Source organism: Ahaetulla prasina, chromosome 3 (genome assembly GCF_028640845.1).
Source record: "Ahaetulla prasina isolate Xishuangbanna chromosome 3, ASM2864084v1, whole genome shotgun sequence".
NCBI classification, from domain to species: Eukaryota; Metazoa; Chordata; class Lepidosauria; order Squamata; family Colubridae; genus Ahaetulla; species Ahaetulla prasina.
This window is the reverse complement of record NC_080541.1, coordinates 46,738,232-46,810,320: the sequence shown is the minus strand read 5'-3', so window position 1 is coordinate 46,810,320 and position 72,089 is coordinate 46,738,232. Positions and strand designations below refer to the sequence as shown.

At 37.0% G+C, this 72,089-nt stretch overlaps 1 protein-coding gene across 3 annotated transcripts; it reads right to left on the bottom strand.

The window, feature by feature from the left end:
* Positions 1 to 19,555: 19,555 nt before the first annotated feature.
* Positions 19,556 to 69,460, bottom strand: CA8 (carbonic anhydrase 8). 3 transcript variants are annotated; one of them, XM_058178282.1, is made up of 9 exons: positions 69,097 to 69,460; positions 66,508 to 66,699; positions 62,187 to 62,311; positions 42,430 to 42,525; positions 35,904 to 35,966; positions 34,446 to 34,494; positions 29,762 to 29,874; positions 27,446 to 27,628; positions 19,556 to 24,143 (listed from the first exon to the last, which is right to left on the bottom strand). In XM_058178282.1, exons 1-8 carry the CDS (start codon positions 69,437 to 69,439, stop codon positions 27,494 to 27,496), a joined length of 1,116 nt encoding a protein of 371 aa, XP_058034265.1. In that variant the 5' UTR covers positions 69,440 to 69,460; the 3' UTR covers positions 19,556 to 24,143; positions 27,446 to 27,493. The 3 variants fall into 3 exon arrangements, 2 of the variants coding, with proteins under 2 accessions (XP_058034265.1, XP_058034266.1); XR_009154585.1 differs by lacking the exon at positions 29,762 to 29,874; XM_058178283.1 differs by lacking the exons at positions 29,762 to 29,874; positions 34,446 to 34,494.
* Between the last annotated feature and the right edge of the window lie 2,629 nt (positions 69,461 to 72,089).

Genomic DNA, 72,089 nt, shown 5'->3' with positions numbered 1-72,089 from the left:
GTGTGAATATGTCCCAATACGTTTTATTTTTCATGAAAAATTTCAACATTTTCCATCTCTTTAGAAACAAACACCCCTGGGAGAAAATGCGCTGAATCTCTATGTATTGGTTTAGCAAATGTGTGCTTGGAACATCCTCTGGTGGCAACATATGGGAAATGCCTGGATCTGAATAAGAACCAAGATGAAGGCTGTGCTGTGATTCTTCTTCCTCTTCCTCTTCCTCTTCCTCTTCCTCTTCCTCTTCCTCTTCCTCTTCCTCTTCTTCTTCTCCTCCTCCTCCTCCTCCTCTTCATCTTTCTCCTTCTCCTTCCCCCTCCTCCTCTTTCTCCATTAATCAGTAAAGAAAGAACCGATATATTACATTTTTTATATAACCAGAATTTTTTCATTGAAACTGCACCAACAGTCTCCCTAAACAATAATAATTTCAGTAGCTTTTTTTTAATTTCAGTTGCAAAGTCTGTATAAATCTGGCAACCAAATATTTTTTACAGTGCCTGCTCTGAATAGCGTGACATTATTCTGGGTGTATAGCTTATTAAACTGATTAAATAAAATAAAGCAACCTACAATAATGTTCAGAAGTTTACTGCTGCTGTGGCAAAAAAATATTTTTTATTTTAATTTTTAAGGGAAAGTCTGCTTTTTTCGTTGCTTCTGATAAGGTCATACCTTTTGAACTTGTGAGACTATTGTGATTTTTGTTCTCTTTTCCAGTACTATAGGTATTGCTTCCCTATTTGCAGACTGGCATGCAATGTAGAAAACTAATTTTTACCATCAGTAGCAAACACCTCACCTTCTGCTTTTGATTCATATATGCTCCCTTTTCTCTAACACTGTTTTATATTGTAAACAAAAATTGAGACCTTATAGGAAATCGCAAAAAGTCAAAGGTCTGCAGACTTAATAACCATCCAAAGGGCTTGTGTATGCAAGTGCCAGTTGATGGCACTATTATACTACAAGTTTACTATTGCATGTTTAAATTCTAGAGAGAGGAACAAAATTGACCAAGTTATTTGAACAACACTTCCCTGAATCAATGTCTCTTTATTTCAAGAGGGTGCAACTGAGTCACTAAATAAATAAACAAATCTACTCCCTATGTTTTTATTTGGCAAAAAGGTTCAGATATTTGTTACATTGAAATTGTCAAAATTGACTAGTAGAACCACTATATGCCATTCATGCTCCCAAAAGATTTATATTTCAAAAAGAATATATTCTCCACTTAGCTTTTCACTTGCTTCGACAAAAATTGAAGTGGTTTTATTCCAAAATGAAAGTAAAATAAGCTGGAAGCATGTTCTAAGAAAGCAGTTGATTTACAAACTATAAAATGGCATTATTCTACTTTCTATCAGAAAAGTTGTCAACTGCTGTCAGGAAATTGTTATTTGCCTAACTAATTGGCCAGGCAATATATAAACTAACTATGTATGTTTGTAGAAAGGCATGATATTGTTTTAAGGGTGTGCTGCATCATTGCAAGCATCCTGATTGGTTGAGCTCTGTAGCCAATGTATAAAAGCACTACTAAATTATAGCTTGTTGGGAATCTACAGAGACACTACAGCATTGTAACCTGATGACATGCTGCAACTGTACATGTGAGCTTTATGATCGTTGCTTGATCCTGGCTAGTTACTGATTCCTCAAAATACTGACTGTTGTGAATTGAACTGTGTTTTGCTGAAGTGAAAGAAGACCTTATTTGTTTTACAAGTCTACGTTGGTAAGAAGACTGACTGACTGACTTTATATGTGTATGACCTGGAATTGTTTTTGGACTATGACTTTACCTTTTCCCTAAAAGTAAAGGAATATCAAATCCCAGTTTGTCTGTAAGTGACTGTTATTGTATACAAACAGTCTCAGTCGTTGTCATGCGTAGGGTACTCTGCTCAACAGTCCACAACCTTGGTTGTGAACCCAGCTTACCCTTAACAACTGCCATTCAACTTTTCATGTTAACACTAGGAAAGAGTACCGAGTGCTAATAATTTTGAGATAACAGCATGATCTCATATCACATTTGGGCAATTTCCTAGTTAAGTGAAATAACGTGAAATGAATGTCAAACTAAAAAAAAACATACAGGAAAGTAACATCAGATGGAAACAGCCCCCAAGTAAAGGGAGGCAGACCTTGTAAAGATTGGACAATTATCTAAGTCCTGTTTCCCCAAATGAAATAATAGAGACTTGCTTTCCTGTCTTCGATCTTGTTGAAAGCCTGGTGAGAAGCTGCTGTCAAAAAAAGGCAATTATAGGTCTAAAAGGAACTTAGGAAACCAAAAGCAGATGGAAAGGGAAAATATTGCAAGGGAGATACATGTTGACTAGTGATTAGAGGGGAAGGGGCGTATGCACAGCTCCCTGCTTTCCCAAATAGATCTCTGATCATACTTACACCTGTCATTTGATTCCATCTTGTATATATCTCTAGGTATATATCTCCAAATGTATAAGGGGAAACCACATACACATATATACACATGCATCTGTGTGCATGTGCTTGCATCTATGCCCATGCATACACACACACACGTGCACACACACGCACACACACACACACCAGTTTGGTGTGGTGGTTAAGGTTCCAGAATAGAGAGTAGGAGACTCTGAATTCTAGTCCCACTTTGGGCACAAAGCCAGATGGGTGACCTTGGACCGACCACTCTCTCAGCTCTAGGAAAGAGGCAATGGCAAAGCATTTTTAAAATCATGTCAAGAAAAAGATTTAAGGCAAGAAGGTCAAGATGAGTGGAAAAATTAATGCTGCCAGGGAATAATTGTACCAAGTATTATCTCTGCTTTCCAGGTTAAATAACAGATAACTAGGCAATCCTCAAATAGGGCAGGAAAGTTCATAGGTAGAAGGTTTGCATTATTAAAACCTTGCTAGATTTATGCTAGGAGGGTAGAGGAAGAAAAATAATTATTCTCTTCTACAGCTTTAGGGGTTTCATTTTGGCTTTTTATTATTTCCCTTATGTACATCAGCTGCAATATACAGTTCTGTAGGTATAAAGTAGCTTTGTTAAAACCACTCTTGACACTCTTTTTATTCCTCCTATTTTTAATCTGTATCACCATGGTCATTGTTTTTCTTAAAAAATAACCGCTACTGGGAAATTTTGATCAATTCCCCCCCAAAAATGGTATCCATAGTTCACCAAAACATTCATAAATGCCCAGTTCCCAAAAGATGAACTGGAGAGATAAAAAGAAGTGTTATTCCTATGATCTAAATTTAGTTACGGGTACAGGCTTTGCAGGCCCAAAGCCCTATCCAGCCTCTTGCTCCAACACCTACATTATTTTAGAGACATTCTTGAAAATGGAATTGATACTGGTGATTGGTGCGTAGTTTGTACTATCCTAGTTTCTGTTTCTTTTTTGAAACCGAAAAACAACTTGCACATGTGAGAACCCAAAGAGTTGTATAGAGTTGTTAGATTCGGGCAATAAAGAGGCAGGAGACCAGTGAGTGACAACAGCTCTTTAGTTTATAGTGAACCCAGCAAACACATGCGGCAAAACCCCTCTTTATATACAGTTTTGGCTGAGGCTTCAACCAATCAGCAACGTGCTATTTCCCGCCCAAGTTTCCCTCCAAAACTTTTAAAGATACATTACAAGAGTTATCATGTTGGATATCCTGTTCTTAGGGAAAGGGGAGCAGAGATTTTGCAGGAGATGCCAAGCCTAGACTTCTCTTTCTGTCCTATTAAATAAATACATCAATAAATACGAATACATGAACAATAGGCACCTTCAATAGCACATATGCTCTGTGATCAATATAATCATTCCCTTACCAAATCAGAAAAACAAGGCAATGAGCAAATAACCCAGAAACCTTAAAATAATCTTTAAAGATATTCTGTGTTCCATAATGAAACGAGGGAAGGATATGACATTACTTCCACTCTACAACATAGTCCTTTCAGCAGTTCCAAGAAGGCTCCAACACCTAATTGCACTACTCAGATGAACCGAGGACACAGATCAGTGGTGGGTTTCAAAAAATTTTACTACTGGTTCTGTGGGTGTGGCTTGGTGGGTGTGGCATGGCTTGGTGGGCGTGGCAGGGGAAGAATACTGTAAAATCTCCATTCCCACCCACACCAGGGGAAGGTTACTGCAAAAATCCCCATTTCCTCCTGATCAGCTGGGAATTGGGAGGCAGAGAATAGATGGGGGCAGGGCCAATCAGAATTTTTACTACCACTTCTCCGAACTACTTAAAATTTCTGCTACCGGTTCTCCAGAACCGATCAGAACCTGCTAAAACCCACCTCTGCTCCAAGTGACCTCAAAACTCTCTAAAAGAATGCAAATGACCAGCTCTCTGCAAAGAATAAAAATCCTTCCATCCCCGACCATCCAGTCAGAGCTGAAGAAGCTGCTTGGATGGGAAGCAAAACATCTTAAAAGAAAAATAAGAAAGTCCAGTTGCCTCTTGAAAAATCACCTTTGGGGCAACTATGATCTGGGTGACTGAGAATCCATAATGAAATGGATATCTATTTTATGTTCATGCTAAAAACACTTCTGATCATATGTACATTGGAGGCATTCTGTATGATCACAAGGATTTTTTCTGACACATATTACTCACAGTGAATATCTAGGAGCATCCTGACATCTTTCACACTATGGTGAGTATACATACTTACATTATAATCTGATCCATTGAGTTTATCAGCAATTGGTATTATATTAGAAATAGGGATTGTAGGTCAGTTGAATAAATGATCTACTAATCATTTCGGCTGTCTTGTTTTCAGATAAGTACAGTCATTCCTTCTGAGGTCAGTAAACATTATGGAGAAGAAGGTAAGCACACTTATATTCCTCTGTGTATATACAAAACAACCAGGAAAAACATTTTGAATTTGTCCTTGCTGAAAAGGCTATGTAAGTTATGCATTTTACTGTGTGGATAATATAAACATAATATCGCACTGCATTAGCTTTATACACCTTATATTTATCATGATTATGAGAGTAATCATAGCCTGTATTAATACAATACAGGCTATGTAAAACAAACATTTTTGGTTTTTCTTTTTCTTCTAAATAAGCCAACTTATTTTGTTTTGAAACAATATTGAAAATTTATTTATTTTTATTTATTTATTTAATTTTGTCATAACAATATACACAAGCATAACACAAAAAGATTATATAACAAGGAAGTATAAGCATATATATATATGTAGGTCTTTGGTTGTTCGGGTTTTCTCCCGTGTAAAATTGGAAATGTCTTGGCAACGTTTCGACGAAGTCTCATTCGTCATCTTCAGGCTTCAGCTTCGTGCTTCTGGGAGCAATGTGTGATCGCAGCTGTTTCTTCCTTTTAACTGCTAGTGGGGGTTTGAACTGATTGGGTGGGAACTTGGCCATGCTCTGATTGGATGGAGGTTTTTTTGTGCTCTGATTGGCTGGGGGTGTGTCCTGTTTGGGTGGGGGCTTGGTTGTGCTCAATTTAGTCTGTGTTGCAGGGGGATTTGAGCTGGTGAGCTGCATAGCTGTTGTTTGGCTTTGTGGTGGTGCTACATCTTCATAGTGGGTGTCAGTCTGCTGCATGTATGGATTGGAGGGGTTTGAAATGGCTAATGTTGCAGCTGCGGTCTGGCTTCTGGTCCTTGGTCGTGCTTCATGATCAGTGTGGGTTTGGGTCTGCTTTCTGGGTGGATGTGCGGTGGTGACATCCTGTGTGGACCTCGTGAGTGTGGGTCTGGTGTCATTCCTCGTATTAGGGACTCGTTTGTCAATACATTTGCCAAGACATTGCCAAGACATTTCCAATTTTACACGGGAGAAAACCCGAACAACCAAAGACCTACATACAAACACCCGTGAAAAACTCAGAAAATATATATATATATATATATGGAAAGAAACAATAGGACAGGAATGGTAGGCACGTTTGTGCTCTTATGTACGCCCCTTAGAGTCCTCTTAGGAATGGGGTGAGGTCAACAGTGGGTAGATTTTGGTTAAAGCTTTTGGGGTTATGAGAAGAGACCACAGAGTCAGGTAATGCATTCCAAGCACAGATAATTCTGTTACTGAAATCATATTCGGTAATCCAAACTGGAGCGGTTGACATTAAGTTTAAATTTGTTGGTAGCTCTTGTGTTATTGTAGTTGAAACTAAAGTAGTCATTAGTAGGAAGGACATTACAACCAATGATTCTATGAGATAAACCCAGGTCCTGTCGAAGGCGACGAGTTCCAAGTTTTCTAAACCCAGGATATTGAAATATTGAAACATTTCTTGTCAGAAATTAGGGGAAATTTACACAAACTTCCTATTATTATTAATCTATAACTTGCCTTCAATATAATTTTTTTTCTGAGTCACCCATATAGTTATACATTTAAATATATTGAATCCTGCAGTATTGTTTGTTGTTTTTGTTTCATCAATCCCGGGTTTTCACTTTTTAATTCTCCAACTATTATAGTTGTAATTCTCGAAATCATTTTTTGATTGTACAAATCTTAATCATTTTAGCAGCAAAGCAAAATTTTTGTTTCGTCGAAAAATACTTTCATACAAACATCTTTTCACTCACCCAAACCCTAATTTCAAATGACTTATGATTGCCCCAATCACATTTGTCCTGAAAATATACAGGCCTCCAGGTAAGCTGTGTATCCTCCAGTTGGCCAATAGGAGATCCCCTATCTGAATCCATCAGCAATCTGCCCATCTTCATCCTTAGTTTATGTGGAATCCTGTTCAAGTGGCAGATGCAGCCAGAATTAAAGTCTTGTGTAAGAGAAGGAACTGCAGAGCCAGGAGGAGGGATAAAAAGAGGGATCTGTTTAGCATTGATTTGCATTGAGCTCTCAATTTACAACCAAAATTGAGTTCAAAATTTTTGTTGCTAAGCGAGACGGTTGAGTGATTTTTGCCCCATTTTGTGACCTTTCTTGCCAAAGTTGTTAAGTGAATCACTGCAGTTGTTAAGTTGGTAACATGATTGTTAAGTGAAGGTGGCTTCCCCATTGACTTTGCTTGTCAGAAGGTCACAAAAGGTGATCACAAAACCCTTGGACATTGCAACCACCATAAATATGAGTCAGTTACCAATTTTGATCATAAGACCATGGGGATGCCGCAACGATCGTAAATGTGAAAAATGGTCATAAGTCACTTTTTTTCGGTGCCATTGTAACTTCAAATAGTCACTAAATCAACAGACTGTACGTTGAGGACTACTTACCCTGTTTCCACCAAAATAAAACATCCCCTGATAATAAGCCAATCGGGCTTTTGAGCGCATGGCAATAAGGCCAAGCGCTGATTTCAGGGTTCAGAAAAATATAAGACAGGTTCTTATTTTCGGGGAAATACAGTATATATCTACAAATGAGCAAATTCCAATCCCCACTTGATTGCCTGTCTCTTAGTTGAGTCCAACCCCCACCCCCACTCCTTATTTAGTTCTGACCACTAGTTGAGAAGATTCCTGTCCACAGGCTTTTAGTAATAAATCAGTTTAACTGAATTTTCCTGGGGGAATCTTTTTTGTGTGTCTGACACTTGTCACTATTTAACATGTGTTTCATGTACAGCTCACATAAAAGGGCAATGCTATGATTACATTGTTACAGCTGCCATCTTGAGTTTTTAACCATATATATATGAACAAACACGTACACACCATGGATATTTTTGATACGTGACCATGCAAGCAAGAGCTAATTCAAGAATGCCAGGATATTACATATGGAAGTGTCCATATTTCTCATAAAATTGTCTTTCTAAGGTAACTGGTTATTGCTAATGCCATTTTTCCCCATTAAAAAACAACACCTGCCTAGATATATAGTATATGCCAAAAGGAAATAACCCTATATACAAAATATTTATGCTATCTTTAAAAAGGTTTTAAGCAATGGTTTAAAAAAGACAATAGAGGAGAAATGAAACAAGAATTTGATTAACTGCATTTAAAACCTCAAAGAGAACACAAAGCCGTTCTGAGGAAATACTAGTTATTAACTGTTAAAATTAAGTTTAACAAATGTGCATCATCTAATTATAAGGTTTTCACTCTAATGGGAAAATAACTAATTCATCAACATAGGTAATTATTGCAATGTGAAAATAAAAAGTATACTTCATTATAATATATCACTATCTATAAAGAATTGAATGAAAAAATAAAAATTATATGGTATGTAAAGTATTATAATTATCACCTATAACATTCTGAATTCAAATAATTGAACAATAGTAATTTTGGAATAATAATGGTGAAAACTAAAATTAATATGGTGTTTCTACAGAAACTGATCATGCTCCCTGGATCCAGGACGAGTATCAGGTTTTGGTTTTCATCTGCTTCATTCTTTGCAATCTTACATTCCTTTTACTGTATTTCTATTCTATTCTATTTATATTCAATAGTCTCCAAAAATCCAATATTCATTTAAGTTGGTTATCATCTTCATATCATTGGGAAACACAGGGGAAAGTTGACAGCCTGGGTTTGAGACCCGAGCACCACTCAACAGGGTGAGCTCCCATCCTCACTCCCTCTCCTACCCACCTAGCAGTTCGAAAACATGCACATGTGAATAGATAAATATGTACCACTTCTGTGGAAAGGTAACAGTACTCCGTGACATCATGCTGTCCAGATGACTGCAGAAATGTCTTCAGACAGAGCTGGCTCAATGGCCTTGAAACGGAAATGAGCAAACACACCCCTAAAGTCAGCAATGACTAGCAGAGTAAAATCCGCAGGGACTCCTTTTATCATTGTATGCACATTTTGTATGCAGCCTTGATTAGCATACACAAATTCTATTGATAATTTGTGGGTAGGATTTGAGGGTTGTTTTTGACTAGTGATTTGTGTGGGTTGTCCCTATATTTGCACCATTATTACCTTGCTGTAATAAGCTTCCCCCATCAATAGACCAGAGTCTATTGATGGGGGAAGCTTACAAAAAACTGCAAACATACAAGCAAATGTAGTTTCTCTTAATTTAAAGCAATATTATTTTTTTCCTGGATGTATTTTTTTAATCTGCATTTTTGGATTTAAGAACTACATCAAAAAATTGAAGATGCATGAACACTGAATTAGAGTTCCATTTGGTTTAGTTCACATATTGGTTTGGAAAGCACTAATTAAATACTTTGCATTAATTGAGAAGATATCTCAACAAAACATATGTGAGCTTCTTACATTAGTATTACAATATTGTTTTGAAGAAGTAAGAATAATTCTAAGCCAACATTTATGCTAAAATTGAAAGAGTTATGGTGTATATTATTTCAGAAAAAAAAATAAACTGAAAGTTCTCAAGCAAATGAGAAGTTTGAAGACCACACTGCTTATCATTGTTGGTTTTTTTTTTGAATGAGACCAGTAAAAACTTATAGGGGAGTGAAAGAGACAAATAGTAAAGTGGATCCCATCTCCACCCCACCCTTTGCCTCTTGATTCACTGTTTGGTTGCATCTATACTGAACAGCTCTATCTTCTTCTTTTTCTTGTGCCATATCCATCATCGAACATTGGCGATCAAGTTGGCCATCTTATTTTTATCAACAGTCACACGAAAAAATGCTGTTGAGTTTTGTCCAAACCAGTTCAAACCAGATTTTGAAGCCATGATGTTCTTTTTCTGCCTAGACCTCATTTGCCTTCAATCTTTCCTTTGGGAATTAAGTGAAGTATGCCATATTTTTCTGGGTGTTGCATCACATATCCAAAATATTCTAACTTTTGCTTTTTTATGGTTTTGATGATTTCTCTTGGCTTTCTCAGGTGGCATATCACCTCCTCATTTCACTCTATAGTGAATATCATATATCACCTCCTCAACAGCTCTATAGTGCCAGGTAAATGTGTGTAAGAGGGGCTTTTGAGACATGCATACTGAGGTGGCTTGCTATCTGTACAGGTAGTCGTGTAACCAACTATAGTGTTTTGCTCTGAGAATCCCTTGGAATGATGTTAGCTGTCTGAAAGATGTGTTGTACTTCTGCTGGTTCCAAAGAAAGGAGCTAAAGAAAAAACACTAACTTCTCTTCTTATCACAAGCAGATGATTGTCTTAGCTGTCTCTCTCTTCCATTCCCTTTGTCATGGTTGCAGCACAGTAGTGGGATTTGAAACAGACACTTATCTGGCATAAATATTCTTCCTCTGATACGTTACACTTGCAAAGGCAGTTTTAAAAATGTCCAAGGAACAAATAGAAAGATTCCCACGTCTTTCAGTCTTCACATCCAAACCCAGCATTGGCTCACTCAATCAATGCATCACTCATGTTGTATAATAACACTGACAGATATGCACAATTTTTCATGCAGTTAATTATAACTATAGTTAATTGTTCATGTAATTAAATGTATTGTTTTGTGACCTCCTGTTAAACTCTGATTAGTCTCTTGGGCTCCATAAATGAAAGTTGCCAAACAGAATCAGGAACTAATCATTAATCTCTTTGTTTCAGCTGGGGTGGAGTTAGAATTCCTGTGAATTTGAAGTAGTTTATCAGCTGGAAGTTGATTCATTTAAAATTTGGCATGAATAATTAGATGTAGGAAAAGAAAACTAAAGAAATATCTTTTACAAACATACACTTGTGGAACTTCAGAGTTGCATAGAAAGTATCATCAAAAATTATTCTTAAAGCTATTGTAACTTGTAATAGACTACATTATGCTTTGTTATTTCTCCCACTTCTAAAAGAAAAATAAAGAGTTCCACATTATCTAGATCATGAGTGTCAAACTTGCCACGTCATGTTGCCATCAACATGACATGGCAAAATGTTTTGCAACGTTTTTCCCATTTATGGAGCTGCATGTGATGCATCTCATTAGTTTTTCCCATTCTTGGCCTGCATGTGATGCATCCAGCTCATAGGCCGCCAGTTTGATACCCCTGATCTAGACAAAGGATTTATATTATTCAGCTTCCTTGGCCTTTTTCCTCTTCAACTCTCTTCCATAGTTGTGAACATCCACAAGACATTGTTCCTGCTATCCTTTAGGTACTTAGGGACTACAATGTCCTTTACTCATAGAATTCAGGGAGCTACAAGGCAAAATATTTGGATGTCAGTCCAGAGAAAGTGGCAAAAATGTTGAAAGAACTGAGTAGTTCATGACAAACAAGATTCCAAAACAGTACAAAACAATTGCCATATTTGCTTAGGAAGATTTTTAACCTTCCCTTTCAAGTAGTTTCTATTATACAGTATTTGAAAAATTTTCTCCTCAAAGAACAGTACTCTATGGAGTGCTAATGCAGAATAAATGTGTATCCTGAACACAAGCAGAAGCATAGAGAACATAGAACATAAAATAATATCGTTAGAAGGGGTGAAATGCTCCCGGATCGGACCGGCTCATGCGATCCGGTAGCGATGGCGGCTGCTGGTTCGGAGGACCGGTAGCAAAAATCCCTGCCCCGCCCCCCTGCCTCTGCTGAGCCGTACCATCAGCAGAGGGTTTTTTTTTACTTTTAAAAGAATGTTTTGCTTCAGCATGCCTTTAAAAGTAAAAAAAAGCCTTTGAGGATATCCCGCCCCTCAGGTGAGATCGGCAGAGCCTTTAAACTTAAAAAAAAATATTAAAGGCTACTCTGGGGATCTCGCCTGAGTTCCTCATCAGCAGAACCTTAAAAAACATGTTTTCTGTAGAAAACATGCAGAAAAACTCCTTTTAAAAGAGTCTAAGACACCTACCTGATTACTGATTGACCTCATGGCTTTTTTCGCAGCCGGAAAGTCCCAGTTTCGCTTTCAGCACCGGACAGAACTAATCTAAATTTAGCTAATCTATTTCATCACTGAATGATTAATGCTAACTGGCTTTCCTAACTGAGGAATTCTGGGAATTGAAGTCCACAAACCTTAATAATAAAATAAAATATTTGTGCAGATTTGGTGTGTTTCTGTAGTGTTTCACTCTAACTACACAAACACACAAAATCTCAGAAAGCTGTATGTGGTATTGTGTGTGTGTGTGTGTGTGTGTGTGTGTGTGTGAGTTGTGTTGTGGTGTGTGTGTGTAAAGTGTGAAAGTTGGTTTTTGGTACCTCTTATTGTTTTTTTATACTTCGTTTATTTTTTTTATTATTTATTGTTATTGGCCAAGCCCACCCAGCCATCTGACCACCAAGCCACACCCACCAATAAAGCCACACCCACAAAACCGGTAGGGAAAATTTTTAGATTTCACCCCTGACTAATTGGCATACATTAAAATGAAATTTCATTGCATACAGCTCTCAAAGGGTCACCACCTCCAATATACACTACATAAATGTGACTCCGAGTCTTCGGAGAAGGGCGGGATATAAATGTAAATAAATAAATAAATAAATAAATAAATAAATAAATAAATAAATAAAATAAATAAATACAGAATTATGCATATATCTATAAATATTATATGACACAGAGAAACAATACAGTCTAGTTCGGATATATGCATATCCATGGCAAGAAAAACGAGTCTTGCAAGTTTACCAGATGGATGGCATAGGGAACAAAGCTGTTAAAGTATCTGGTAGTCCAGATTCTTTAAAATCTCCTCCCAGAGGGGAGCAACAGAAACAGACTGTAAAATGGATGTGTGGGGTCTCTAAAAATGCTTTGAGCTCATAGTGCTTATAAGCAGAGCTTCCTATAATCTTGGCTGTCCTTACCACTCTCTATATGGGCTTTCTATCTGAGCCACCACTGCCACCAAACCAAACATTGATGCAGTTTGTTAAAACACTCTCAATTGTGCATCTGTAAAAAGTGGCCAGGAAAGAAGGAGAAAGATGTGCTCTTCTCATCCAACACAGGAAATGCAGAAGCTGATTTGTATTCTTCATTAAGGATGACGTGTCGTAAAGACCAGTTCAGATTGTTAGTTATCTGCACCCCCAGATACTTAATACTGTTGATCACCTCTACAGCTGCATTCTTGATACTGAGTGGAGTATGACTATGCTGGCTCTTTCTAAAATATACAATGATCTCCTTTGTTTTATTAACATTTAGAACCAGGTTACTTTTATTGCACCAGTCCACCAGAGCCTTCACCTCTTCCCTATAAGCATGTTCATTGTTGTCCTAGATAAGACCCACCACTGCCGTGTCATCCGCATACTTCACAATATGATTCATAGCAGATTTGGCACAGCAGTTGTGGGTCATCAAGGTGAACAGTAGTAGACTCAAGACACAGCCCTATGGGGAAACCTGTATTCAAGGAGATGGAGTTGGAAACTGTTCTTCCAAACTGGGGCCTATCAATAAGGAAATCCAGTATCCAATTACATAAAGCAGTATTAAAACCTAATAGGCCCAGTTTTTATCACCAAATGCTAAGGAATGATTGTGTTGAACACCAAACTAAAATCAACAAACAGCATTTGCACATGAGTATTCCTTTCCTGCAGATGCACCAAACTAAGATAAAGCACACAAGAAAGTCCATCATATATAGAGCAGTTCTTACGATAGGCAAACAATAATGAGTCAAATATAGGGGGAATTCTCTAGAATTCCTTGCACCCAAATAGATAATTATGCTTCTCTTCGCCTACTTCGCCTTCCAAATTTTTATACCAAAAGGACAAGGCATGCCTACTCTAAATAAGAGGAGCTCCACGGGCAATAAACCTAGAAAACAACAGGTTAAAAAAGGTTGTCATAGATCAATGGACCAGGCACAAGCAACAGCATAGCCAATTTTCTTCTAGAATCTGAGTTATACAGTATTTGTTCTCCAAATAAAACAAGTTTCTTATCTAGGACTGCCTATAGTATCTTGGCTTTGAAAGGGGGAATGAGTTGCTGAGCAAATGACGTAATGTCTCCCTTTTAAAGAAACCATTTATTTCCTTTCCTGTGCTCTTTTCCTGTGTTTACTGAAGTTTCTGTTATTACTGTAATCTCCAAAGCTATAAAGCAAACTGGGAAAAGGGTGGTAGCTCTATCCTTCAGCATTTTAAAGATATTGAGATTCCTAAAAGGGGAGAAAACTTCAAATTCACTATTTCTATCATTAAATGTTACCGAAGCATGATCCCTGAGCACTTTGGTCCAGCTCTGGAGCTGAATTTGTCATGTGCAACCACAAAGAGCCCCAGGATAACTATGAATCTTTCCCCCTGAATCAGGGGCATAGTTAGTCCGGTTTAATGTGGCCCAGACAGTGCGTTCATATCCCAATCGCCAAATAAAAACTTTTCAGGATACTAGAATTCATTTAAAATAACAGATTTTTTAAAAAACTATAAAATAAGTGTTCATTTAATTTTCTTCTGCGTATAAATAAGTGAGCAAAGATTCTTCAAGTTTGCGATAAATCTATCAAACCTGATTTTATGTATTTTTTAAAATGGGATGTTTACTTAAAAATGACCACAGCAACTTCCCTAAGGTCATCCATTAAGCCCGGGGAGCCTCAGTGGAGCTGCAGACTCTCCCTTAGTGCCCATTCATCTCTTTATTTTTAAAAAAATGCTTCTAATTTGAAAAATAAATAAATAAATTTGAGGCTTAAATGCTGGTACTGTCTCTGCTGATAAGAAAAGAAGAGGGTATTTGCAAGCCAGGCTTACCTAGGAATGGATCTGCCCAAGAAAAAAGAAAGAAAGAAATCAAACTGCAATTGCAATTACAGGGAGTATCCTGAGGAAATAGTCCAATGTACTTCCCAGAAAATCAAATGAACCACACCCACCCTTGATCACCCCCACCCAATTTTATCTATATTTAAACAATGTATAGGTTGCATAACTCCAACGACTCTGGGCAACTTTCAATTAAAATTCTTGAAAAACAGAAACAGAATCATGATGGTTCCCAAAACAATGTATAACCAAATAACCCCAACCAGCAGGGACTTAGCCTTCATTCTGTCCTTGACACTGTGTAACCCTTAAGTAACCTTCATTATATTGTTTGCATTTATACGGGGACAGATTTTTTTAAATGTTTTAAATTATAGTTTATAATAACTATAGAAACTGGGGTGGGGGGAATATAATGCAGACTTGATTTGAATACTGCATTTAGCCCAACAAAGTTCTCGAGTTATTGAAAGCATACTGAGATGAAACGAGTAATGGGTCCTTTTTTTCTATGTAAATTCCCTTAAGAATTCCCTTAAAAAAAACAGATTGATGACTTTATCTAGATTTTTTGGCTTTATACATCATTTTCTTTCTCATTAATCTTGCTTCTCAGTAGAGATGGTCTATGTCTCAATCATATTTTACAATAGAGTAGTGTAGCAATGATGATAGAGGGCCCAGCTTTCATGATAAATATACTGCTAAAATAAAGAGAAGAAAAGATGACTAATGGGGAAGGAAAGACTTATAGAGTGACAATGACATTCTAACCAAGTTCTTGAGTTGCTTTGGTTGTGATGTATGTCTTTTGTACAAGCCATGGTTTCTGGATCACACATTTCTAAAAATGGCAGCCACAACAACATCGGCTTTAGCCTCATAAGATTGGACTGTTAATTTATGGTAATATGGGGAAAGATACCTGTGCAATTTTTTTCTAGCTCCTGATATAGGAAAATTATAATGAGATAAAGCTTAAATTGTAAAGTCCTCTCTTTTGAGTTTTGCAAGAACAGTTACAGAAATCCAAAGGGTCAACTACTAGGTTTTTAGGTTCACAATACTGGGTAACAGCAATTGCCAGGAAAAAGCCTTAAGGCAATGCTTTCCGAACCTTTTTCTTCATTCACTTCACTACTCAGTTTTGTCCTTATTTATAGGTCCCTGCTGTGATCAGATAATGGTTACCATAAGAAAAAATGCTTTTACCCAATTTTGGGCAATTTACCCAAGTTTGGGAAGCGGCGTTTAAATGAGTACTGCAATGAATAAACAATCTGACTTTATATGTAGTGGTTTCTGTGTTTAAACAAAATTTTGAATCTTCCCAAACTGCTGTGGATCCAATACTAATGTAAAAATCAAGCCATTTTGATGAGTTGGATATTACATTTTTGTTCCATTCCAAGAACAAATTTCCATTCATAGAATAAGAGTTGTAGTTTTCTGGGTGAACATCTCTGAAAATAATGTTGATTCTATTCGTGGAGGAAAAGTATGAATAGGCAATATATTTTGACACATATATTCAGCATATATACACATATATTGAGTATATACGTACTATATACTCAAAATTAATTGAAATAGGATATTTGTCTTCTAGATATTTCATCAGAACATGTCTACCTTTTGGTAAAGTAGACTCTTTTTATTTGTAAAAATAATAACTTTTCTTCATAATCTATTAATGAGCCATATTTTTATTTACATGCTCTGGAGAAATAGAGGTGATTTGAACATTCAAAACTGCTATTCAAAAAAGTAGCTGATACATCTGATATACCTGCTGCTGTTCATTATTTTTCTATCAGACATGCTGAAAAGTATAGGCCATAACACAGGAGTGCTGGACAAAACCAGAGCCTCGTGAGCAATAAAAAGTTAAGAAAGCATGTTGGACGGTTTAATGTGTTTTCATCTTGTAACATAAAGCTCATTCCCAGAATTTCACTGGACCATGTGGTCAGGCCAACTGTCACAGTTGTCTATCATTCCTGAATTAGCTGAAGGCAGACAAAGCGGGCTTTGTGAGGAAAGCAAAGCAGGAGCCTCCAGCGTTTCCATTTCTCATTCAAGGGCACTGTGGCAGCATTGTCTTCCCCCACTCCGAGACGAGAATAGAACAATTATGTTAGTGAAATTCCATAGTGAGTTTGAAAGACTGTTTATGTCCAGGCAGGGAGACAGTGAAGACTGAAAAGAGTTTCGTGACAGGAGGATAGAAGGTTTAACATAGATTCTTCTGTGGCATGGCAGATCTGATGGCCCTGTCTCACAACAGTGTAAGTCAGAAGAAAATCTACAGATGGAAATGTGGTAGAACTCGTATGAACAGATTTTCATGTATTCCTGACTTTTGTAGCAGAACCTTTTCATTTGGGAATTTACAGGATTTCTTCTTTGGCTAGCAATTTTTATTCCAGACCATCTTTCTAAGTGCAATCTCAAGTCTCCATTTTGAAGAGGAACAGAAAAGTGAAGCAACTACATTTTGAATGGAATATAGAACTGTTATGGATATGTTCGTACCACTGAAATCTTTTATATAAAATTGGAAAAGTGAGTTCTGTGCCTGGGATTAAAAACTGAAGTATTGTGCAAGATTTCTACTGGGGATTATGAATTTAGTTCATGTAATAATGCTGAGAGTCATCAGGTCCTCACATTCCTCAAACTTTATCTTTAATATATTGTCAGCCAGTTTTCCTTAGCAACTTCCTAGGTCAAATTTATGCTTTATAGATTACATCAATCTATTTTAACAATAATTATTTTTCCTTGTACTGTTTTTGCTTAAGGGGACTATATGTGGAATAAGGAATTCTGTATACACACACCGAGAAAACATCCAATCTACTTTATGTATTTATTGATATCCAAGTAAATATCCATAGGAATGCAGTGCAGGGGTTGGTCTGTAGACTGGCTGTCTTAATTTTAATATCATTAAGCCACTTCTGTAAGTGAAAGTTGAATGTGATCCTAGTGTTCTAGTATTCATTTCTTGTATTTAATCTTTCCCTTTGAATACTTGATTTTTTTTATCCTAACACAAACTATTGATCAGTTTTATTTCAGCCCTAAAAATATTCTGCAGTCTATTGTTACTGGTAAGAATCAGTTGGGCTTAATTCTAAATTTCCAGTTGCCATCAAGGGCGGTCCCATGAAGACACAGCCCAAGAGCACAATGTGGTTCAAAGAATGGTTGTCCCCCACTTCCAATTCTTTCTTTTTTTTCATAAAAAAGTTTTATTTTTACAATCATTTCAAACAGCTCATCCAATGTACAGTTATATACAATTAGTCAGGCTTGCCCAGTCACCACCCCCCTTTTTAACACTCTTCCCTCTTCTACCTTCTTCTACTTTCCAGACCTTCCTCTCCTTCTCTTATCTACATCTTCTCCTCCCTCCACCCTACACCTTCCTTCCCCCACTTCCAATTCTATGACTGGCTATGAATAACCACTAATTTCTATGGCTGAGGACAGAGTGGAAAGTAAGTGCAGAGAAGGTGGGATGAGGATGAAGAAGGGTGAAACAATACATGCAGAAAGAAGTAGAGTATAGGAAAAAGATGAGGATGGAGAACAATAACAGGGAAATTGAATGAAGAAAAACACTAGCAGCAAAAAGATAGAGTGGTGGCATGCGGCAGAAAAAATGTACACATATCTAAGACTTAGATAAAAAAGATTCATATGAATTGGATGAGAAGATTGACAGAAATGATAGCAAGAGGGCGAATAGGATGAGTATGATAAAGAAATCTGCAAAGAGCACCAACTTACTTTCCTCTCTGACACATTAGTCATTAGCTAAAGAGCAACGTTTTCTAAAATGGACATACACCCTTTGGCACTAACTCTTCAGGGCAGCCATTTTTGAAACAGTTTTTAAATTAAAGCTTGGACTATTAGGAAGCGGAGTAAACAACTCCTGCAAAAGATCTCACAAGTGCCATTCTCTCTACCATGAAAGATGTGATTTCTTGATCAAATTACTGGTTTTTCAGTCTCACCAGTTTTTCATTTGGTGAAATGAATGTAGTCCAGTGAAGCAAAACACTGCACACATTTTATTAAGACTTTATAAAGGCTTCATTGTCATTAGACAACACACATATGTTTTCACTGTCTGTTTGACCATGCCTGTAGTTGGATGGGCTGATATTTGTCCTTTGTATCTTCTAGACATGGCTGAGTTTCTGTAATAATTCCTATTCTCCAAATTTCTGATCACTTATATCAGGGGTCTCCAACCTTGGTCCTTTTAAGACTTGTGGACTTCAACTCCCAGAGTCCCTGGGAGTTCCACAAGTCTTAGAGGGACCAAGGTTGGAGACCCCTGACTTATATGATTATGCTTTTTAAATCATCACTTTTTTAATGTGAGTAAAAGGCACATTATTTGACTATTGATTGTAGAAGAATTTTAATGCCAGAAAGCACTGAACAAAGTTCTGAGAAAACATTAACTATGGTAAGTATTTACAAGAAAACAGAAACATATCACTTAATTTAGAACATGGCCTAGTGTGCAAGTTCCATGTCAAAATATAAAAAGTTAAGCTGCAGCATTGCAATTATAATGGCTTTTGCTAAAATCTCTTAAGACATGCATATACTTTCTGGGCCTCAACTAGCACTAAACTAATTAACACAGCTCTCTTATATACTTGTGTACAATAGCTCCATTATTTCTTGCCAGTCCCTGGTGTTATATAAGAGTGATTGAGTAGCTAATTAGTCCATAATTGTATTTAAACATTATATACTTGTTCAAGCTGAGTACTCCTTCCAAAATAAAACTAAATGAAACTGAATGATATAAGAAATATATTCCCAGTATTAAAGAAATGAAACTTGCCTGTAAAGTATTGATAAAAAATGAATTTTATTAAAAGTAGTGTAGAACATGAAGCAATACAAATTACTTGGCCTAATTTAAAATTGATTACATCAATGTATGTTCCTTTAGTCTTCCTTAAAAATTAATCTCTGATTGTATTAACATATAAAAATAACACTTTAGGGAGTCGTCATATTTTCTTTTTTAGTTATATAACTGCATCAGCTAACATATTGCTTTACATTTGAAAGCATGTTGGCTTTTTGTTTTGTTTTGTATTCTTATTCTAGTAAATTTGCTTCTTTAGTTCATAGCTGACAATTTTCATATTATACACTTTTTCATTTGATGATGAGGCTTAGAATGATACATAGTTAATCTGCTACATTAGAATTGGACATGATATATTCTTTATCATGTACACACCATTTTCAAGAAAAATACCAAGAATTACTTGCAATTCCTGAACCTCATTGATCGAAGAGAACTAGAAGAAAACCAGAAAGAAATCAAAGAAGTTGTTAATGAAGAATTTGAAAAGAGACTGCCAAAGACCAAGATTAAATGATGGAAATAGCCTAGAAGAGAAAGCCAAGGCCAAGAAAGACAAAGATCTAGGAAAAGAACTTAACAAAGAATTTCAGAGAGCTGTTAAAAATTATAATGACATCTGTAAAGGCATCAAAAATTAAAAGAGTCAGGAAAAAACAAGGAAAGCCTTCCAAAGATCTCTGAACTCCGAAAGAGGCTCCAGTTTTGAATTGGTATGTAAAAGAACAGCAGTAGACGGATGATAATTGATTAAAAGAGTATCTAAGAAAGATGGAAGGCATATGCTGAAATTCTGTATGGCAGAAGTATTAATATCTAAGCTATTCCCTTTTTACAAGGATCTCTGGTACTAAAATATAAAGTTAGATCAGCACTCCAGTTAGTGCCAAGTCAAAAAGCTACAGCAATAGATATAATTTCTGCAGAAATATGACAAGCAACAGAAGAAGAATATGTAAAGGCTCTAACTAAAATATATCAGCAAATCTGAGGAATAATATAATTGTCAGCTGGTTCAAAAAAGTTAATCTATACACCAAGTAAAGGATATTTGACAGAGAGCAAACTAGTGTATAAGTTCACCCAAAGAAGCTTTTTCCAAAAGGCAGCTGGATTTTCTTGGGTTTTTTTCTTTGAAAAGTTTTCACTTCTCATCTAAGAAGCTTCTTCAAGTCTTCAGAAGTCTCTCCACTTAAAGCCTTGAAATAATATGAAGGTTGGTTTTATAAAGGTAATCCAAACTTTTTCAAATTAAATCAACCTTCAGAAAATACCATACAGTTCTACTAGGCTGATGTAAAATAGCATTCAAATATGTCATTACCTTACAGTCTAAGGCACTGTTTTTCAAATTTCACAACTTTAAGAGATCTGGATTTCAACTCATAACTGAATTTCAACGTATAAAGCAATATTAGTACTGCTTTATAAAGCCTTAGTAAGACTACACCTAGAATACTGCACCCATGTTTGGTCACCACATTATAAAAAGATGTTGAGACTTTGGAAAAAGTGCAAAGAAGAGCAACTAAGATGATTAAAGGCCTGGAGACAAAAACATATGAAGAACGGTTACAGGATTTGGGTTTGGCTAGTCTAGAGAAAAGAAGAATTGGGGGGACATGATAGCAGTATCCCAGTATTTGAGAGGCTGCCACAAAGAAGAGGAGGTCAATTTATTTTCTAAAATACCAGAGGGCAGGACAAGAAACAATGAATGGAAATTAATCAAAGAGAGAAGCAACCTGGAATTGAGGAGAAACTTCCTAAGGATGAGGACAATTAACCAGTGGAATAACTTGCCTTCAGATGTTGTGGTTCAGGGGTCTCAAACTCATGGCCTTTGGGCTGGATAAGTCATGTGCTGGCCACGCCCTCTCCTGGTTTAGCAAATGGGGTGGGGGAAGTTGTGATACATCACGTGACATCACCTCACAAGTTTGACACCCCTGTTGTGGATACTTCACTGTAGATTTTTAAGAGGAGACTGGACAGTCACTTGTCTGAAATGGTATGTTATGATCTGTTTGAGCAGGATACTGGATTAGAGGACCTCCAAGGTCCCTTGCAACTCTATTCTGATTCTGATTCTGAACTCCATACTGGCTGGGTAATTCTGGGAGTTGATGTCCACAACTATCCATGATGAAAATCCTGGCAGCATAATTAAGTTCCCCACTTTTGTACATATTGATACATATCAAGAAAAGGTGGTGTTTCTGTCATGGTAATCTGTCCCATTATTCTACCCCATAGAATCAGTATATTAAAAATGTGACTTGCAAGATAACACCAGAAGTTGTCAGAAGTTGCTTTAAAAATCCTCCCCAAACAAATTGCAAATAAAATATGTTAGAGGGGAAGTTTATTCAGTTATACCAACACTCCTCACTGCAAAAGTTTCCATTTCTTTCCATTTAATGTCTTTGGTCTCAATGCATTGCAGTTCTCCACAGTGACTTTTTTGATGCTTCAATTAACAACCACTCATTCAGCAACCACTCAAAGTTATGGTGGTGCTGAACAAATGGTACTTATGACTGGTCCCCAAAGTTCTAGTCGACCTCTCTCCATCATGTGATCACAATTTGGGCTGCTGACAACTGGCTCGCACAACAGTTGCAGTGTTCTGTGGTCACCAGATCATTGTTTGCAACCTTCCCTGCCGGCTTCCTACAAGCAAAATCAATGGTCATAAGTCACTCCTGTCAGTCAGTACCACTCTCCCTGCTTTTTCTCCTGCGGAGCCCAGCTACAAAGTGTGACCCAGCTGTGCACACTCCTGTCTCAGGCAACATTCCCCCCCCTCCTTCTGTTGTGCCATGGCAATCACCTGAGTTTCCACACTTGGCAGCAGCCACCTCCCACATGATCATACCAGCCACTTAGTCACCTTCTGGCCAGCTTGTGAACCACTCAGCCTTGTCACTTCACCACTCATGATCCTCATTTAACAATAGCAATAGGGACAGTTAGAATTGCCATCACTAAGGAATTGCCATCACTAAGGAATGCAGTCTTATAATGTCACACATTATGAATGCAATTAGCAATGGAAATTCCAGTCTCCATTACGGCTGTTAAATCAGGACTAACTGCAAATTTATTTCTGGAAAATTTTCTGCCCATCCTGCTCTTTTGTGTCTTTAGTTCTATTTTACAGGTTTATTTCTTTACTGGACAAGATTTTCAGTTCCTCTGACAATCTTTGGATTAATCAGGAACCCTAGCTTAATCTCTACTCTTCTTTATTCAAGAAGTTTCTGAGTTCAACTTTTTATTATTTTCTTAAAGAATAAATCCCTTGGCTAAATTAGTCTTTCTTTTCAGGGCAGTCTTTAAAGAAGAAAGAACTATTCTAGATCCAGAAAACAAACACAAAATAATTGAATATTTCATTCTTTCTCATAAATTCTTCATGGGTATGCTTTCTTTCATAGGCTATATCAAACACTCATGTGTAAGTGCATGTTCAGTAACTGCAATCTGCAAAATCCTCTGTGTGTTATTGTGATAAGTTATTACTGTGAATAATTTATATTGTGTCAGAATGATGCAAGCATGAAAATAGATACATATTTAAAAGAAGGTACTCTGTAAATTTAAGTCCTTTGAAGTATCCCTTTTCATCTTTTATCCATATCACATATCACAACATAAATATGAGTGTCCTACATATCTTATTTTGGGTGGAAGGTAGAAAGGGAATTAAGTATTAAAACACTTTGAAGTGTTTTAAGAATGAGTGATTTAACACAACACATTCTATAACCATCAATTACTAACAAACTAACAAAATATTTTTCTCACATCGTGCCTTTATGTGACAATTTGTGACAATATGACAAACGCAATCTTCATAGCACTCCCAGGATGAAGTCATTCCACTGTTATTTGTCACTGGACACATCAAATTATCTTCAGTTCCACTGTTATGTGCTTTGCTTCCTAGGACAGAACATAAAAGGGCTCATAACAGAAATAGATTCAATCACTACTCCTTTATAGGAAGCCATTAAATTCAGTTTTCATATAACAACATTAATGTGCATATATACTACACTCAGTCACAAGCAATCCTACACCAAGTGAATATACATTCAATCAATGCAGAGTATTGGAATTGACTTGAAGCAGTTGGAAAACTATAGATGCCAAGCAAGTAGCAGAATGAGAATCAAGGTTTTAAAAAAGTGAGCTCCACAAAACCTTGGGCAATATCACAGACCTTTATTCAAATATAAACCTAAAATTATGTAAGCTCTTAAATGACAATGTAGTCTCAAAACTATTGTCAGCCTTTAGATAAAAAGAAAGTCTTCAAGATTATATCCTTGTGCTGTGTAATTGATGAATGGCTCCACATTACATCTTCCGCCATCTCTAACTGAAGCAAATCATATTAAGTCAATATGTCAGTTGAAAGGGGAGTTCAGACTCCTTGCCAGGAAAATTCAGTTCAGTATCTTCAGGAAAGTATCCAGCAATGTGATCCATTATTCAGAAAGAATTCTAGGGTGACTCTTTTTAGTAGCTTTTAGGCAGATCCAAAGACCACAAAATCTTCAGACAAGATCAACTGGGTCAGATCAGAATCAAGGGCCTGGGAGATGAAAAAGAACATAGTATATCATGGTTATTGTATTTTTCACTGTGTTCATTGTGTAATTAAAATTCCTATTTGAACAAGCCAAAGTTATAGAATAGAATAGAATAGAATAGAATTTTATTGGCCAAGTGTGATTGGACACACAAGGAATTTGTCTTGGTGCATATGCTCTCAGTGTACATAAAAGAAAAGATACGTTCATCAAGGTACAACATTTACAACACAATTGATGATCAATATATCAATATAAATCATAAGGATTGCCAGCAACAAGTTATAGTCATACAGTCATAAGTGGAAAGAGATTGGTGATGGGAACTATGAAACGATTAATAGTAGTGCAGATTCAGTAAATAGTCTGACAGTGTTGAGGGAATTATTTGTTTAGCAGAGTGATGGCCTTCGGGAAAAAACTGTTCTTGTGTCTAGTTGTTCTGGTGTGCAGTGCTCTATAGCGTCGTTTTGAGGGTAGGAGTTGAAACAGTTTATGTCCAGGATGCGAGGGATCTGCAAATATTTTCACGGCTCTCTTCTTGATTCGTGTAGTATACAGGTCCTCAATGGAAGGCAAGTTGGTAGCAATTATTTTTTAATTTAATTTAATTATATTTTAAGTTATAAGTTAGAGTTCATGATTTGTGCAATCCAGTTAGCAAGGTACAGATGCAAATTCATTTGTGGTTAGCTACCTCTAGGAAAGTAAGCAAAGAGCATGATTTGAATATCATGCACTAGCTTTACTGCTTTGTTATGACTTAGTGCAATGTCCAAATGAATTCTGAGACTAATTTGCAACCATAGATAGAGGCAAATACAGCAGAAACCCCATTAGTCTGTAATTTTGTCTAGCATGTTTGTGATGTGCATCCAAAATACAAAATAATGCAAAATCACTAAATACAGTTTGATATAAGGTTAAATATTTGAACCAGTGTGGGATAAAATAATATGAAAAACTTGACATTTATATTCTACAATTCTAACTGAATATCCCCTTCCATGAATATTAATATATTCCATGTTCAGTTATATTATAAGCTTCTAAAATTGCTAGTTATTTTAAAAATTGCAGCCAATGTAACCTTCATTTCTTCTCAAAAACAAGCTAAATGATATGTTGGAAATCCAAAATCAGCTGTATTATTTATTTCAAAACCAACTATTGAACATCCCATATTGAACTGACACTTTGCCAGAATAAAAGATTTAAAACGTTTCCTTCAAATTTTCCTATGTGGCAGTTTTCCTGATTTCCAGCACTATTTCCCTCATTAGGGGAAACCCTGGGAAACATTTATTCCCTAATAAAACGAAGAGGAACAACTGAGAGGATTTACATTTAAAAATAGTGCAGTGGGAAAAACATTACTTTTCATCTTTCTCAGTATTGTGCTCCCAATGCATTTCCAGGAATCCTGAAGCTGCTTTGAACAGAATATAAAAAATGATCCAACAATGGAACTCTACCATCTCATCTTGTTGCATCCAGAACTGCTGAAGAAACAAGATTAAGGAAAGGGATCTTGTAGTTTAGTTTAGTTTAGTTTAGTTTAATTGAACTTATATACCGCCCTTTTCCCGAAGGACTCAGGGCGGTTTACAGCCAGATAAAACAGAAATTACAAAAATTAAAAACATTTTAAAATCTAATTAAATTAAAGGCCGAAACAGTAAAACATTAATAAAGCTATAATAAAACCCACGTTTAAAATACTTCAGGCCAGCCCTGCGCGATGGAACAAGAAAGTCTTGAGTTCGCGTCGAAAGGTCCGGAGGTCGGGGAGTTGACGTAACCCCGGAGGCAGCTCATTCCAGAGGGCAGGAGCCCCTACAGAGAAGGCCCTCCCCCTGGGCGCCGCCAGTCGGCATTGTTTGACTGACAGCACCCTAAGGAGGCCCTCCCTATGGGAGCGCACAGGTCGCTGGGAAGCTATTGGTGGCAGCAGGTGGTCCCGTAGATACCCCGGTCCTATGCCATGGAGCGCTTTAAAGGTAGTAACCAACACCTTGAATTGCACCCGGAAGACCACCAGAAGCCAGTGCAGCTTGCGCAGGAGAGGTGTTACATGGGAGCTTCGAGTCGCTCGAATTTAATAATTGTATAGTTGTAGAATTTAATAATTTAGCCACCCCCTTTATTTTGTCCATTATGAAAATAAAAACTATATGAATTATACCATTTATAAGACCAGCATTTTGTAGACTAATTGTTATCATTGCAATTTGAGATTCTGCTGTTTGGCCCATCATAAAATTGGGCACAGGGCAATTCATTGAGCTCATAGCCCTGCCACCATAAAACAATTTTCTTAACCTCTTGGCTTTCAGCTAAGCATGCTCTAAGGATTGTTTTATTTCTCCAAACCCCAAACCTTAAAACCCTGAGATAGTTAATGTTATGTGATCCTGTTAAACAATAAAATTCATTACATTTAGATTTGTAGTTACAAGTAATCCTCAACATGATCACAATTGGGAGTAGATTTCTCGTTTTAAGTCATTGCGGTCGTAAGTCAAGTGACCAGATTTGATTTTACCATTTTTTGTCATCATTGTTAGGATAGATCACAATAGCTGATAAGCAAATCCATGATCGTTAAGTGAACACAGCAGTTGTTAAGTGATGGTTGCTAAGTCAAGAACTATCTGTATAAGCTGCATTACAAGGACATGCCCTAAAAGCTACCAACAACAGTAATTAGAAATTTGAGAAGAGAAGACTATTGGCCAGTCCTGGGACATGACATGACATGACATGACATCCTCAAATGTCTGAAAAGAGCATCCAACAAAGGTTAAGGTTTATTTTCTGCCATTCCAGAATACAGAACACAGAATAATGGATTTAAATTAAAGAAAATATTAAGAAATATTAGGAAATATTTTCCTAATATTGGAAAAATATTAGGAAATATAAATATTAGGGGGGAATTGTAATAGTAAGAACAATTTGTTAACAAAAATGGAAACAATTAGTCAAAGAGGAGATGGGCTCTTTTTCACTGGATATGTTAAAACAAAGGGGCCAAATTGTTATTTGCCAGGGAATCCCATATTAAGACTTTTTGCACAGTGCAAGATTGGATTTAAGGCATAAATATCCTCTTTCAGCTCTATGATTCTTTGACTCTAAAAATGACTTCCTATCATATTAAAAATTTGGTCAAAACACAATGTACAGATATTATACATTTCCACTTCTCCAAAAGAAATGAATATGTCTTTAATGGAAATTATGCTGAAGTTAGTACAAACGTCATATTTTATAAAAGTCAGTATTTTCATTTTTCACTTACCTATATTTTGATTTTAATTCTTTTTCTTTTTTTAATTATTTGTCTCTGCTACTGGAAAGCAGCCCTTATGACTCTGTCATTAAGTGGCTGTGTTGGTCTGAAATTATCTCCTAAATTTCCATCGCAACCTTCTAGGAGTTCCGCTCCTTTTATATGATTCCTCAGTCCTCGAAATTCTTCTATCTAATAAAACAAGGAAATGGACATTTGACTCCCTTGATTAGTAGTTACACTGTTAAAGATATAGATTTTTTTTAATTCTATTTATTTTTCCTCTCTTTAACATACATCCCACCATTCCAATTGTTATGACATACAAAGCTTTAAAAAAAAACATGTAACCAAGAATATTTAATTTAAACTAAATTAAAATTATCTAAAATAAATTAAAGAAAGTGTATCAGATACTTCCCATGCATTAATTCATTTCCCCTCTTATCACATTAAAATTTACAATTTCTTATCATCTTTTGGAACATTCTAAGGAAGGCTTTTGAGGTATTATAGATTTTACTGTATGAAGCTAGTGATCGTTTCAAACAGAAATTGGATTAAAATAGAAATTGTGGGGGGGGGATCCATTATGAACTTGGCAATGTGCCAACATTTCAACAGGGTTCCATTCCTTTGTTTTATGACATGATTACAAGGCTGAAATGAACCAACTACATCAAACCCACCTGGCTATTTTAACTGAAGACTAAGCTTTGATAACCTATTCTTGCTTAATCATAACATGAGTCTTATATTTCACAAGGAGACAACCCAATTATTGGAAAACCAAGACAAAATTGACCTTTTAAAAACAGAAAAATAAAGAAAGGGTTTATGAGAAGTAGGCAAAACTAACTCTTCCACAGAATCGAATCGAATCGAATAGAATAGAATAGAATAGAATAGAATAGAATTTTTATTGGCCAAGTGTGATTGGACACACAAGGAATTTGTCTTGGTGCATATGCTCTCAGTGAACAATATGCTTTTAAAATGAATCATTGGGACAATGTAAGCAAATGATTTTTTATGGAATTTATTTTGTTTAGTAGTTTTCCTTTATATGGATGAAGTTTTTAAACCCAAAGAGTTGAAGTGAAGGAAAAGAACTAAAAGACATTTATTAATTCAGTGTTAGATATAGTGTACTATTGAAACATATCTTCTTTTCCAGCAGGACCTGTAATTCTGAATATGGATTTAAGTTCTTTATGATCAGATTTTTTAAATTTTGGAAAACAAATCTAATGGAACTCTAGCCAGAAATTATTTAACTTCATAATAAAGGGCTCCAGATTGTGCACCCTGCAGTTGAGATGGGGAATTACATTTCAAATAGGAAAAGGATAGCTTCTTGAGTGTTTCAAAGTCTTTTATTTTTGAAACATAGGAGAGAAAAAGCAAAACAGAAAAAAGGAGAAAAATTATTCTAGAATTACTGTGTCATGCTAGTGAGAAAATATCAGTCATTGGGGGAAAAAAGTCCTTTCAGAGAGGCAGAAACCAAAGTTTTTCATGAAGAGAGAATTGTATGTAATTGTTGCCTAGACTCAGGGGTGAAATCCAGCAGGTTTTGACAGGTTCTGGAGAACCGGTAGTGGAAATTTTGAGTAGTTCAGAGAACTGGCAAATACCACCTCTGGCTGCCCCCAGAGTGGGATGGTAATGGAGATTTTGCAATATCCTTCCCCTAGAATGGGGTGGGAATGGAGATTTTGCAGTATTCTTTCCCTGCCATGCCCATCAAGCCACGCCCATCAAGCCACACCACGCCCATCAAGCCACACCCACAGAACCAGTAGTAAAAAAAATTGGATTTCACCACTGCCTAGACTCACATGAATTCTGTGTTAGCTATGGAACATGCTGGCACTGGTTGAAATGGCTCTGGGGAGCAAAACTAGCCAGCAGCTACTGGGTAGTATTGCATTAAGTCCCCAGTACACAAATAAGGTTATTTTGCACATCTGTTCAAACATCTGCTAGTATTTATTTTAAGGGAAACAAGCATAAAGTTGTTTTTTTTTAAGAAAACTACTGGGCATTTATTTATTTATTTCTCTTTTCCCCTCTACTTTTCTGTTTTTCTTTCGTAGTACGTTTTTATATTTATAATACACGAACAAAATGGTAACAACAGTTCTTCATTTCTGACCTTTCCATTTTAATAACACAAATGATTTAACCTTTATTTTAAAAGCCATAAACTGGTCAATTTAATGAGATTTCCAGGAAAAAGCAAATGTAATGCCTTGCAATATATTTGCATGCTGTAACCTTTCACTGAGAATTTCAGGCTGTGGTCATAAGAACAACCATTACCTGAACTTGGGATATAGTTAAAGGATATCTAAATATGATCCACGTAACACCTTCACTGCAGGGTGGGACCGTGAGAGAGCCTTCATACACCCAATAGTCTCTTAGCAGTGGATCTGAAATTGAATGAATACCTTGGTTTGAAAGCAATAATGTAAACATATTTGAAGAAATTAGATCATTTTACTGCATGCAACCTACAGCTGTTCAAACAGTGTCTCTAGGAAGTATCTCATAAAAGGATTTGATCCCTAGTTCATCTTGCAGCACAGAGAGGTTTGTGTAGACTGATCTAGCAGAATGCAACAGAAAACATGGTGATATGCTTCCGAGGATAGCTCTTATAAAAGCAATCGTTTCCATTAGAATTATTTCAAACAGAAAGCAGGGCAACCACAAAGCTTCCTCTAGTTTGGTACCTCCAGTTTGTGGACATCCTATATGAACTTCTAACAAGAAAAATATCTGAAATAGCCCAGTTATCCACCTATTGCACTGAACTCAAGACATGGATGTATGATATTTGTGCAAATTGGCTTTTCTGATGTTTTGTGCCTTCATAGCTTTCATTTCCAACCCTCTACTAACAGCTTCAGTTTTAATCGTCTTCTTTCACTTTTCAGAATAATCCTAAACAAGTGTACAAATTTAATGCTGCTGACCTTTTCTTCCTAACAATTTTTCTTTTGCATATGTTCTTGAAGTCCCTACCATGTTCAATCGAGCTTCCTCACATGTAAATAGTTCTCTAATTCCTACTGAAATCTATTACTAAGTAAATATGTATAAAACTTTACCATGTTTGGTTGAAAAACACCATCACACAATTATCTAATGTACTTAAATAATGGAATTAGAGGGACAAAATTTAAAAACAGATGGAGGGTGTTCTTTCATTTCAAACAAATAATGCTGAAGCTCAAAGTGGAGGAAGGTGGTTGTTATAAGCTACAGATCAAACAACTGTGCAGATTAATCTGAATATTGGTGCTACTGTAGAAATTAGAAAAGATTTTTAAAAAGTTTAAAGTCAGATGAAAACTAGGTTTGGAATTTGTCAGCCAATTTTACCATCTATCCTGTAGCTTTAAGTAGAAATATGTTATTTAAGTAGAAAATATCTTATTTAAATCCAAAGGAACATGAGACATTAGGTGCTGTTTGATATTATTATTACTATTATTTAAGATTTAATCTTCAATTCGATTCACAGCCTGGGAGTGGTAAAAACTTAACAGTTCAAATTCAACCAACAGTTCAACCAAGGACCGAAGAGCTTTTAAGGTAATGTCTGAGTATATAGGCAGTTTTTTTGCAAAGTCAGACTATTCAGTGCTAATAAGTTCAAAATGTCCATGTATCTAGGCAATCTTTTGGGTATTGCTCTAAGGGAGGGCTGCCAAACTCGCATCTTGAAGGCCGGATGCGTCACACACTGGCCACACCCATGCCCATTTTAGTGAACAGAAAAAAGTCACAATACATCACGTGATGCCAGCATGACGATAAGAGTTTGACACCGCTGCTCTAAGGGCTCCTATTACTGTGGGAACAACCATTGATTTCTTCCTCCTTAGTCACTCAACTTCAATGTTTTGTAATTTTTCGTAGCTGTTTCTCTTCAATTTGTGCATCACCTGGTATTGCGATAGCAATAAATTTTATTTCTTTTCCACAATAGTGATGTCAGGCATATTATGGGCCAGAAATTTGTCTGTTTGGATCCGAAAGTTCCACAGGAACCTCCACCTGTTCATTTTCAAGAACTCTGTCAACTTGATGTTCCCAGTGATTTTTACTACATTCAAACCCAAACTTCTGGCAAATGTATGATTTTGGCAATTTGATCATGACGTTGTAAATAATCAGTCTGAGAAATTTTTCTGCAGCCACTGATAAGATGAACCACTGTTTCATCCTTCGCATTGCATAAGCAATATTTGCTGTTGTTACTAACAGGTTGAATTTTGTTTTCATGGAATTAGTTTGAAACACTTGTTCTTGAGCAGCCAAAATGAAGCCTCCAGTTTCTTTCTTCAGCACCCCTGATCTCAACCAGCTCCATTTTGTGTTTGCCTTTCCTTCACAGTCCTATTGACTGTGCATAGGCTTCTTTTGTTCCCTTTTGATATTCTGCTTTCAATCTTATTGTTTTCAAGAGGTTTCCCATGTTCACCTCCATATTGCTGTTGTTGTTGTTGTTGTTGTTGTTGTTGTTGTTATTGTTATTGTTATTATTATTACTACTGCTATTATTATAATTATTATTATCGTCATTATCCATTAACCATGAAACTCAGTCAACTGAACATTTAAAAATGTATCACAAATACCACTGAATGGCATTATTGGTTAATACGGGTTGCTGACAGCATCCTAGGTATCAACCAAGTATCTTCTTAAAATGTACGATGTTCCAAGTAGCTCAGTTTTTTGCAGTTCTGCTGCTGTTATTGCAGGAAGCTGCAATTTCTTGATATATTTTATAAAATTATTGGACATGGTACCAAGTGCTGCAATGACAATGGGTATCAATGTTACATGTTTCATCCCTAATCACATAGATATCATCATCATCATCATCATCATTGCTGAAAAATTGTAAAATAACCAAAAATTCATGAAATGTTTGCATTCTTTTCTAAAATGCTATGAAATGCCTAGAAATAATATCAAAATCTAACAATATTTTATTATCTCTCAACATTTCATCACACATACACGTATATCAGTTAGTTAACATTTAAAAGAGCCAAACTGGATCCAGAGTTACCTAAAGATTGATGGAATGCATTGACTTTATCAGATTTAATTCCTTTGTGACTCTTTTATCCCAGTTGAATTTGCTCATAATTCTATCTATTCTATCTATAATGGCATCCATCATGTTCATCACCTTAAAGTGGACTAATTACAAGGAAATCTATTAATACATTCAGTGATGAAATCATCCACGGATTGTCATTGGTTCGCTGCCCGCGCATGAGTGGTGCATGCCAAATGCATGCTGCGTGCATGCATGCGCAGAGCATGTCAAATACACACTATGAATGCATGCATGCATGTGCAGTGTGCACCAAACACGCTGCACGTGCATGCACAGTGCACACCAAACACGCACTGCATGTGCACGCATGCACATTGCACACCAAACGCGGGTTTCGCACAGAAAAAGGAGCCTTTTGGAGGTAAGTAGAACAGCGGGGGATGAGAACAGCTGTCCCGCGCGATTTAGATTCACTAGAAAGCAGGATTTCCTGCTTTCTAGCGAATATAAATCACGCAACACAGCTGATTGTCGGAAATACTGGTTCAGATGAACCGGTAGTTTTTTTTAACTACCGGTTCACCCGAACTGGTGCGAACTGGTAGCATTTCACCCCTGGATACATTGCCCCAAGAATGTGCCATTATAGTCACAGATTTCTCAGATCTGTGTCTTTGGAAATGAAGAAAATAATAACTCAAGAATACTACCTGTCTGGTATTAGATGATTAATAAGGAGATTTTTGTTTCAATTATGTGCCTCTTTTATGTCTTTTTCTCTTAATTTTAATAATGGTAAATAATGTTTATGGGTATTATGATGTTTTGTAATTTCTCCAAACAACAAACCTTTTTATTACAACAGGTTTACCTAAATTATTTGAGATTTATGATTTTTAATTAATGAAACCTTGTGTGCTCAACTATTTATTGTGTTAAGAAATACATATATATTTAAATATCAACAATACTTGGACAATGACAAAGGAAGAGTCCCAAGACCTCACAATGGTCTGCAAGTCCAGTTAGTTATCTATAAGCATGTATTTCATAGTTATGGTGCATGGAAAATATAAGTATAAAACTCAATTACATTCTGCTAAATAGTCCTGGGCAAAAAAAAAAAAAAAAAGTATAAAACTCAGAATCTCAATTACATTCTGCTAAATAGTCCTGGGCAAAAAAAAAAAAAAACCAAACAAAAAACCCCCTCATACATTCCATTCATAATAATTTCATATATCTATAGAAAGAACAGTAACTTACTTTATTTCCAACCTAAAAAAATGAATTCCAGAATACGGACCCAATAAATGTACTGTGAAACTATTATATATATAATTGCCAACTGAGATATTACCTGCCTGAATTCTATTGGTATTATACTTTGATGTAATACAAGGGCAAATGTTTTGAAAAATGTGTTTCAATTCTGTGAAGAGTAAAAATGTTACCTGGTGAGGATTCCACACATAATGTTTTCCTCAAGACTTTGGTTATAATGGGCTATACCCAGTGGTGGGATTCAAGTAATTTAACAACCGGTTCTCTGCCCTAATGATTTCTTCCAACAACCAGTTTGCCAAACTGCTCAGAAAGTTAACAACCGGTTCTCCCGAAGTGGTGTAAACTAGCTGAATCCCACCACTGGTTATACCAGTATTCCCATCCTGATGATCTCTTGTTGAGAATGGATTTGCTACTCTGAGAATGACTAGCTGAAGTTGCAGCCTCAATGTTGCTAGAGTATAACTAGATTACAGAACGCTGAAGTGTTTTGTGTTCAGAGCTATATTTGTTAACAGTTCAGTTAAATCAAAACTATTGGTCAAAGTTGATAACTTGACAGCAGTTTAATTTTATTCATATCCCACTTTTATGCAAAGACTCTAACTATTAACAAAACTAAAAAGCACTCACCTGGTAATAATGTGTTAGGATTGAAGCAAGGTATTGTCTTGGAGTTGCCCTGAAAAGTTAATAGAATCCAGACTGTTTCTAGTTTTTAAACAAAAAAGTTGTGCATTTAGGAAAAAGTGGATTGTAATTTCTGCAGGCAGGCAGGAAGGAAGGAAGGAAGGAAGGAAAGGAAGGTAGGTAGGTAGGTAGGTAGGTAGGTTCAAAATGTCGCATCATTGTTCAGGATGGATTTGGTTACCCTTAAGATATCTATCAATCTCTGACAATATCGAAGTGATTGAAATTTGATTGAAAATTGAAATACTCTTAATTGAAAACAATGACTTGATCTAGAGAGGACTGCTGGATACTACAAATGTAGAATGTTCAAAACATACAATTAAATGTTTCACATAATCCAATTCTAGCAATATGGAAACCAATATAGTTACAAACAAACGTCTGGAAAATCTTCCCTACTGTAAATGTTTACTGCAGGTTCAGTACCTAAAATTCCTACACAGGGCTATAGTAGAAGACTATTCACAAATGGTATACTTTTGGACTGTCTGGAGGGATTGATCTCTGGGGTCACTATTTTGCAAGAGTACTGTTCCCTTCTCTCAAGCCAAGTTCTGAAGGTATGCTGATACTGAGATATGATGAGCCATATGATTTTATTTTGCCTCCCTTCTGTTCAAGATTATTTGGGGTGGGGGTGGGGGTAGGGTCATCCAGGGTTTTGAAAGGGGTATCATTAGTAGGCCTATAGAATTTTAGAATCCAAATCCAACAATCCTACCATTTATAATTGCCTAAGTTCAATAATAACTAGAAGACACAGAACAAATAAAAGTTTAATCCAGATAAAACAGGCGTTAACTGGTAAACTGGAATTGGGAATTGTGAGATAGCTTATTTTTACTACACCTGTGAAAGCATGTCCCTATTTTGGAGCGCTTATAGATTTTTAGCTTATTTTATTTGATTGTTTGTTTGTTTGTTTGTTTGATTGATTGATTGATTAATTGATTGATTGATTTCTATAGCAAATGACTTTGGGGGGGCTCACAATTCAGAAACATATATTACAATTAAAATCCTAAAAACAGTTTAAAACAATAAAACCAGTAAAAAACATTAAAACACTAAAAACATTAAAATCTCTAAAGTTGTTTATGGCTTCTAGACTGGAAGCATATTTGTAAATTAAGCATATTTTCATTGGTTATCAAATTAAAGTTTACATTCTAGCTGCCTCTGTCTTGATTATAAAGATGTTTGTCTTTTTTATTAATCAATGTTAATGTCAAATGTGATTTTCAATACAGAATTGCAATTGATATTTCAATATTTTGGATATTTAGTTGAGGAGAAAAAAGAAGTAAATTAAATAAATGACTGCTATACATTCCATTTCTGTACAAATTCAATCACATGAAGTCCCTTATCCCCAGTTGTAAATTGAAGATATTTTACCTTATACTGAATGTCTTGCAGAATCTCAGTCACAGCCTTTAGGCCTGAATGTTCCTTTCCTATCTGAAATAAAACCAATAATAAATACCGAAATATAATAGAGGTTATTCTAGCTCTGAAATAGGTTAACTCAGAGGTCTCCAACCTTGGCAAATTTAAGACTTCTGGACTTCAACTTCCAGAATTCCTCAGCCAGCAAAGAGGAATTCTGGAAGTCGAAGTCCAGAAGTCTTAAAGTTGCCAAGGTTGGAGATCCCTGGGGCAAACAACACATTATTCTCTGACACTTTGGTATATCAAACTAAAAACAAGTAATGTTATTTATTATGTATATATGTTATTATTCTTATGTGAAGTTCAAAACATTCGTGTTATTGTTTCTTACATGAAAAACCATCTTCCTTCTAAAGAGTTCAAGAGAATTTACCTCTATTATATCCTCACAACAAGAATGCTATTTGACAGGTTGCAAGGAAGTAACTACCAGACTTATCCAGAGTATTTTACAGTGTAATTAGGAAAATTAAATTACTCTTTCCCAACCTTCCCAACCCACTGAGTCTCATTTCTTTCTTCTCTGTTTTGTCCTTTCCTCATTTAACTTACATCTGCTATGAAAGGACAAAACAGAGAAAAAAGGAAATAAAACTCAGTGGGTCAGGAAGGCTAGGAAAAAGTAATTTAATTTTCCAAGATGACCTTGCATGATTCTTTACTGAATAAGGTATGAACTGCCATGGACTTCTTATCTATGAAGCTATAAAGTAACTGCATAATCAGCAGTTAAAGATTCCATGCAGATATTGTATATATCGCAATTCTATACAGGTAGTTAATCACGAGTATTATTAGATTTTTTTTATCCCACCTTTTTATATAATTGTATATAAAATACATGTCATGTGTATATTTATAATGTTATTCTATAATATCTTAATTGCAAGAATGTATATGTGTATGAATTAGAGAGAAAAAAACTATTCCACACTGAGTTTGAATGGGATTTTTAAAAATCAGCTGGTTTCATTGAAGTTCCTTCTATTACTCCAGATCTATGGTCCTTTGTTAAGTGTGCCAGACTTGACAAACTGAATGAATTGAACTGAATGAAATTGAATGAATAAATAAATGTTGGCAGAAACATGAAGAATATAAGGTTCCAAGGAATGAGTTAAAGGGACTGCTAATAAGTTAAGTTCAATCAGGTAATGTGAGACACCAAGAAGGGAAAAAGAACAAATAAAAGTTTTAATATTAATGGTATCCTAAGAAGCAAAAATGAAGATTAATAAACAACTATAGGCTATTAAAACCCACAATGCTTGTGGCATAGTTGTCTTCCTGCCTGAAAATAGTATTTGAAGCAAAAGCAAGTTCATAGCAGCCCTTGAAGAAAAAACAATGGTTCACGATAGCAAATGGCCATACTTTGAATGATAAGATGACCTCATTCATCTTTTCCTTAATATCAATTAAGGAAAATGAATCCCCCACAACAGAAACACATAATAGGAGAAACTCTCAATAAAGGCGGGAAGAGAAACAAGGACAGCGGGTTAGAGTAACAGCCAGTAGCAAAGGATACAAAAGGCATTCTACACTGCTGTAACTAAACAACAACAACAACAACAGGTTTTAGATCCCTGAAGATAAGGCAGAATATTCAAGGGAAAAAACAGATATGGCAGAATCAGAGACAGCATCAGATACAGCTCTATAAAAGACAAAGAGAAACTGATAATTCACTGTTATAAAGAACTTAAACAAATGCTGATGAATTGTGCGGTATGCCAGTGGTTGGTTGCTCCCAGTTCGGTCCGGTTCTATAGAACCGGTAGTAAAACCAGCACGAGGCTCTGCCCACCCGCCATGACGTCATCATGGGTGATCTGCCCATGCACAGAAGCTTCTGCGTGTACTCCGGCTGCGAACCAGTAGTAAAGGTAAGTGGAACCCACCCCTGGTGTATGCCATGAATAATGGTCAGATATATGACAGAACACCTTCTAAGAGTTATCAGAAAAATGGGAAGATAGAGGGGACTGAAAGTATACCTCTTCTGGAACTATGTAGATAAATGATGGTCTATAGAAATGTATAATAGTAATAAAGCACACATGAGAATAAATGAAATGCTTGGTGAATTCTTGGTGGGTTCTTAGTGCTAAGTTTGGATTTATTATTTTTATTATACTTAATTAATAAAAATATTTTTTTAAAAACAAAGGTGGTGGATGTAGAGTAGCAGATTAAAATGACAGAAAAGCACAATCCAACTAAAATTAAAAACTCTATAACAGGGGTGTCAAACTCAAGGCCCACGAGCCCCTCCTGGAAATGGCAAAAGACTGGCTTGAAGTGCCTCTGCCAGCGAAAACAGAGCTCAGGCAGGCTTCGTGCAGCCTCTCCGAGTCTGTTTTTGCTGACAGAGGGTTGTAGGAGGCCGCCACGGCCAAAAAGAGTCTCAATGAGTAATGTCGAGCTGGCCACGTCCCCTGGCCACACACACACCCCGGCCCCTCAAGGTCAAAAAACCCTGATGCTGCCCTCAGTGAAATTGAGTTTGACATTCCTGCTCTATACTACAGAAGACAGTTTGATTAGGGCTAGCTGCCTTAGAAGAGTGAGGAAAATTCTCAGGGATGACTCTCACCCTGGTCATCACTTCTTTACCATCAGGAAGGAGATATAGAAATATAGCCAGCCACACAAACAGGCTGAAGAACAGTTTTTATCCATGGGCTGTCAGACTCCTGAATGAGAAATAACATCATAACTACGTAGTATGATGGACTGCAAGGCCGGCGCAATGTGTAACATGTTCACACTGGTACAATAGGACTGGGTGTTTTATTAATATGATTTATTGGGTTAGGGATTTTCTGTCTTTACTGTGAGTTGTATTGTGTTGAGGGGGGTGCACTAACCAATCTCATTGTACATATGTTGTGCACTGACAATAAAGATTTGAAATTGAAATTATGGAATCAGTTACACAGAATAGTGATCGCTTCCCTTTGGTTGGATGTGTTCAGTAGTTAAGTTTCTATTTTTTTCAGGTTAAAGTGTACAGTTTCTGGGAAGGGAAATGAGAGAACATTCAAAACTCCATCAGATTATTGCACAAAATTAAGGTTGTTCTCAAAATTTTGGATATTAAAAAAAATGAAAAATATAAACACACTTTGGAAGCTGATTTAAAGGCCTGAACTTAAGGGCAGGAAACATTTGCATAAGTTAAACAACCTTCACCAATATCTTGCACATTTGCTGTGCTCAGTTTAGTTGGATTTGGTTTGGTTTGGCCATAAGAATAAAACACTAGAATCATGTAACTACCATTAATTGAGCTGCAAATACATCCAAGTGATTATGGGGTAGAAGCAGCTCTAAACTGTAGACTGCATTTCATTCATAACAGCGAAACTTGCATTCTGAAGCCAAACCGCAATATGAAAATGATAGATACCAGAGAGGTCAACATATAAATAGAAATCATTGATTAATATTTTTGTTTTTATTAATCAGCATAAAATCTAATTAGACTGTTTTGACTAAAGCCTTGAAAAAAAAATCTATTCAAATATCTACAACTCTTAAATATCCCACAGACATGCACAACTCCATATGTTCACGCAGAATTCTGGCAGCGATGACTGTGAATTATCATTTGCTTGAAAGGCTATGCAGATCCTCATTAAAATATATGAGGAGAGAGGAGGGGTCTTGAAGTTGCTTGTTAATTATTGGCACCTAGGCAGCAGATTGCATAGGCATATCCTTCAGTTGATCGAAGATTTCTATAAAAGTCCACTCATTGAAGAGTACTTAAAATTTCCTCAGCACCATTAAAAAAATGTTCTATATGAACTAAATTTAATGATCTGAAGGAGGGCCATGGGAAAATGGGAATTAACCCTTTTGTTCAACCAGTAGAGAGCACTCCTGCTGATTCACAGATACAGTTCTGCTCCATCAATTCATATAAAGAAAACGAAATACAAAATCACTGTGCTCTTATTATCTTTTGTTGTTGATAATGGATATGATAGTACATTAGCTCTATTTTGGAGCTGTGAAAGTGGTTTTTGTGGGAACTACTGATTTAATATATTGACAGAAGTGGAAATATGTACCTCATCCTACAGTCAATTGTTATTTGTACCTAAAGGTAAAGTAAAGGTTCCCCTTGCACATATGTGCTAGTCATTCCCAACTCTAGGGGGTGGTGCTCCTCTCCATTTCAAAGCCGAAGAGCCAGCACTGTCCAAGATATCTCCGTGGTCATGTGGCCGGCATGACTAAACGCCAAAGGTGCATGGAATGCTTTTACCTTCCCACCAAAGGTGGTCCCTCTTTTTCTACTTGCATTTTTTACATGCTTTCGAACTGCTAGGTTGGCAGAAATTTGTACCAGAATTTGTACCTAGGTGCTCGTAATTATATAACATGTACTTATAAATGTGTGTGTTTTCCATGAAATGAGCTTGGCATTCACCCAATTGGTTCTTAATCATAGGACATGCAGCACTTAAGGATCAAGTGGAGAGATATTTTCAATTAAGGTAAAAATACCTACTTCTGCAAAAAAAGGTTACATTGAACCGAGAATGGGATGGAGTAATAAGTTAAAGAGATTTATTTAACAATTTAATTTAACTTTCTGAGTAATTCCAAGGTTAGATCTGAAGAAATTGGATAACAGCTTCCAAAGCAATTATAGAGTCCTTTAGGAGACCAAATTTTCATTATTTTTAGAAGTCCTCTATGCATTAGAGCCATACATCTTTCCAATCAAACACCTAAGTCTCCAAAGAATTTAAGAACATAAAAAATAGAAGTCTACAAAAAAGCATTCAAATATGGTTCTTAAAGAAGCATTTCTATTTGCATCCACTATTACACTATAGGTCAGGGCTGTCAAACTCCCAGCCCACAGGCCGCATGTGTCATTGGCTGGCCACGCCCTTGCCCAATTTAGTGAAGAAGGGAAAAGTCCCAATAAGTCACGTGATGCTGCTATGATGACGTGAGTTTGACACCCCTGCTGTAGGTAGTCCTTGATTTACAACTACAATTGGGATTTTAATTTTCCTCATAAGTCTTTGCAGTTGTAAGTTGAGTCAGATCCATTTTTACAATAATTTTTCAGTGGGCGTTAAGCAAATCACCAGGTCATTAAGCAAATTCAACTTCTCCATGGGTATTCTTTGCCAAAAATTAGCAAAAATGCTGCAAATCATGACCACATGGCTCTACAAAATAGTCATAAATATAAGCCAGTTGCCAGAACCTGAATTGTGATTACATGACCTTGATGAGTGCAATGGCTGAAAGTGAAAATATGGATTATGAGTTACTTTTTCCAAGGCCATCATAGCTTTGAACCAGGGATGAAAACTATTTACTTTCCCTCCCGGTTCGGAAGTGCACACGTTGATCCTCTGCGCATGCGCAAACCCTTCTGCGCATGCACAGAGGGTAAAAACAGGTTACTTCCTAGTTAAAACCAGTTAAACTAGGTTAAACTAGGTTACTTCCTAGTTAAAACCAGGAAGTAACGACGACTGGGTGGGTGGGCAGAGTCTCGAGCTGCCATTGCTACCAGTTCTCCGAACCACCAGCCGTGAGCTATGGTCACATGTACTACACAAATCAAAATAACCACAAAATGGCACCAAAGATATACAGAAAAGTCTAACTTTTTGCTTCTACCTAGCATTTGTGTAAGGGAAAGAAAACGTGATCATTTCCAAAGGCTACAGTGCAAGTTACAAAAATCTACAACAAAAGTAAAATAATAATCTTTTTTAAAAAGATTTTTTTAAAAAAATACAACCCTTTCTACTCTACCAGCAAGAGACTGAAAACTGCCACCTTGCTCACTCTTTAGACCAGGGGTCTCCAACCTTGGCAACTTTAAGACTTGTGGACTTCAATTCCCAGAATTCCACAGCCAGCAAAGCTGGAACTCTGGGAGTTGAAGTTCACAAGTCTTAAAGCTGCCAAGGCTAGAGACTCCTGCTTTAGACCACTGCCAGGATTGGCTATATCCTGATTGATGCATGGTAAATGTCAAAGTGAAGGAGACAAGGCTTAGAACACAACTGTATGTATGTAGGCTCCCTCCATAAGGATACTGACCAAGATTCTGGTATGGTCAATGCACACATCAATATTTTTGAAACAAACATACAATTAGTGTCCTCAGAAGGACTCAGAAGTCTTTTATATATTTGTTCCAACAGCTTGAAGAGGAATTATGAGTCCAGTTCACACAGATCAACTTTTATAAGTTCATTCACTTATAAAACACAAACTTAAGTGGCATCTGCAGCTTAAATGAAAGGGGTTTGTATTGCCAAAAGACATAGAGTATAACTGACATAATGACAATCTGCTTTTGTTTCTGTGATAGCTGTTGAAGGGAGGAATTGACACCCAGAGTTTCACCCACCAGGCATTATTGCAATGAAACTGCAATTAAGAGACAATAAACCATCATGGCAAAGAGAAGGAAAATTACCTGCACAAATAAGGCAATAATGGCTATACCATTCTTCTTTCCGACTGCTTCATCAATACTGTGATACATGGTAGTGTTCCAGTGGATCAGATGGAGCTGGAGAGAGAGACAGACAGAAAAAGAGACGAGGGGGGAGAGAGACAGAGATCACTTGTAGCAAAAAGACACTGCATGGACAAGAAGTTTCCTAGCAGTTCAGGGGCGGGTTTCAAAATCCGTCACTACCAGTTCGCTCGTGGGTGCTCATGCACTCGCGTGCTTGTGCGCATGCGCAGAAGCATCCAGGCAGGTGGGCAGAGTCTCCCGCTGCCACCGCTATAGGTTCACCCAATCTGGAGTGAACCGGTAGCAACCCCCACTGTAGCAGTTGCTGATCAGAAGCCCTTGCAAAGATCGTCTTCACATAGTCACATTATAAGAGAGATGGTCGGTATAAAAATTTAATGAATAAGTAAAACAGAGACTGTTTTTGAAATGTTTCTATTTTGTCTTTCCACACAATGACCTAAGATCATTTAACATTTTAATGAAAACAATTAAACAAACATTGTAAAGCATTGCCAAAGATCCTAAAACAAGTGAACTACAATTAAAACAACCTACCTAGTATCCGTAGCACACTTAGCATAATAAAGGCATTTATTAATGTCTTCACAGAGTAGTTGAGAAAAACCTGTTGGGATATCAGGTAGATTTTCTGAAGGAACACATTCCAATTTGATGGGGCACCAGACAGAAATTGTTTTTTCCATGAGTCACTACCTGATTCTTCCAATGAGATCAATATTTAGATAGATTCATATAGATATGTTGTCATTCAGAGTTCATATCTGATATCAACTAAGTATGGGCAGCTCATAAAAATAAAAAGCAACAAAAAACAATCAAGTAGAAATTACAGAAATAAATTACAAATTAAATTACAGAATAAGAAATTACAACAAACAAACAAACATAGACGATTATTACAAGATAGCAATCCAGGCAACATATCGAAAACATCATATCCAGGGGAGTTCCATCTGTCCTACTCCAAGGCCTGAGAGAACATCTTCAGAATGGGAGCTTGATATTCAGAGGGGACATCATTCCAAAATGGATTAAGAAGAGAAATGAATAGCCAGACCTGCTGTTATGTCTAATATGCTCTCACTTTATCTTCAGTTATTTTAGTTTTAATAAATGGATATACCCCTGAAAAATGTAAGCCATTCCAAGTATGCTAACAGGTAAAAGGTAGAGGAGTCTCTGCGGATTTTATTCCCCTAGTCACAGCTAACTATAGGGGATGCTGCTCATCTCCATTTCAAGGCCATTGAGCCAGCACTGTGAGAAAATATTTTCACTTATGTGGCCAGCATGACATCACAGAGCACTCTTACCTTCCCACCGAAGTACTGCCTATTTATCTACTCGCAGGAGCTGGGGCGAGAATGGGGGCTCTCCCTGTCTCACTGGTCTCGGTTCTCCAACCTGGGCTGTTGGCTTTCCAACTGACAAGCCTAACATCATAACTGTTCCACCTGCTAACGGATGCATATAAAAACCTCTTTTGATAATTTGCAAATCAAGTTAGCATAGGTAATAAAGTAATGATATTAAAAGAATTTTAATCAAATGCATATTCTAAAGGCAAAAATGAACTGCACAGCCTTTCACCAGGGCCTCTGGTGCTCAGACTGCTAAGACAGTCTGTTATTAACACAGCTGCTTGCAATTACTGCAGGTTCTAATCCCACCAGGCCCAAGGTTGACTCAGCCTTCCATCTTTTATAAGGTAGGTAAAATGAGGACCCAGATTGTTGGGGGCAATAAGTTGACTTTGTATATAAATATACAAACATGATGAAGACTATTGCTAACATAGTGTAAGCCGCCCTGAGTCTTCGGAGAAGAGCGGGATATAAATGCAAATTAAAAAAAATGGATGTTTAATTTAAAAATCTTCACTACTATCTAGCTGGATATTGGACAATGAGCATTACTAGGTCATAGTCATTGTACAATTTCTTATAGCATCAATATATTTTAGAACAAAAAGAAAAATATTCATATTACACAATATAAAATGTGATAGAAGGTGCTTATCAGTCAGCTTGGCATTCAGAATGTGTTAATGTGTTTGGTGAATTTAAAAAATCAAAATATATTGTTTGACTTTGTTCTTTTCAATTATTTGTCAGTTTTAAAACTATGGAAATTTTTTTCTTCTCTCAATGCTAAATGATTCATTTAAATACCAAAGCATGTGTTGACATTTCAGTCTCCATTTCTTTTTAGTAATTATGCTAGCAAAAAACCTGCAATGTCTGTTTTAAGCATATTTTTAATTAGGATTTTTCATTGTCCCCACTAGAGGGCACTCGTGCTCTCTATCACATTAAATAAAAAGGAAAACAAAACAAAGAAAAAGTTATTTTTCTTTTAATCTTACAGACAGAAAGAAAATCCTTGAATTAAAGAGTTAAGGGTCTAGCTACAAATACTATTGTGAAAACAGTGTTCTCTGTGTGACTCCAACTGTTATCTTTCTAATATCAACATATAGAAGAAAGTAAGTTGTAACAATGCTGTGAAAGACAATAGTCAAGTTTACAAAGGCAATTTTATACATGTTAGTGGATAAAGCCATGGAGAGAGCTAGCATTAAATTCACAGAGGTAAATTGCTGCAAAGGATCTTTTTCTGTCTTAAATAGAAAACTACTGCTTGTAAAGAATTTTAAACGAAAAGTGAAGTAAGAACCTTGTTTTTAATAATAGGAAAATTTCATGTATTTATTTTTTAAAAGAGCTATTTTTTCATGTCAAAATTAAGACAAGAATTACAATGTATTTTTAAAACAAATTTCATAACTAATTTTTCAGGTTCAGTTTGTGATTGATGGTACCTGATCACCCCAAATATACTTTACTAGATTCATTGTCCTAAAAAAAACATGAAAAAGTATGTTTTTCCATTAAATTTTTGGAAATTTGCTCCCTAAAGCAAGAAATTTCCAGGAAGAAAATAAATACCTTCTGATTGCAGTCCATGTTCTAACTGAAGTCATTAGATAGATTGTAGATTCATCTATGGCATTATATTAGTGAGAAAAGAGAGGAAAAGGCCACTCTGATTACTTCTTAGAGGGGGGAGGAAACACAACCTGGTGAACTTACCTCCTGATGTTATAAAAACATTTCCTCCCTTGTCTATTCAACCTTTTGACTTTTCTATTTTAAATCAGAATTGTTTTGAGGAAGTGGCTTCGTTTATTTATCATAGAAAGCCATAATGGGGCCTTTTTGGTTGGTTATGTATGAACTCAGCCATTTTCACTTAATGTAGTATGAAGCCAGGCATAATGCTTTAGTCAACAAACCACTCTTTAAAAAATCCAACCAACAGAATATCAATAGTTGGCTTAGGTTATTTTCCTTAACTTTGTATCCTCCCATTTGGTTGGAAACAGAATGCATTATTTATTTATTTATTTATTGTTTGTTTGTTTGTTTGTTTGTTTGTTTGTTTGTTTGAATTCATTAGCTGCCCAACTTAAATGAATTAATCAGGAAACTTTTGAAGAAACCAGATTTTCAGATGATAAACCAACCATTCCCTAAACATACATGGATGGATGGATGGATGGATAGATGGATATTTGCTTGGTTAGATTAGTCATCTTACATATAGGCATGCAATATAGTAAGGATAAAATATAACTGTCAATTTATTGTGAAATTACAGCAAATCATCTCACTATAGTCCCAACTAAGAATGGCATATTATGCCTTAAAAATCTTTATAACAACTTTATAACAAAAAAGTACAAGATAAGTCATTTGCTGCTTTTAAAAGGTTTTGTTTCTATAGATGTCAAAGATCCCACACTCACATAATCAAAAGTGCTGTATGATGTACTTTTGGTTATGTGAGTTTGCGCTGCAGAACTGAACCTTTCATACAATTATATATGGTTTTTAATCCTGATCAGGCATGAAGCTGTGCTTTCTTCTCAATCTAGAATTACCTCTGCATATGTGATAAGTTCAGGAATCAACACAGTCATGTATATTTCCAACAGCTGTTTGTGCAAAGTTATATCCTGGGAAGGATTTTCAGTACCTGGCCAAGATTCAAGAAGTTGCTTCCCTAATTCTGGCAACTGCTTTCTTCTGTGTGTGGCATTAAGCAATTCCTATAGTTCTGTACCATAGGTGAGCCAGCATCCTCCCCCATCATGCCAATCTAGATCAGGGGTCACCAACCTTTTGGATCTCAGGGACCACTAAATTCATAATTTTAAATCCACGGACCACTAATATGCATTTTTTAAAAAGATAAATAGTATTTAGTGCAATATAAAAAATACAAATAATTTTTCTGTGGACCACCAAAATTTTCTCATGGACCACCAGTGGTCCATGGACCACCGGTGGTGACCGCTGATCTAGATTGTTCTCTCTTCACTGTTACAGTCACTGAAAGGGGCACTATGCAATATCACATTCTTTAGGGATAGATCTCACTGTCGAAGGATTCATGGCCTTCTCAGCGTATTCTTTCCTCTAAGTCAGGGGTGTGAAACTCACAGCCTGCAGGCTGGATGTGTCACGCGCTGGCCACGCCCAGCCCGTTTAATGAAGGGGGGGAAAGTTGTGATACGTCCTATGACAATAATGTGTCATCGTGAGTATTCTTGTAAACCACAGCATATAATACTGAGGACCAGTACTAAACTAACAATGGTTCAGAGGTGGGTTTCAGCAGGTTCTAACCAGTTCTGGAGAACTGGTAGCAGAAATATTGAGTAGTTCGGAGAACCGGTAGTAAAAATTCTGAGTGGCCCTGCCCCCATCTATTCTCTGCCTCCTGAGTCCCAGCTGATCGGGAGGAAATGGGGATTTTGCAGTAACCTTCCCCCGGAGTGGGGAGGGAATGGAGGTTTTACAGTATCCTTCCCCTGCCATGCCCAGCAAGCCATGCCACGCCCACCAAGCCACACCCACAGAACTGGTAGTAAAAAAAATTTGAAACCCAGCACTGTAATTATGATTGTCAGTTGGTTTGTATGTTAGACTGTGATTTGGAAGACTTAAGTTCAAATGCCCACTTATATATAAAACCTATTAGGTTACCTTTGCACTAGAATTTAGCCATCTTCATTTAGAAGATGTCCTCAACTATGTCTCCGCTAAACCCCCTTATTGTATTAAAATATTGTGGCTTTGGTTCCATAAAAATTTCCTAGTTGCCCAAGTGATTCTTGTATCCTATAGGACTATTCTAGTTCATGACTCTGTCCAACTGAGTTCCAGTTTGAGCTCTTACATAAACCTTCAGGAATCAGCAGATGGACATCTATCTGAATTGCATGACCAATGGGCCCTGAATGAAATGGATTATTGCAACCCCTTTCAGTCAGAACTCGGGTCTGGGCATGGGATGAAAACCGAATTGGTCACTTTGAGATGATTTCTGGTTGGTAGCTTATCTGTCTTTGCTCTCCTTGAGCTTTCAGTGACCTTTGATAGCATCAACCATGATATGCTTCTGTATCACTTCTGTGGGATGGGAGTCAGTAGCACAGTATTGGGCTGGTTTTCATCCTTCCTATGAAACAGTTCTGTTGGTGTAGATTGGAAGTGAGGTCCCACTTGCAATTCCTTTTATGTGGGATGCTGCAAGGTTCAGTAGTCTCTCTGCTCCTATTTATCATCTACATGAAGTTAATGGGTAATGTTATTTCTTGTCATGGGATGAGTTATTACACTGATAATACCCAGTTATACATTTCCATCCCTGGCAAACTAAGCAATGATGTTAATGTCTTGTCCAAGTGCCTGGAGGCTGCGGGGATCTGAATGGGAAACAGTAGACTTTAACTGAACCCAAGACTGAGTGGCTCTGGATTTGGGGGCGCTCTTACCTGAGATTTTTTTTTTTTACATTTATATCCCGCCCTTCTCCGAAGACTCAGGGCGGCTTACAGTGTATAAGGCAATAGTCTCATTCTATTTGTATATTTACAAAGTCAACTTATTGCCCCCCCAACAATCTGGGTCCTCATTTTACCTACCTTATAAAGGATGGAAGGCTGAGTCAACCTTGGGCCGGGCTTGAACCTGCAGTAATTGCAGGCTATTGTGTTCTAATAACAGGCTCCTTATAGCCTGAGCTATTCCGGCCCCTATTTTACCGATTTTACCATCTTTGGTATGGATGGGCTTGCACTACTTCAGATAGACCCCACGTGCAATCTAGGGGCCCTTCTAAACCCATAGCTCCTGCAAGACGAGCAAATGGCAGTCTTGGCTAGGAGGGTCTTTGCAGAGTTTGTGTTGTATGCCAGTTATGCCCTTCCTGGACCGCAAGGCTCTGCTCATAGTCACTCATGCCTTGGTCACCTTCCAATTGGATTACTATAATATGCTCCACATGGAACTGCCCTTGAAAACCATCTGGACGCATCAACTGGTGTGGCTGCAAATGAGTGTAGCTGCATGCACAATTATGTGCATCCTAGGGTGGCACATTAATCACTTTGTTCCACAAGCTGCACTGGCTGCTGGTTTGTTTCTGGATACAATTGAAGGTGATGGTTTTGACCTTCAAGCCCATGTTATCTAAGGGACCACCCCTTCCCAATGACATCTACACATCACATCAAATTGAGGAGGACAGGAATGCTATGGGTCTTATCTACTAAGGAATTCTATCTGGCATGCCTTATCAGCTGTGGCTCCAGCTCTTTGGGACATCATTCCCCAACAAGATGAGATTAGCCTTTCAGAAAGCTTTCAGAACATGGTTTAACCAGAAACCTTGGGGATTCTGTGGGCAGTCTATGAGTAGGTTGTATTGTGCCTAAATAGTTTTTCTCCTGCAATCATGCTTTTTATTTATTTTTATGTATATTGTTTTAAGTGTTTTAATGGTTGTGATCTCATTTAGTTGTACACTGCCAAGAATCACATTTATTTATTTTTATTTATTTATTTTTGTCACACAGTATATATAAGCATAAGCACGAAATAATTATACAATATATAAGCATATATATGAGTATGAGTATGTAATAATTATATTAATTGGATATAATGAAGGAAAACAATACAACAGGAATGGTAGGCACGTTTGTGCTCTTATGCACGCCCCTTACAGATCTCTTAGGAATAGGGTGAGGTCAATGGTAGATAGTTTTTGGTTGAAGCTTTTGGGATTTTGAGAAGAGACCACAGAGTCAGGTAGCATATTCCAAGCATTAACAACTTTCTGAAGTCATATTTTCTGCAATCAATCTATTTTCTGCAATCAATCTATTGAAATGTGAGGCTGTATAAATTTGCTAAATAACAAAAGCTAAACCATATTATTTCTGAAATACATATCCAATTTAAAGATATTTCAAGTAATTGCCTTGAAATAAACCAACATTATCTTCTTAATGCTTCTTATTAGAGATTAATACTAGTACTGTTTCATAGTTTAAGTAGCATAACTCACTTGAATTATTTACATTCATATTTAACTTTGTTTTGTATATTTAGTGTTCCTTAATAGAAAAAAAAGATGTAATTGTTAGTCATTTAGTCACCTAGGTTCTATCATATCTCAAGACTTAAAATGGACACCCAACATCAAAAACATTATCAGAAAAGCACAATAAAGAATGTTCTTTCTGCGCCACCTCAGAAAGCTCAAACTGCCCAAGGAGCTGCTGATTCAGTTCTACAGAGGAATTATTGAGTCTGTCATCTGCACCTCCATAACTGTCTGGTTTGGTTCTGCAACCCAACAAGACAGACACAGACTTCAGAGGATCATTAGAACTGCAGAAAAAACAATTGCTACCAACCTGCCTTCCATTGAGGACCTGTATACTGCACGAGTCAAAAAAGAGGGCTGTGAAAATATTTACAGACCCCTCGCATCCTAGACATAAATTGTTTCAACTCCTACCCTCAAAACGACGCTATAGAGCACTGCACACCAGAACAACTAGACACAAGAACAGTTTTTTTCCCAAACGCCATCAGTCTGCTAAACAAATAATTCCCTCAACACTGTCAAACTATTCACGTTAGGCTGCATTACTATTAATCTTATCATTGTTCCTGTCGCCCATCTCCTCCCACTTGTGACTGCATGACTGTAACTTTGTTGCTTGTATCCTTGCGATTTATATTTATATTGATAGTTTCCTAGTATGATTTGATTGCTTATTGTACCATCTGACTGTCACTGGGTGTTGTGCCCTGTGATTCTTGAGTGTATCTTGTCTTTCTATGTACACTGAGAGCATATGCACCAAAGACAAATTCCTTGTGTGTCCAATCACACTTGACCAATAAAAAATTCTATTCTATTCTATTCTATTCTATTCTATTCGAAGATAATTTTGTTTGAAATGTATACTTATATAAAACTCTGATTCAATGCAAGCATATAGATGGGTAGTAAGTGAAACCAAGTGAATATCTTTTTCTCACTAATCTGAGATATTCTTTCAAAGAACAAACTCATATTCCAAGAACAAAACACATATTGCCATTATGTTTCACTTAGTCATGCATCATTCGCACTGTTAAAACAAACCAAAGGCACCAGGAAAGCAACTAAAGGCTATGTACAAATTGTTTAATATAAAGACTTTGATGTGTGATCATTATGAGGTTACTAGGAAACAAAGACACACATAGAAAGCCCTGTAGTTATTATACTCATTGATAATTATATTTTGATGAACACACAACATTTATATCACATTATAATCATATTTGAGAGAAAAGATATGTAGGCACTTGTGCTTGGATTCATCTTGCGCAACATTGATTTGGAAGAAAATAAATGGTCCAGCTCCCCACAAAAAATATTTTTTCAAGGAGGCCCTCTGTGGATCAACACAGAATAGATTAGCATAGAATCAGACTTTGGCAGCTATAGACTTCAAATCTTACTTGAACAAAATTTGTATATGCAACTTACCCAAACTAGTGCTGTGCAATTTGATCTGGCTCATGCTTATTTAGAAAATAAATGCCACTGTTTTTAAACTCTCAAATAGGTGAACATGCATTTGCAAAACATTTTGCTTTTCTATTTCCTTCTACCACTGATTTCTATTTTTCCAAATATAAATATGTAGGCATTAAACTTTTTCCCTAAACGATGTCTCTTCAAAAAACACAAACACATTGACATTACCTATTATTTCTGGGATGTTCTTATGATGGTTAAGTGATAAACACCAGAGCAGAAAAACTGATTTTTTTCCACTGCTAGAGAAAATGAATGACCTGTTATATCTGGCACTGGGAACCCAAAGGAGAATGAAGAGTGGAGATTCTAAATGACCTCAAAAGTTAAATATAAATTTTATTTATATATAAGCTGCAACTGGTGCTGAGAGGTTTTTTAAGAGGAGGTGCTCTGGGTATGCATTTTTATACCAATGATGATCAATTATTCATATAGAGGATAAAACAGACTTTTACTGGTTAGAAGAAAAAAAATTCAAGAACATTCAAGACAGCCAAAGATAAAAAGTCAGTTGATACAGCAGGAAACCCTATAAAGAGCAGAAAATGTATCCAAGTGATGCTTTGGATAATTTACATGGATTCCAGGTATCAAATACAATAGCTAGCAGAGAATGTGTTACCTGAAATAAATATTGCACAGATGCACATATGAACCATGGATGTTCAATAAACATAAGATTATATACATTTTGAGGAAAACGTAACATTTGTCTAGCAAGTAGCAAATTATTATTTTTTCAACCTGCGTTAAAAAGGGCACACAACCTGTGGCCATTTATATGACTAAGATCCTAGGATAACTTAAGATGCTTTATATTTTATCCGAAAAATATCTTTTACATCTAAATAAAATAGCTCAGTGGGTGACAGTCCTTTTTATAGCTACTCAAAAATACAGATAGGTTTATTTGTCTTTAGAAGTTAGTTTTCTCATACAAACTGAAGAACAAAGTTAGAAACGTCTTTGTTTACAAGAACATTTTTCCAATTTACTGTTTTTCACCCATGTTTCCAAAGGGCAATAATTCATCAAACAAAAGGCTTATATTAAATCCCGAGGCCAGACTTTCTAGCTGGTTACCACCAGACACAGGGAGAAATTTAAGCAGGAAATGCTATATTGGGTCACATGCGTGAACCTAGACATCCAGTTATACAAAGTCAAGATTGCCATGTAACCTTTTCTTCCTGTAAAGGTGCCTTACTGACCACACCTTCTAAAGAACAGGGACAGACACAACGCCTTTCTCATTTCCTTCTGCCACTCACAAAAAAGCCTGTGCTGTGACAAATCTGCATGCAGCAATACACCGGTGACAAAATCACAGCTTGCTTCCTCTTGCAACACTTCTGAAAAGCGGCTTAAGAAAAAAAAATCATCTATGCATGTGAGACAAAAAGAACACTCTGGGACATGAACATTCTGCAGGTCTTTCAAACCTATGGATTTCCCGTGGTTCAGAGGACTGTTATGACTGGAACTAATGGAAAAATCTGCTTCGCAACTTTTCCAAAGTTTTCATCCCCTAAAGTGATTTTTTTCTTCTAATTCAATTCAAAGTGCTTAAGTATTTCTTAAACTTTGCTCTTGGGGTTTTGGGATTTTATTTACTTGATTGCAAGTATATGGCATGACCTGAGTTGGGACATCTAAGTGCAAAAAAGCTTAGACAAATCTAACCCTTCCCTCCAGCCCCATTGTTTATTAGAAACAAAGGCAAACAATAAATAATTATTCTTCTTGCATGACTAAAGAAAGAAAAAATATGGTAAAGGTGAAATAAAAATTACATATAATATAATGAGCATAATGTTTAATATCCTCCTGAAAGTATAAAACTGTACTAAAGCTAAAATGATTTGAAGAGTCTTTTCCTGTTGCTAAGTAGACATTGCTATTTCATTTAATAAATATTTGAATTGGCTTCAGTTATAACCAATTTAACAATTTATCTGAGTTTAAGTTGGAAGTAGTCTCTTTTCTCAAATAAAAATGGTATCTATAGTCTGTGTAATGAGCTGAGTATTTATTCTAAAACAATCGAGTAAGTACTGCTGAGCTAAGAACAGTGAAATTATAATGAAGTTACATGTCTACACGTCGGAGAGTCACTTTATGATATGAAACTGGAATACTCAATTTCAATTAAGGTGATTTAAGATTAATTTATGCTAGCTATGAACTACTAAAAATGAAAAAGATATAAAATAAACATTTCTAGAATTAGTAGGTGTGCTGCTTAAGAAAACAATCTCCTGGTTTGTCTTAATATCTAACACAAAGATACTTTGCATTAAATAGCCTAGGAAAGGAAGAAAGGTAGGCATTAGCCATTCATTGGCCATCAAAGAGCAAGCTTTAGAAATAAAATAGAAAGTAAAATAAAACCAAATATGCTTCTAAGCTAGAAGTATGTAAATGTAAACTCCTATTCCTTCTTGGTACATTGCTGGAAGAAAGTGGCAAAAAGCAACAGGGAGAAAGCAGAACTACTTGATTTATTTGTCTTTACACAAAGGGAAAAAAAAACAGTCCAACCTATCAAAAACAGCACCACAAAAAATGTATTAGGAACCCAAGTTAAAATATAGAAGAAAATGGTGAGCACCTGTCTACCCTAGACAAGTTCAAATCACCAGGACCAGATGGATTACACCCCGAGGTTCTGAAGGAACTGGCAGACAAGATCTCAGAACCACTGAACTATATCTTTCAAAGATTCTGAAGCACAGGGGAGCTGCCAAAGGACTGGAAAAGAGCTGATGTAGTTCCCATCTTCAAAAAAGGGGGGGGGAAACAGATCCAGGAAACTACAGACCTATCAGACTGACCTCCATACCAGGGAAGATTCTGGAAAAGATAATCAAGCAATGAATCAGCCTAGAAAAACCTAGAAGCAAACAAAGTAATAACCAAAAGCCAACATGGGTTTGTCAAAAACAGATCATGCCAGACTAATCTCATTGCATTCTTTGACAAAGTTACAAAATTAGTGGACCAGATGAATGCTATCGGTATAATTTATTGGACTTCAGTAAGGCATTTGATAAAGTAGACCATAACCTACTACTAGAAAAAAATAGAAAAATGTGGGTTAGACAACATCACCACTAGATGGATTCATAACTGGTTGACCAACCACACTCAAAGTGTAGTCCTCAATGGAACTGCATCTACATGGAGGGAAGTATGTAGAGGGGTACCCCAAGGCTCTGTTTTAGGCCTAGTACACTTCAACACCTTCATCAATGATTTGGACAAGGGGATAGATGGGCAACTCATCAAATTTGCAGACACCAAGCTAGCAAGAATAGCCAGCACTATGGAAGATAAGCTTAAGATACAGAAGAATCTTGACAGATTTGAAATTGGGTGCTATCTAACAAAATGAAATTCAATGGTGAAAAAAAGTAAGGTACTACATTTACGCAAGAAAAACAAAATGCACAAGTATATGTGGTACCTCACTCAATAGTAGTAACTGTGAGAGGGTTCTTGGTGTCCTAGTGGACAACCATTTAGATATGAGCCAGCAGTGTGCAGCAGCTGCCAAAAAAGCCAACAGTTCTAGGCCGCATAAACAGAGGGATAGAATCAAGATCACGTGAAGTGTTAATACCACTTTATAATGCCTTGAGTAAGGCCACACTTGAAATACTGCATCCAGTTTTGGTTGCCACGATGTAAAAAAGCTCAGAGAGCAGCTTAGGACCCCTAATTTCAACCCTGACCTACAACTATTCTCCTTTATTTGTACAGTGCTATATGCCTGTTTCCCACACTTCCCCACAAGTGTGGGATTAAAATCCCACACTTTTTGAGGATTAAAATGGCCGATAACTTCTATAGCTGAACAAAGATAATTAGCCCTCTGCAGGTGCCTTCTTTATTCTTGTAGGTGAGATACATAATTGTTGCATGGCAACTTTTGTGAATCTTACAAATCCAAAGACATAACAGCACAGAATTTTTAAGACAAAAGTGAAAAAGAACTGCATGGCTATCGGCCCAACACATGAGATAGAATGCTAAATTGACTGCCCTGGGACAAAGCACTTTTTGTACTGTCGCAGCTGACATGGCAGCATTAAATCAGACTGCCAGGCTGTGAAATCAATGAATCTTCCTTCCATGTTAAATGGATTCAGAGCTCTGTGTTAAGGGTCGATGCAAAGAGCTAATCTGTGATTTTATCACTCAGGGAAAAAAGTTGTGAAAAAGAAAAAAAAGATTCATTCTAACAACATGTAATAACCTTATTATCGAATAGAATATATGACAAAGGGAGATGTTTCATGAGATCAGATATTTATATGGAACAAGTACACTAAGTTAGGCAATTTGTCCATTAAGTACTTATTGTCTGATCTAGTTGCCAACACTTTTCCACGGCAGAGGTTTTTCATAATATTTGTTATTTACTTCCTTTTAACTGGAGAATGAGTTTGGAAACTTTTGTATGTGAAGTGTGTACTATGCCCCTGAGCTATTGTCCCTTGTCCAATCACCAATTATTTGGTTCTATGCAAAGTGTAATCTTCATTTTTGCTAGACAATCCAGGAAAATTCAGAAGCACAGCTAGCTATGCTTATTGTTTTCCAAAGTGGAGGATATATTTATTTACATATAAGCAGAATAAAGGACTTTGCATCAGATTACAACAAGCTTTAGCTTGCTTTTGATAGTATCTCTTTCCTTTTTTTAGCACTAATGCTAAATACTTATTTTTCCTCCTATTAATTGTGTTTGATTCTCAAAGATTTCTTGAACAAATCCTTGCAGTTTTCTTAATAAAGTTTTCAAAAGTGGTTTGCCATTGCCTCAACCTTCCTAGGGCTGAGAGGAAGCTCAAGGTCACTCAGCTGACTCTGTGCCTAAAGCAGGACTAAAACTCCCATTCTCCCAATTTCTAACATGATACCTTAACTACTTTGCCAAAATGGCATTCTAAATAAGTTTTACAGAGCAATAAATTACTGAATACTTTTAGTAATATTTTCTTTTACATGGACTGAGTCTCAGCCTCAGATTTTTTAGAAAGCAGATCAGGCAAAGAGGCAAAGAACAAAATGGCAGCTTCTCTCTAGTTCACCTTATTTTAACAGCGAGAAGGGACAGCATTTTTTGCCACAACAGGGGCAGCAAAATAGTGCTAGCACACATAGTTCTCCACATAGCTAATCACTACTGAGATCTCTAAGAGCACATCATATAAAGCAGTCAAGGTCCTATGAACAGACCATTCGTGGAAAACAAACCAAACAAAGCAAACCTACTTCTCTCAACAATTTATCATTGGAAAATAATGCCACAATTGTGAAGCTTTGATGTACCAGTATCTGTAAACTTTTTTCTTTTTATTCTGTGGCTTAAGGTTAATGGTAAACTTCAATCTTATAAAACAAACAATCTTACTAATCTATACAGTCTGCAAATATTATATTAGCATCAGTTAATTCAAACTGAAAAAATATCTGCTATAGGGCACTTTCTCATTAAAGCAACCACTATTGTTCAAGACATTAATTATGTTACTAAATCTGTGGGTCTGTGTTTTTGAATACAGTATATGCCGTGTTATAAATTGGAGAGATAATCTGTTCCCCTTGCCCTTGTCATATTCCTTATCTAAATTGAAGAACCAGCTTCTGCAGTATGCAGAATTTCCCTACCTGCAGTCGGCCTCTTACACATTTCAGTCAATAAGTATCTCACTATTCAGAACACAAATATGGTATTTTTTTCTACCATAATTCAGAATACATAAGATGCTTTCCCTCCCTTAGGTGATGCTTGGTGGGAAGGGAAACAAAGCCAAGACAATCTCCCAAACGCTTTCCTTAAATTTTGCTGATTGAGGCTGAAAGGACAGCATCTACCTTTTGATTTGTTCCTGAAATACAATAAAGACTTGGCTGATGGGGTTGTGCAATTTACAGTCAATGGGAAATCCAGTGGTAAGTTGCAAGCCCCTGTCAGTTTGCAAGCAAGTTGGCAGGTAGGTAAGTAGCTGCTGCTGGATGGGGAAGTGCCAGGGCATGACTGCTGCCAGGTGCCTCAAGGTCAGCGGTGAAATCCTCTGAAGTCTACCGGTTCTATGAGTCTGCTATCGAGTGCGTGCTTTGCACACATGCACACCTGAGGCGTGCTCACACAGCGCTAAAAAAAGAACATTTTGAAGCCTTCTGAGTCTGCAAAAGTAAGTAGAACAGTGAGGGGAGGGGAATCCACTGTGCCACACGATTTAGTTTAGCTGGAAAGCAGGAAATCCAATGATTCCAGCTAATATAAATCGCAAGTCACAGCTGATCGTCACCCAGCTGATCATCAGAAATACTGGTTTGCCCGAACCGGTAGCATTTTTTACTACCAGTTCTCCCTAACTTGTCTCACCCCTGCTCAAGGTATACAAGTGGCTGCCATGGGCAGTGGATGGCATCAGTAGCCAGGATCCTCAGGAGAAAAAGCCACTGGAATGTAAACAATTTACCAGAGCAACAGGCAACGTTCTCTGCCAGCTTCCCCTTTGACTTCACTTGTGGGGAGCTGGCAGGGAAGGTTGTAAATTGTGACTGTGTGACCATGGGACTCTGCAACCATTGCAAATGTGAGTCAGTTGCCAAGCTGGAGATACTGTGATGGCTGGAACTACAAGGACCGGTCATAAGTACCATCATAACTTTGAATGGTTACTGAACTGATTAATTGAGGACTATCTGTAATTCTACTCTGTGTTCTTTTCAGATCCTAATCCTGAAATACTACATCATAAATTTCAAGCAAAGATTTTCAAGATTTGCCAGTACATTAATCATTGTCTTGTTTAAAAATATAGGAGGTTGTTTCTTCCTGTAACAAAAGGAACAAATGTTCTATAAAACTAAGCCTTTTAAAAAAACAGAACTTTATAAAGTGTTTTAAAACACTTTATCAAAAATCTGTTTGTAAAAATGTCTATACAGATAATACTTTAGATGTTTGCAAACATCTGAAAAATATAATAAATAAATATAAAAAATATAATAAAAAGCAAGCTAAATGTGCCAACCAGATTATCACAGTTTCATTGTTGGTTTAAATATCTATTAACATTGTTCCTCAACTAAATCTTTAAATTCTCATTTTAAGGCCATTCACAGACTACTTTAACCTCTTTTTTTAACCACATAGTTAATCTTCTCTATGAATTTTTTTGCATTATTATTAAGCCTTTAAAACATTCCAGGTTCTAAGGAGAAAATATGCATTTTAGAAATATATTGTAACAGTATGCTATACTGTTGACTCTACAACTAGCTAAAGGTTTTACACTAAATAAGGCAAAGAGACTTATCTGAAGTCTGATTCACCCATTATAAAAACAGTGACTATACAGTGGACTGTACATTACTGGTGCTTGTAGAGCAGCTTCTTTAATATTAATGTTATAGTGTATATTTTTGTTATATGGTTGACCAATGAGGAAGAAGGGCCTTAAAATTTAAAGGAATCTAATTGGCATTTCCCTGTTTCAGTTTTTCTTACCTGTCTATTATTTGTTTTTAAGGATAAAGTGAAACTAATTCTGCAAACCTGAATTTTATCCCAAATTATTTTGGCACAGAGCCATTCAAAGAATGGTTCAAAAAGGCCAATATGGCCATGTAACTGAAGCCCTGCCCCTTTTAATGCATACTGTCACATATTTCAAAATAAGCCGATCTTTGATTGCTCAGTCACACCCACCATCTTGATTCTTTTTTGTTGCTCCTTGGGTACAGAAAGCTAAGCGAATCTGAAGAGAAAAATGTGAAGAGAAAGAGGAGAGATGATTGACAGGAAACGGGAGAAAGAGAACGGATATGCATCCAGGAATTTGAGATAAGAAATTATGTAGATAAGCCAAGTTTTGCACCTTTAAACAGAAAACTCATACTCCTTATTGTTTATTCATGTAGTATAGTATCCATATAGTTTATTCATATAGTATTGTTAATAGCAATAGCACTTAAGACTTATACAGCGCTTTTACATCTGTCTCTAAGTGGTTTATAGAGTCAGCCTATTGCCCCCAACAATCTGGGTCCTCATTTTACTGACCTCAGAAGGATGGAAGGCTGAGTCAACCCTGAGCCGGTGAGACCCGAACTACCAAACTGCTGGCAGCCGGTAATCAGCAGAAGTAGCTGCAGTATTGTACTCTAACCACTGCGCCACTGGCACATAGTTTAATTGTTGATAACAAACTGGTCTACCCAGTCAGCATACTATACACCACTAAGCAATTCCAAGAAAAGAGGTAATATGAGAAAAAATAAAATCAGGTTAAGAAATCTATATTTCTTATCTTAGGTGGGGGCAGGATGATTTAAATCTATTTAGCCCCACCCTCAATTTACAAATCATGCCATTTCTAAGTAGAAAAAATGCTTTAGCAAAATAATATCTCTCACATGAAAAATAGATAAAAAAGAAAAAAGTGCTGTTTTTCAACTTATAGAATAGAATAGAATAGAATAGAATTTTTATTGGCCAAGTGTGATTGGACACACAAGGAATGAATGAATGAAGATAAAATAGCACGATATTTAAAGCCAAACAAAAATGTACTGAAAGAGTTTTGAATATATAAGAAAGCAACTTAAATGCATGAAGAAACACTTAAATATTGCAACAAGCATCACAGAGATAGGCACAGATTTGAGATATTCCATCTACTCAGACTAAGCATTATGAATACTTGATGCATCTTCTAGATTAGTGTTTCATCAGATATGGTCATAGAACCCCTGGGGGTCTCCCAAGACCATCTCAGAGGTCTCTGTAATCAAAATTATTTGCCAGATATTGAAGACACTTGCAAAATTTAAAATAATATCACTCTTTTCATTATTATTTTTCATTTGTTAAAAGTAGCCTTTTATGAAAATATATTTTATGTTAATATCTAACGCGTTCTTATTTCTATTTGTGCATGATTCAATAAATAAATATTCTACGAGTGAATCAATTGCATTGATGAATATCAATAAATATAACTTTTACAAACAAAAGCTCTTTGGGATCCTCTGTAGTTTAAAAAGTGGGAAGTGGTCTTGAGAGCAAAACTTTTAAGAAACACTGTTCTAGATGTTGCATTTCGTTAAAAACTTGAAATCATCTATGCATAAATGCATGCATTATTTTCTTTTTTTTTAAATGCTACAAATCCTTCCCTGGTGACCGAAGTGATGCAGTGGCTGTCCTTTTGTGATACGTAGAGGCTGTGGGGGGTCTGGATGAGGAGAAGCGGGTTTCAGCTGGCCCTTGGTAACACAAAGTAGCTGTAGATATGCGGAGCTTCAGGATCCAGAGGTTTATCATCTTTAATTCTGGATAGGGTGACCTACTCCAGACACACCTAGTATGCAACTGAAGACTCTCCTACACTCATGACTCCTGCTTAAAGCGTAGATAGCATCATGACTATGAGGACCTTTGTGTTGTGTGCCCTTTTCTGGATCGTGTGGTCCTATGCTCAGTCACTCATGCCCTGGTCATCTCACATTTAGATTATTGCAATACACTCTACATGGTGATACACTTGAAGAGTATTCAGAAACTGTATACAGTTGGTCCAGAATGCAGCAGCAGATAATTTGGATGGTGGCGCATGTAATACCACTGTTATGTGAGCTGCATTGGTTGCCAAAAGGGGTAGGGTTCACTTACCTTCCCTACCGGTTCGCAAATCTGAGCGCACGCGCCCAATCTGCACATGCACAGAAGGCCGTGCACGCGACTCATCTACACATGCGCAATACTGCCATTGTGCAATACTCGTGCATTTCATCTGGGCAGATGGGTGGAGCCTCCTGCAGTTGCCGCTACCGGTTTGCCCAATCTGGAGAGAACTGGCTGATTCCCACCACAAGTTGCAATCTGTGTCTGGGTCACTCAATGTATTGGTTATACTTTTAAAACTCTCTATGGCATGGGTCCAGAATATCTATGGAACCATCTTTTCACAATGGGACTGACCCCTTCTCCCCCTCTCGTGCTGGCAGAAGGCCTAGTGTGGACTCCATCAGCCAAGGAATTTCAGCTGGTGGGATCCAAGGAAAAAACCATTTCTGCCATGTCCCCCATCCTTTGAGACATCTTGCCACAGGGGGTGAGATATGCCCCCACCTTTTTTAAGGCTTCAGGAAAAGTCTTAAAACTTGGCTATGCTGGCTGGCATGGGCCCTGAAGGACCTGTTGGCAGGAGGTGGTTGGCGCAGTAACAGAGAAGGCATCACCACTTCTCTAGTCCAAACCTGCAATTTTTTTTAGTTTGTTTTAATTTGCAGTTTAAATATGTTTTATATTCATAATTATTTTGATATCTGCATGTTTTATCGCATTACAGGCTGCTCAGAGTCACCTCAAACCACAAGATGGGAGACAAGTGCAGTTTAAGAAGAGAACAACTTGTTACTCAAGGTGACATAGAAATTACTATTGCGAAAGGTATTTTTTAGTATATTACTAATGCCAAAGTTTATAGTACTGTTAATTTTATGACCAATTAATCATACAAAATTTGCACCAGAGGCATAATCTTATGCATGTAAATTTAAATTCTCTGTGCCCACCTCAATTGACTGTCTTTAATTGTTGCTATAAATCAATAAGATGCTGGGTTAAAATGAAACCAACTGGTATTGAGGTAATGATTTAACACTAAGAGAATGAATTCTAAGGCTACGCAAGGTGAAACCAGTCTTACCTCCATGGGAAATGCTTTAAAATTAACTGTGTGTTCTGAGCCACGCTGGTTTTCTCTGCCCCAGTGAAATCGAACATTGTGAAGTTCAAATTCATGGCCCCGAGGTAATGGGCCTCCCACTAACACTGGAAAAGAGCACAATACAAATTATAGCAAGTGATATTCATGGCTAGCAATGTTCTAAAACCCCTCTCAACAAACAGTTGGAAAATTGTTTCTCTTTGGGCAAAGGTCAAATGTGAAAACTGCAGTGGAGTTCACACTTGATAGAGCAATAAACTTCATGGTTATACTATGCAAATAGTATCCGGTTGCATTCTTTTATTTATGCAATGTCACAATTTTTCTTAGTAAAAAATATATGTTGAACCGTGTTTATGAAAACAAACTATACTGTACAAGAGGTCCATGTTTTACTATGTGACAGTTGCCTTGGGATTATATTTGGCCATTTGAATACAAGAATGAAATAAGTAGTAACAAGCAGTAGCTGAACACACACATTACTGTAACCCACAATGTGATTTGTTTGGCTGTAGCTTCCCATATTGTCTGATTTCAGCAACTGAGGCTCATTCAACCAATTGTAGAAAAAACATCACACTTGAGCTCCATGTATCAGCCCTGCTAATATGTAACAATGAAGACTGATCAGCTATTCAAAACCATTTGATAGAGAGAAGCAACAGGAGGCAAGTAAATCTCAGATCCATACATTCTATAAGGTTGTATTGAGTAATTTGTTAAATTTTAGAAGACACCAGCAAATGAGAAACTATTTTGGATGGTGTCTTTCTCCCTAGACCCGGGGTCTGCAAACTTGGATCTTTTAAGACTTGTGGACTTCAACTCCCAGAGTTCCTCAGCCAGCAGAGCTGGTTGAGGAACTCTGGGAGTTGAAGTCCACAAGTCTTAAAAGAGCCAAATTTGCAGACCCCTGACCTAGACAGTTCATATAAATATACTTGGGGGATAGTTTAAAGTATTTTAAACTGTGTGTTTCTCCTTTGTGTTAAAACTATATAATTGTAAATGCACGCAAATGTTACAAAACATACATTAGTCTTCAATTACTTCTTTCCAGCCAAACTCAGAAATAGCAATAGCACTTAGATTTATATACCACTTCATAGTGCTTTACAACTCTCTAAGCGGTTTACAGAGTCAGCATTTTGTCCCCAACAATCTGGGTTCTCATTTTACTGACCTCGGAAGGATGGAAGGCTGAGTCAATCTTGAGCCTGGTGAGATTTGAACTGCCAAATTGTAGGTAGCTGGCAATCAGCAGAAGTAGCCTGCAGTACTGCATTCTAACCACTGAGCCACCATGGCTCTTATGTTGCTCAAGCTTCTCATTGGAAGTTTGGAAAGTGATTTTTTTAAAATCAATTTTTCATAAATATTGTGGATGGAGAATGAGACTGACATTATAAAACAGTATATTTTGAGATTTTAGGGGGAGATTACACACACACATGCACAGAGTTTGTAAGTTTTTTTTTTATTTATTTTAAGCTTGCGGAGTTTTGCTTATTACATTTTGCATAACTAAAAACATAATAACCGTCTCAGAGGAAAGCATGTTTGATAGATTTATATAATGTTGAACTTTGTAATCTTACTTCAGCCTGCAAAAGAGAAGTGTCATGGACAAAGCAAAACATCAGTAGGCCTTGGATCTGGTACATAAAAACATTGCCTTTAGGGCAGACAGTTTTGACTCTTTTTTTCCTTGATAACAAAAACAAAAAACCAAAAACCCCAGACTGGTAAATTAAAAGGGAATCTGTGAATTTTGAGATCAACAAATTTATTGCACATTTACTTCATATATCATATTGTAATAAGGCCATTCTTTAAAAAATGGGGGGGGGAATAAAAACCTAAATTTCAAACGTTCTTTTTCTGCCAAACAAGCCACCCAAAGTATGTGTCTATTCTGGAAGAAACTTTAAAGGATTTGCCTTCATCTCTATGCTTCAGTAGATTTGACATTCCCCCCACCCCTTGACACAAATCCAGTATCTGTACATATACAACATATGCCTCTCTCCAATTTGTAATTGGATGAGGTGTGGTGGGCATAATTTTTCCCTGATTTCTGTTTGTAATTTTGGAGAATATCTAAAGTGGACTTAAAAACTTTCCTGACTCAAAGCTACAAGTTACCAGGGAAGTATTTCTTCTAATCATAATGAGATTTCTTTTTGTCTAATCGCAGCTGCCTCGCATCATTTAGATTCAGAACATTGCCAAGAATATTATAAACACTAATATTTTTTGTATATAATCAACTCTGAATGCTGGCAAAAGAATGTTTGTTTAAAACGGATACTAGAGAGGGTAATTTTCTGAGCTCTTTTCTGTTTGAAAGAGATATAAGAGTTGTATATTCATATCTCCTGTTTGCACACACATTACACATATGTTTCCTGGTGGAGTGTGGCCTCTCATTCCTTTCACTCCCAGCAATCAGCAATCAGCCATCATCTGCTTTTCCAAGCAACCTTTGAGTTACAACAATAGGTAGCTAATATTTCCATGTGGCTCATAGGATGCCTTCTCCATACTGATCACACTTGGGTTATGTACATGAAAGCAGAGAAGTAGGAATTCAATATTTTCTAAACAGGCATTCTATAGATATATTGAACTATTGTTCATGGTGCTGAAAAGTATGTACAAGTGCTGAACTGATTAAAAAAAAAATCAAAGGACTTATGTTCAATATATTTAAAGGCCATTAATTTGGTGAAAAACTGCCTTTCCTTTGCCCCAGTTTGACAGTGACAATTAAAATGAAATAAATTAAGACCCCTGATAATCAAGAATGAAAGCCCTGAGCCAATCAGTTATTTAGTACATGGAACATCATTTTCCTTCACTCTTATACTTTGTACTGCATAACCATAAAATATCAGTTCCGATTCAGCTCAATTCAGAGTTCAAATCACAGACCTTAGCTCAGTCTCTCATAAATGTACTATTAATGGTAGAATTAATGTATATGAAAGAAAGGAGGATTCCAATAAACTGGAGCAAGTTCAGAGGACAATAAAGCTAAAGAGCATAAAGAAAAATTGAGGAAAAAATGCATACCTTACAGCAATATGAAAACAGAGGGAGAATTTTATGGCACTCTTCATGTACATAAAGGGATTTTGTACAGACAAAGCAGGGATGAAATGCTACCAGATCAGACGGGATCGGGTGAATAGGTAGCAGAGATTGGGGCTAGTTCGCTGAACTGCGAGCAATGGCTGGCTGGCCATGCCCCCAAACCGATCCACAGCCCGCCTGCCGGCCTGCCTGCCATGCTTGACTGCCTTCCCGACATCTGGTGGCCAGCTTGCGAAGACAGGCAAGCGGAAGCCCACATGGAAGGCAGGCAAGCATAGCAGGGCTGTGGGGAAGGAGCTAGCAGCTTACTCCCTTTCCCGAAGCCCTGCCATGTTTGCCTCCTTCCACATGGGCTTCCGCTTGCCTGCCTTCATAAGCTGGCCACCAATACACCAGGAAGGCAGGGTGGAAGGCAGGTAAGCATGGCGGGGCTGCGGGGAACGAGCTAGCAGCTTACTGCCTTCCCTGAAGATCTGCCATGCTTGCCTGCCTTCCACGCTGCCTTCTCAGCAGTCCCCCACACCCGCTTGGCTTCTCCTCCACCTGCAGCCAGTCCATGATGGGGGACGCGCTGCTTCCAGGCCAGGCCGCCTGCCACCCTCCTGGAGCACTTTCTTCCTTCTCCTGCAGCAACTGCTGCTCAGGCCAGGTGTGTCTGTTTGTGTGTGTGAGAGAGAGAGAAAAGAAAGAAAGGAAGGAAGGAAGGAAGGAAGGAAGGAAGGAGGGAGGGAGGGAGTGACTCATGTTGGCCACGCCCACCCAGTCACATAACCACCAAGCCACACCCACAGAACTGGTGGCAAAAAATTTTAGATTTCACCCCTGAGACAAAGGTTCCAATCTGTCAGAATGCAGATCATGAAATTCATTTGAGTTAGAGAAAAACAGATAGTGAGTGAATGTTAGGAAAAAAATTCCTCTCCAATCTGATACTGAAACCAATTACCAGGAGTGTCCTCTACTTCCTAGGATGGATTCAAGGAAATAACAGATAACTCTCTGACATATTATTTTAGACAATTACCATGAGCAGCAGATTGGACTTAATATCTAAATTCAGTTCTCCGATTCAAATAGACTATTTCTCACTTTGTTGCTACTATTGATAGTAATGATAAGTAACAGAATTTTAAAATGAAACAATGGGTGCTGGTATTAGCTTATCCTAAAGCAAACAAAGGAAGTAGTGAAGAAAGCATACTTGATTTGGTCTTTAAAAGGATCTGAATTGAATGTCCGTCATTGAGCATCTCACAATCACGGCATACAACATAATTTGGTGATAAGCGTACTTCCAGCAACAATGGGTCATATTTGGCCTCTCTTGAATTCAAATTAATAGGAGATTGATATTCCCCATTTGCATCAGGAAAGATTAGCCCCCACTCAACACCTGAAAAACAGAATAACACATGTCATTGAAATGAAAGTTAAATGTTTTTCTATACACTCTTAGAAAAATGGACTGTGACAAGATTTATCCTGTTCTGCTATACACTTTTCAAAGTCTGTTGAAGATAGTTGTCATAAGATCAGAAGTAAACAGTTTGACATCAGACTAGTTCAAACAAGAACAGGTGGAAACTGTCCCTCCCATCCAAATAAGAGAGTTATATTATTTAGACTACAGAGGCAAAAGGGAAGCAACATAGGAATTTAATCTTGATTTCATTATCAATAGGACTTGTATTTGAAGCATAGCAGTCACTGGATTTATATACCTTCACCAGCTTCTACGTTTTCTAGATCACATTATCAAGAGAAGTGGTACAAAATCCCTAGGAAAATGAACCAAAATTATTTGTACCTATCACATTTCAAGACCAAAACAGGGTCAGAGTGTTAACTATTCAATGAACATTTATTTAGATGACTGCTTCTTTATATGCAAATAGCAGCTTCAAAGTTATGGTTTGCATAAGAGCTACAACATATAGAAAGATTGCATTTTCCACCTGCTCAATGCCAGCAATAAACAATGTATACCCACATATTTGCGAAGATGCTTCAGAAATGCTTGTCTAGTGCAAAAATGCATTTAATCTCTCCGCTTTGAGTCAGCAGGTCAAGCCAAAGATTTCTTCTTAAGAACATTAAATGTACCATAATATAAAAATGCCAAAGATTTCTCTAGGAAAAATAAAACTATGTAACAAAGCAGCTCCTGTTCTCATTTTCAATTCCTATTATCACAATCATTGATCAGAAATTTTAAAAATGTACATTCAACTTGATTTACGTACAAGTCAAAGACTACTTTAGATTGACATGACCATCATTTGATGAACATAGAATAAACTAACTACAGAAGAGTGTCATTTCTGACATGCAATAATCTGACAAAATCTACAAGTAAAATTCCAGCAGGTATGTTAAACAGGAGCCAGTCAAAGAATCCTAAAATAACATTGCAGTAACACATGAGCTACTAATTCCTTCTATCTTTAAGCCATAAAATTGTTATGAAGGTATAAAAACGGGAAATCAAGATTTTAAGATAAAGTTTTCTTAGCCTGATTAAAAGGCATGAAACATCACAAAGCAGGGAATACATTTAAATTGATTAAAACTCTTTTTAGAATATGAAATTAAATTCCTGTTGAACATCTTGTCACAGGTGTTTTTCAAAAGGCAATTAGGTTTTCTTGTTTCCCACCCCCACCATGAAAACATTCTCATCCAAGAAGCTTCTTGTTTTTCAAGGAAAAAACCAAGAAAGTCCAGTTGTCTTTTGAAAAGAACCTTTGGGAAATCCATGATCTGAATGTTGAGAATTTCTATAGATGTTTAATGTCTTGATTTCACCAAACAAAATCTAACTTTTCTAGTTTTGTATAATGCTTCCTCCCCATCATGTCAGCAAATGTACATTTTTAATTTTTCACCCCAACCACAAGAACGGCATCCATTCAAAGAGAGAAGCAACCTGGAATTATGGAGAAACTTCCTAACAGTGAGGACAATCAACCAGTGGAACAACTTGCCTTCAGAAATCATGGGCGCTTCATTACTGGAGGTTTTTAAGAAGAGACTGGATAGTCACTTATCTGAAATGGTGTAGGTTCTCCTGGTTGAGCAGGGGGCTGGACTAGAAGACCTCCAAGGTACCTTCCAGCCCTAACCCTAACCCTAACCCTTATACACTACACTACACTACACTACACTACACTACACTATCCCTGCATGCACACACAATTTTTCACTTAACATCCAGCCTGAAAAAGAATCTGAGTCGCTAACAAATCCACATTGCCTACAATTTTGTTTTCTTAGTCCTGTGTCACGAGATCACTGTGTACACAATATCCCATCTACAACGCTGGCTCCTTGCTGCCTTGAAAGGAATGCTGTCACCTTTCAAAACGCACAGACGATTAAAAAAAAAAAACCGGAGAGATTAAAAATCCCTTCCAGGGGCCACAGCAGTTGAAAGTAAGAGACTCGGTCATGCCAACTCCTCAGTATTTGAGTTTTGAACGCCACACGGCAAAGTGCTGTTAAAGCGATTCTGAAGCTTTTTGTTTTACCTCCAAACAAATCCCTCACTTTTGGATGCAGCTGGCTTCACCTGGCAACCTTTCGTTTTCATTGGAAAAGAATTGCTTTCTCGAACACCCCAGACACCATCTGATAACGAAGGCAAGTATTACCTGCACATATTGATGGGGGACAAGAGCCAGCGTGGGCTTTACTTTACTTTCAGTCTTCTCCCACCCCCTCCCATTCTTCCGACTGGTCGCAGATCACAAACTAAACCCAGCCCCCCCTCCCCCCGTCGCCGCCTGCTTACCTTCTTCATAGCCCCAATCTACATTCTCCTCTTTCTCGGCGACTTGCCCCGATTCCTCCATGAAGCTGCCAGCTTTTTCCGCGCTCCGCGGGCGCTCCGGGCAAAACCGCCGCGCGGAAGCCGGCTCTCCGCCTGGTTGTGTGCCTGGGCTGAAAAGCAGGAGCCGGCGCTTCCTTCGCGAACTGCTAGGTTGGGACTGTGTGAAGACAGGCAACTCGGCTGTAAAGAGACACGTGTTCAGAAGGCGGCGCCTCTCTTGAGACGGCACGGTTTGTGCTTGTGCGCAACTAGTTGTGTCCGCACCATTGCTTAGGTTAACGGCGTTAAGGAAAGAAACGTCCATGTCAGAAGGTCAGAACGGTAAAGCGATGCAGCCTAGAAAATGTGGTGAAAAAGAAGTTGGAAAGTGTGGCCTGGATCAGAAGTGAATTAACTAGAGTTTGTTTTTTTTTAAATAAAACCCTTGTTTTCCCCTTTGTCTTTTCTATTCCAAGAAAGTTTATAGCTGACTCCTAAATTGTAACAGAGCAAAGATGTTTTTTCAAGCCCAGAAATATTACTAGTCTTTTAAACTACAGACTATCTTCGATCCTAACTTCATGGTCAGGAATACTCATGCCAAGGACCTATAATTATCTAATATTGCACTGTATTGTTTCAGACAACCAGCTTCTTTGTTTTTGGGCTTAGAATTGTCCTTTTACCTGGCTTCCTTATGAGTCAAATCCCAGAGATCTTTCCCAGACTATTTGGGGGTCATAGCCTTCTGAAGCTATAAAGCAGGGGTAATCAACCTTTTTATACCTACCGCCCACTTTTATATCTCTGTTAGTAGTAACGTTTTCTAACCGCCCACCGGTTCCACAGTAATGCACGGTGTGTCGTCGTCAGCGCATGCCTCTCGCGCATTGTGCATTGGTTTGGGGGAGGCGCTGGCTACCAGCTCTGCTTGTCTGTTACAGCTGGGTGGTGTGGGGGGAGATGCGCGACCTATTCTGGGACAAGGCTCTTTTGTTTGCAGTCGCACTATAGCGCCATTTGGTTTCACTTAGGTAACGTGAACTAAACTTATGCACGGGCGATACAAATAGTATATTTTCAGAAATTTAAATTGTCACAGGTAATTTTATGAAAACCTAATGAAAATGTTTTTAAATAATGCTACAAAATTTTTTTTAAAAATCAATTAAATTAAAAAAAGGAAAGTGCTTCAGTATCGGACAAAACCCCTACCGCCCACCATGAAGGCTGGAATGCCCACTAGTGGGTGGTAGGGACCAGGTTGACTACCACTGCTATAAAGCAAAGGGAAGCTGAAATAAAATTGTAAGCACAGTCACGTGATTTTTCACTTAATGGATTGTTTGCTAATGACCAGGTGCCTGTTCTATTTATGGCCACTAAACAAAAACTACCTATCTGTTCATCCCTGAGTTATCATAAACAGTATTAGCATGAAATAGCCTGCCTCCATTCCCTATCCTTGTTCTATTGCATCTATTCTCAGTCACTGCTGTCTGGATTTTTCAGATGTTACCCATAAAGAGACAAAACAATTAGTTTAATTCTCTGGTTTTGGAATGTGCTCTCTCTCTCTCTCTCTCTCTCTCTCTCTCACATGACTCCATCCAGTTAATGATGGTCTTACATCCATTCTGTCCAGTTAATGATGATCCTATCCATTCTGTAAAGACACAAATTTGGTAAAGGATTCACATAGGGATCTGAATCAGAGTCAGTAACTTTTTGGAAAAAATATTTTTATTTAGGACTTTTTCCCAGTCATTTCACTATAGGCATGTTTTCAAACTTGCATAAAACCAAGAAAGTCATAAAGTGAACTAACACAGTCTAATACAGTGGTTCCCAACCAGTGTGCCGCGGCACTAAGGGGTGCCGTGAGATCTTTTGAGGGTGCCGGGAACTTTTGAGCTACAGAGATTTTAAATATCTATTTCCTTATAAGGGTGCCGGGAACTTTTGAAAGGCTTTCCAAGGGTGCCTCAAACAAGAAAAGGTTGTGCCTCAAACAAGAAAAGGTTGGGAACCACTGGTCTAATACAATTATGATAATCTGGTTGACCACTAACACAACCTCAACTCCTATCTGTTGCAAGCAGGAACAGTCCTTTAATGTAATATTGGAACCTGATCAATCTCTTCCTGCCAAAGCTGATTTTTAAAGGAAGAAAGTATAGCACTTGTTTATTTATTCATCACATTTCTACATCACCCTCTCATCTAAGTGATGCTGGGCAGTTTAAAATTAAAAATATAAATTTTTATATTTATAAAAATATAAAAAACATAAATAAGAACAAAGTTAAAAACTGAATTAAAAAGGTTAGGTTAAAATATTAAAGTTGAAGACTTTTAAAAGATAAATATATAGAGGGGGGAATCCTAAAGGCATCACTATGGCAAATTTATTTTGGCAAGAGATGTATAATGAGATAGGACTGTTTTAAAAAAAAGAAAAGAAAGGAAAAGACCAAAAGTGATAATATCCTCATAATACTGAATCAATGAAGTAAAGAACAATAATGAAAGATATGAAGTGACAGAATGTCTACAAAACAGTGTCTTTATAGGATAGAAAGAGAGCAAATTATAGAGGAAGGTAAAATGGAAAAACATAAATAAATCAAGATTTATCGCAATGAAACTGTCATCATGAGACATTGGAAGATCATTGATCTAATTGAATTAATTCAAAGACCAGATGGGATTCCTGAAAGGATTATGGAAAGTGATTCACTAATTTGACTTTAACTGTTGTTACCTTTGAAAAAATTGTACATACGTGAGAGAAACTGCAGATTCAAGAAAGATATGCAAATGCTAGAATAAGATTTATTACAGCTCAGTATATTTAGAATGGAATAAAGTGGAAAGTATAGGATTAAGTCTCATACTTAAGATGTGTGGCGTAGTGTACATGCATATGATTGTGTGCATGCATGTATACATATAGAATAGAATAGAATAGAATA

What these genes read in the sequence shown, in the direction of transcription:
- CA8 (XM_058178282.1), bottom strand. Translation starts at nt 69,439, where the DNA reads ATGGACGTTTCTTTCCTTAACGCCGTTAACCTAAGCAATGGTGCGGAC. An exon ending in TTATTGCCTTATTTGTGCAG is followed by an intron (nt 35,967 to 42,429) that starts GTAATTTTCCTT and finishes GTTTTATTTCAG; the next exon opens with ATAGGAAAGGAACATTCAGG. An exon ending in TAACTATATCCCAAGTTCAG is followed by an intron (nt 27,629 to 29,761) that starts GTAATGGTTGTT and finishes TTGTTTTATTAG; the next exon opens with ATAGAAGAATTTCGAGGACT.